A 72,089-nucleotide genomic window follows, 5' to 3' on the forward strand; every position below is an offset into this window, starting at 1 on the left:
ATAAGCCATGTAATAGTTCAATAAAGGGTCTTCGATTTACCCCTCAATCGCAGTCCGTGCATCAATCCACTACAGAAAACTAGTATTGCTGGTGTGCAGGAAGGGTACAATCCAACCAACCTCTTTGCTGTGTCAGCTCTGCAGGGCTACGATGGAGACCTGATTTAATACTGACAGTAGAGAACCTATTTGTTTGAAAACATTTGTCTGAGAGAGGAGATAGCATTAGCTGTACTGTAGAGTATACCTGAGCTGCAATATAACAAAGACAACTGGGGCCACAAGTGTATGATTGCTTTTTCATATGCAGAAAGTGTGTAATGGAAAGTATTCAGCTGAATCTTGACTTTAAGAAAACAAAAGCTCAAAGTGAAGATGTTTCTGTTAAAGAGAAGAGAGAAGAAAAATGGGAAAATGCTATTTACAGATGTAAAGAGACTGAACTGCTTAGTTAATAAAAAGGACAATTTTCATTATATATCCTATATTTTGGGGCAAGTACCATAGAAGGTAAAAATACTGTGAAACTTCTCATTAGGTAGAGTGTTATTTATATCAAATGAGACAAGACCTGTACATAATTGCTCAGATACAGGAAGGTTTCCATTATCTATATGTTGCTAATCATTTCCTTGAAGCCATAACCCTTAACAATATTTAAGTAAAGAGACGAGTTAGGGGAAAGCTGTGAATGTAACCATAGTGGCAATCAACAGTAGAAATATTCTACAGCCAACAACCCTGTCAGTGAACCAACTGGAAGAACAGGCATAAAATCTAGACAAAGATGACAAGATGGCTGACTATGGTAAAGATGACAGAAAAATAGATAAAGCCCTCATTTTCAGAAAGCTTTGGGGCAAGCAGGGATTTACCTGTGCAGGTGCTTGATGTAGCGTACATACCTGAGGGCTCCCAGCCTATTGGAAGTGCCGTTTTTGATGTACAGCTTTCTACCATCCCCAACCAACTGCTCCCCACCACAAAATCAGCAAAACCAGCAAATAGAGGTTGTAATCACATGAGAAGTGTCCTACAGAGTCAGGCCAATGATCTGCCAGTAGTCTAGTCTGATTTTGTGTCTTTGACAGTGACAGTAAAGAGATACTATTTAGGAAGGATACACAAGTCAGACCACTACCTACTCTGTACAGAAACACTTCTTCTGATCTGTTTTGAACTGATCTGCAAGTTTCATTGAGTGCCAATAGTTCTTTTATTTTAGGGTTTGGGAAGCAGCAGTTCTGTCTTCACCTTATAAAGCCATTTGGAAGAAATGGCCGCTGTGCATACGGAAAGGCAATCAGCTGGTGAGAAATAGTCCAAGTGGCAACTCCAGGCTTGCTTTACACACACAGCATATCTGCTTTGCCATGTGCAGGAAGTGATATAGTCTCAGAAATTTCAGGTAAGCTCAGTTTCTTTGGACTCTGACTCATCCTCATTGCCAGAGTGGTGCCCATCTCAACATTTTCTCACACAGTCACTGCTATTCTTCCTTCAGCTTTTATCCCAAGTAGGTTATGATAAACATGATTATTAATAAAAGTAATTTATTAATGTTTACATGCATTTAAAATTTTTAATGGGCACACTAGGAGAATTACTCTGCAACATTTGTATTTACTGTTGTCCATTGAAAATTGATGCTTTAATTTGGTCTTTAGAGCAGCTGCTTAAAGCTGATCATCCATACAAAATACTGGAATTAGGCCTGAGAGAGATAAGATAACAGAGTGCGAAAGGGATGTCAGTGGTACAAAATAAATGCTGTTCCTTACAAAACTGCAGGAACTAAGGAATGCTTCCCATAAATATTTATTGAGGACCAAAATTGTGCAGTACTTCTGCCACAAGGGACTTGTATTCTAAAAGCAGCGTAGAAGGAGAAAGCTTCTATGCATTTTTCTGTCTTTCTCTTTCAGACTGTACATATTCATGATGACATCCATTTGCTACATTGCATTTAATTTACATATTTGACTGCTTCATCTGCATGAATCTCAATTATCCCTCTTTTCTGTGATGACTTGCCTCCTTCCAACTCTTCTGAAGGAACTATAATTTTAAGAAAGAAAGAAATGGAGAGGAAAAAAAAAAGTAAATTAAGGTTCTAGGGTCCCAAATGGCAGAGCAATCCTGATTTGACATTCAGGATCGACAATAGTCTTTCCCAGGCTATAATTTTAAGGTTACACAGTTTGTGTCCTTTTGGCCCTTAGAGGTGAGGATTTTATATCACTGTAAATAAGACAGAGTCCTCTATAAGCCGCAATACATATCTGTGTTTGGTACTGAGATACTGTCTATTCTACTCTAATTACTACTTTATACCTACCATCTAAATTCTGCTAGATGCCTTTTGACAAACAGATATGCAAGAAGGTAGAAAAGAGTTATTTTAAACTGGTTTTGAGGTTTCTAAAAAAGATAAGAACTTAATTGGCTGAAAGATTGTACATATTTTTGTGACTTTTGCCCCCAAACATGCTTTTTGCTGAAAAAAACCCAGATTTAATGTGTGTATTTTACTTTGTATTAGTTTTATGTGCATTATAACCCTCTTCCCATTTGAGGTCTTTAAAAATAAGCCAACAGTAATTATTCTACCTGTTTTTAAAGGGAAAATAATGGAGAAAAAAGTCACAGAAATTTTTGTTTTAGACAAAAAAATAGTCATAATGTATATTTTCCTGTGTGTGGAGCTTCCAGAATATTTTAAAAAAACAACAAACAAATAAAAAACCCCCACATGCCCCCCCCAAAAAACCCACAGAAAGTGTTCTGAAAGATTCCAAATTCCAGAACTGTTTACCCTCTTTAACAAAGGGAAAATACAATACACATTACTGTATCCTATCATCTGTCACCTGTTTGTGTGATGTTATGATCATGAAAAAGCATAGGAATGAAAAAAATAATCTATTCATTTTATATCTTGGTGAATACTAATTATTTTATACTAACAGTATTTGCTATTCTGTTCATTCATTATTTCAGTACTACATCGGGCTCTATTATTATTATCTGTGAGAAAGAATAACTTGTCAAAGATAAATACTTATGTCAAAAGTGGGCAATGACACCTATGGCTTCTGTTTCCTTTTCTCCAGAAATTGCACAAAACGTGTGCGTACAGTCTGCAGAGTCAATCTCCAGACTCTGCATATCTATTTTAAGGCCACAGTTTTACAGGTTCTTCCTGTGACCTTTAACCTTTTCTCCTTGATTTTACTTTTCCCTGAAGAAACAACGCAATATAACTTAAATTTTCACTAACAGTGTTTTTGACTCTAAAGGCATTATTGAAAGAAAGACTAAATCAGCCCATCCTACCTCCAACCAAATGCCAGCCCTACATAGTACTATAGGAAATGTATTAGGAATGTGTAATCATTCTTTATATATTAATGCAGCAATAAAGCTGGAAGAGAATAATTTCACAGTCCTAGACCCTACAACCCAAAGAATTACCAGCTGTGATAAATGTATCTTTATAGTAAGATGTATACACAGTATATATTTTATACCCAGTAAACATCAGGATGTAAAGAGCATAGACAGAACAGCCCATAGAACAGCTCACTGATAGCTCGATAACCGTCAGAAGTGTTGGCAGCTAATGTAAAAGCAAAACAATTTTAAGTCACCTCTTCTTATGCAAGATGCTGTGCCCCATTACATGACACTCTAGAACTGGGAAAGTGGGTAAATAAACAACTAAGCATCTACCTAAGTAACCCCCTCCCACATATATCTGTCTATCTATATAGAAGTACACAAACACATATGTCAAGTTTACATGCCCAAAGCTCAGGCCAACTCTATTAGCACTTTTAAATTTCCATTTCTTCCAATTTTCCATGTATGTCCACAAGTAGGCAGTCAGATTCTAAACCCAACATATGTTTTGTTAAAATAAGCATTTTCCAAGTTGTCACTGGATACTTCAGAAAAATGCATTATGATATATTTTTTCTGTAGAAAACTGAGGGATCCTGCTTCTTACAGACAGTTGCATTTTAATGTAACAGAGGCAGCCAACTGGCAGCAAGGTCACAAACAGCCATTCCAATTTGCAAGGCTAGTTGCCAGCTGTAACAGATTTGTCTTTCATGGGATTAATGTTCTACAATCACTTGTACCAAAGCAGGTAATTGAAAATACTTTTTTTTTTTTATTTTAACAATTGTTTTGGCAATGTGGATTCCTATCGTAGTTTTAGCAGGCTGGTATTCTATAAACATTTTATTTTTGTATGACACACCCAGGATTAAGTGGAAGTAAAATAATTTTCTATGGCATTAAAGCACAAATGGACTTTGCTAGAAAAGCTGTGTAAACATTGCAACAAAGATGGTTCCTGTGCAGGAATGACACACAAACAGTGCATGAATTAATATGCTGTGCACTATTCTTCTTGCCAAAGTAGTTGGGGAAAGGTGATAAAAAGGGTAAACTTGAATCCTTTTCTGTTTTTAGTTTTGATTGATTGATACAGATTAACATACATGTTAAGGTCTTCTGGCTACTTTGAGACAGCACTGCCTAAGGAATGCTGCAGAAGTATACTTTATTTAGGCAGCATCCCTGAGCTGCACTCTGTACAATGAAATAATATCAGAAAATCTGGCTGTGTAGGCTGTATATTCTAGAAAATCTTGATTGCACTGTCTCTTCACTGACCACTCAAAGTTGAAAATAGCTTATGCAAAATCTTATTTTGGATACTCAGGAGGAACATAGTTAAATATGATGAATCATATAGTCTTAGCAATTACTGTCAAAGTCTTGTCATTTTGAAAGAAGAGGGATGTAAAATACTTGCTTGAATTTACAAATGAAAAAATAGAAATGGAAAATAAAGAAAAAGCCATTTCAAAGTAGTTCCTATGAAATCAAATAAAAAGAACACAGAGGTAAGAACAAGGGTTTTCTGCCTTCTTTCTTTGCTCTGAAGAGGTCTATAGCAGTTTAAACATGCACTGACTCAGTCTTAGTCTCAAAGAGAAATCAAGGAGAAAAGAAGATGTATTTCCAGGCTAAAGGTAGAATTTCATCCTCCACCCCTTCGGTTTGGTTAGATTAAGGGAGTGGGGAGGACAGAGCATGTCATATGCAAGCTGTGGGCTTTACAATTAATCTGTCATCTTGAACTTTCTGTTTGCTACTCCAGCAATATATGTGCTCCAGAAATCTATGTACATAAGCATGTTCAGCTTTAGATGTTCAGCTTCAGAAGAGTTGATCATTGCAAAGAGTATGCATAAATCTGTTTTAATATTTTCCTTTTCTTATCTGGATCCCTTTTGATGTGGTTTTATTTTTAAATTCCGCAGTTCAATGCAATCACGAAGTCTGATTCCAATCTCACTGCACTGCTGTAAACTGGAAATAATAACACAAACTAATTTGAGTTTACAGGAAAAACCTGCAGCTGAGATTAGGTACGGAGATCAGAGCTACAAATGTATGGAGACAAGCTTGTACAGATAGGACAAGAATTAAGTCAATAAAACATGACACACACTGTCTGAGGGAGAATAAAACCAAGGACATTTTTGCATCCCAGTAAACCTTATCATGGCAGTAGGAAAATCCTGAAAAAGCAAACAGGACCAGACACTAGCTTAGTCAAACTGGGAAGCCTCGGGTCACCTTATCCAGGGGCAGTCAGCTACTGTACTGCACGATGACAAGCAGTAAGGCTGTCAGTCTTCTTGATGTGGTACTGAAAATAGCCACTCATGCAACAGCTGAATGTCCAAAGATCAGTCAGTGTGATGAGAATTTGAGAACCTAAAATTATTTGGAAAGATGCCAATGGGTATCATTGCCACTCACATGAATGCATTTGTTATCTAGTGCTGACAGATCTGGAATACATAGGGTAGAGGACCTAGGGCTCTCTGCATGTCCTGAAAGTGAATTGGATCACAGGCAGAAGCATGGAAATTGATTATAAAATGTGGCTTAATGATTGAAAACCCATAATAAGAAATACCTGTGGTCAGATTCTCTTCATGATACAAACACTCATCATCACTGTCAGCAATCATTTATGCAAGAGAAGAAAAGAAGAAGAAAGTGAGGGAGGTATTTTGTTTTTTCTGCCAAGATAGAGGTGGTTCGTGGGAGAATGGCATAAGAATGTGAGGACTTCATCCTAGTTCACGTGTCAGCGCCGCCCCTGAGAAAATGCCAAGTCTTCACTGAGATTGTGGACAAGCTATGCTAAATGCTGACCCTTTGTTTATTCCCATGAACAGTTTCTACCATTTAATATAAACATAAAATTCAAATTAAAAAGATAACAAATCTTTCTGGTAACAAAACTGATGTCGTTAACAATAAGAAGAGGTACAGCCAGACCAGAAAATGTAAAATGTTTTCTTAGACACATGCAAGTGGTGGTGTCACAAATGTTGGTTTTTTATCTTTTCTCCTATTTCTCCAGGCCTGTTCATGTCTGTTATATTATCCTTTCTGTTTCTTCATTTGGACATGCAACAGATTTGTAGTTATGATGGAGGCAGGTAAGAAGTCTTGGGAGATCATATTCTGATTTTCAGCACAAATCCATCTCTAGATTACATTAATGTTTTAGGGCATTTTTTTATGGTAAGGTGTCTTTCAAATTATTGTGTCTATTGTCTATGGTTGCCAGTGATGGGTATAAAAAGAATATTATTACATTTCAGTGAAGTAAAGTATTTTGACCTTAATTTGAGATTGTTTCTTTTGTAATTAATGAACTATAACAAAAATTGGAAATAATAATCGTATTTTTACAAAGTATTTGATTTATGAAAGTAGATCTCCAAGGATCCCACTAATACTTTATGGTGTATGGTCAATTATTAACTCAGCTTCCTATCTACCCTGGATGTTTCATTGCATTTTCATAAACCGTCACATACTGATTCTGCTGGTTGTAATTGACTTCTTCACTTTTTAATGATCCAAAATGAGTTGCATAGATCTAAAATGGATCTAAAAGAGCTGTTCATTGCTTTTATCTTTGCACACTCTCAGATACAATATCTCAATATATTAAAATGGTAATTTAATTTTTTGATTAAACATAGATGGAATGCTATACTCAGAAATGGGAGATGATAAAATACGGAATAAATTGATAAATATCTATTTAAGGTAGGACACTGGGGTTCTCTCTGAATGGTATTGAGTCATTCATTTGCATCTGGATTTGGTGGTTTGCAGTGACAATACTGGTGAATATTTCTTGGGTTAGTGAAAATTAAACTGCAGTGAAAGCAGTCCTTAATAGGGCTCGGCTCATAAGAATATTGAATTCATGTTAAAAGGAGGAAGGAATCTGTATTAGGAGAAAATGATGTGAACTAGCTACAAGATGAGGAGACTTCAAATGTGTTTTTTAAATTACTTCCTAAACTTGGCATGAAAAATTTTAGCTCAACATTTTAGCTTCTTTTACAAGGAATCCCTGGGAGTATGCATAAAATATTTTAAATATAAGATCTTTAAATTTTAAGCACTTTAGATCTTTAAATTGTAAGATCTTTCAATTGTAATTGAAATTTTAGAAGAGGATTTCCTTTCTTTTCTGTGCATAATGAACAACAGCAGACAATATTTTTAGTGCCAAATGCAACATACATAATTGTAAAACGTCTTTAAATTGGAAGACTATCATTATATGTCCATATTTAGATACCTGGACAACTGATTTGCCTAAAATACTGAGCGTTGTGTTTTCCTCCTCTCAAAATCAGCTGACATATATACTACTAAAATGAATTTTGACACCTAATGATGAATATTTTTGATGATAATTTTCAGAGTTGCTTAAAACTGTGAATCACTGAGGTACAGCATTTCAATACACCGGATTTCCCTGTTGTAAGCAAATGATTATGTTCTGGTTAAATATAGTATTAAGAAAACATTACCATGCAATTGTAGATTATATTAAAGCTGAACCTGGTAATATCAACTCAGGAAAGCATTTTGTTTCACATTTAGACAGACAGCCCACTAACTGTGTAGAAAGAAAAAATACGTTAAAGAAGCAGGTGCGGTACACTAAGTACTGTATATATTCTAGACATCTGCAGCACAGTTATCACTACTCTGGGCATCCTCCAGTGATCTAGAGTAGGACAGGACAGTGGAATCAAACATTCCATAGAGCTCTACTCTCTACCTTGTTGCACAGAGACCACACCAGGAACAGAGGCTGATGATGTTGAGAAAGTTGAAAATTAGATAGAGTGGTGTTAGGTTCTAAGATGGATCTACCTCCATTAGCTAAGTTGGGTTATAAACCTCCCCTTTTCAACTGTATTGGGGCCGCATGCCTGAAATTCAAATGACGAAAAATAAATTTTTGCAGCCAGTACTGCTGACTGAACCTACTGGAGGGACTACGTTTTCTTTGCATCTTTTATGCATTTTAAAATGGAGAATATATCTGCAATTGATAATGTCAAAAGAGAGATTTTTTTGTTTAATTTTATTTTTAATTTAAAAATATACATACCACTACAGCTGGGAAAATATGACCTTTGAAGTATGAATGTCAAGACAGAAATGACAACTAATTAAATTAACCTAAGCTATTTCTAAATATATTTAAATAAATAAATAAAAACATGCTTTTCTTTACTGAATGTCAAGATGAAAGAATGCTGTGTCTCAGCTAAGACATCAAAGCCTTGAAAGAGTTTGGAGAAGAAATGGAGTGCTAATTCTTATTGAAAGCAAAAGTATTCCTAAGGGAGCCACTTCTTCTAAACCATAAGTCTTTGACATAAAGTGGCAATAAAGGAGAAAACTACTGCTGAGAATGTGAGAAATGCAGCTGAAATGCTTGCTCCTTTTCAGAGATATTAAAATAATTTGACCACATTGGAGATACATTGCACATCCTTATTTTGAGGCTCATATAATCTGTTGAATTGAGCTTGGCACTATTCACTGTGTTAGAAGAAATGGAATACATTTGAAAGTAAGCTATAACAATAAGATTATCGTATTACTAACTGGAATGAAATCATCAGCAGAGTTCACTTGGAGTTTATTTGGTACCTATTCTAAATGCAGGACTCAGGAGCATTGTGGTAAATTCCCAGATCTGGGTCTATGTGTTCTGGCCTATTACGTGTACATGTGGCACTTAGGAACATGGCTTAGTGGTGGACTTGGCAGTTTTAGGTTTACCGTTGGACTTGATGATCTTGAAGGTCTTTTCCAACCTAAATGATTCTATGATGCTATGTGACAACTAGACAATCAACCACTCTTCCTCGGTACTGTGGTTACTATTTGAAAGTTACAGAAGGTTTTGGTTCTTTTCCAGGTCTGTCATGCAGTTTGAAAGAGATTCAAGGCATACTCTAACCAGGACCCTTCTCTCAGTGTTTGAGTTGGGCATACCCAGACACTGGGATTTCGTCCTCCAGTATAATAATGGAGATGGTCTCAATTTCTTTTTGTTGGTATGATGCAAGAACACCTTTTCTGTGAAATGCTTACTGCTGCTCTGTGAGAAACTGCATCTAGAAAATAACATGCAGCAAATGCAGTAAACAAAAAGATGTATCATGAAAAAAGAAAGATTTCTACCAAAAGCTACGGAGCTGTAAATAGCAGAACTTTAACAGTTGAAGCTGCATCACATAGTTAAATTATCACACTTCTCTGGCCTTCTAAGTAACTATGTTTTATTACAACACCTATTACCCGTTGCTAACTTTTCAGAACTGGGTTAGAACTGAAACGTTGGCCATGAACCACTATGTGCATTTGCAGCTGAAGGAGTCAATAAATGATAGATCCAAGGAACGGCTTTAGCTCCTCTCCAATTTCTGTGTAAAAACTCCAGAGCAATTCTATTTCTTACATTATGTTTACATTTTAATATAATGGAAATCTAGGTAAAATCCTTATCATTGTACTATTTCTACTGTACACACTCTTACTCAGTGGCTAAGTTGCAAAATCTTCATTGTTTTAGGGACCTGAAGACAACTTTTCCTCCCACCCCATTAGAGAAAGTCCATGACCAGTTTTGTTTATACTCCCTCTTTCACCCACTGAAGCTTGAATTAATTTCTGCACAGTAGAATAACTTTAAGGGAATCAACTTATTCCTTCTCCCTGGTAATCAGCCCATAGCCTTTCGGTAAGGGTGCTCATCTTAGAAATAAGATGAATATTGGAACTCAAATATATAGGCAGTAGCCATGAGGTTTCTCTGTCTACTCAGGCCTGACTTTAGAAGGAAATGGCAGTTTTAACTTTATTTTGCCTGGAGTTTAACCTGGTGGGCATCCGTTGACAATGTCTGTCATACTGACCTCCTTAGAGTATGTAAGTGTTCCTTAACCTAATTTATAAGAATTCGGAGATGCAATGATCTGAAATACCAGTCAGACTACAATTTTTCTACTGATTTACAGTAGTTCTGCTCACTAAATGAGCTATAAGAGAATGACATATTTGTTTACAATTTATGAATGCACAGTTTACATATAGTGAGTGTTGTAAGAGAAGATGCCGACTGCTTAGGACTCCTAAAAATATAGTCTTTTTTTTTTTTTAATGAGATTAAAAATCTAGAATTTCCCACTGAGCCCATGTATCTACATGTGCCAAATAGCTCCTTTAGAGAAAGTTATACAGTAAAATGTATTATGTAAGAGATGAAATAAATAAAACCCCTCCTCTCTTGCTCTTCCTCTCACATACTTCCTTTCGGATTACATTTTAAAAAAATGGTGTTGTGGAAGTCTTTCTTGTAGCACTTGTCAAAGCTGCAATACTGAATTGTTATGCCATGATGCAATGACATAGATAATACAACACCTTGCTTTCTCAACTAATTACCTATGTTACATTTCAGATGAGGAAATTGCTAAGTAAGTAAATGGATGTGTTATTCCTATATAATTTTGATAAGCTGTATTAATTTTATCTTTATCAGTACAGTGTTTGGAAACCTTATTTCTTCTTCCTCTGACTACCTTCTTCTGTTTTGAAAAAACAAATTATTTGTCATATTTTCCTATTACCCAAGAGTAAGTAAAACAAAAATACTCATATGAGTGTATCTTTTCAAGACTGAGCCCATAGAGCATTAGAAAGTAGGGATGCCTTCTACCAAAAAAAATTAAATAAATAAAAATAACCTACTTCTAGTTACAAAAATTACTTCTGATCTACACCTTATTATCAGACTCTGAATTCATTTATATTTTTATATTATTTAAGATTCTTGGATAAAGTTAGGACAGAAGCTGAACAGCATTTTCAAATGTTGGACTGAGTACTTTTAAAATATGTTGTTATGACTTCTTTTACTTTGAGATTGTGTGCTTACTTTGAACCTGAATCAAACAGACCAACTGGAACTCAGGAATGGTAACCATTCTGACTCCAAAAATGGAAGAAAATATGTTGTCACTTGAGCTCCTCAGTAGCATGTTTCAAACATCTATAATCCATAGTCAAAAACAATAACTAAATGACAGAAAACCTAGAGAAAGAAAAGACAAGGAACTGAAGAGCTTGCGTCTGGAAAAGAGAAAGACTTGAAGGAAAGCAAAATTCTTTTTTCAGGTCATATATGAACTAACTCCACCTTTTTTGTTTGCAACTTTAGTAAAAAAACCACTTCTTTTCAACAGCTACAAAGGCTAGTATTCATCCTATTTGTTCCCTCTTCTAATTATGATTATTCTTGTTTCACTGAACGAAAAGCTGAGGAACAAATAAGATTACAGTGGCAAAATAAGATTGATGAATTTGTTACATTCAAAATCTTGTTATACGCAAAAGGAAACACAGCTTAAATATCAAGTCAAGAACTTCTTAGTTAAATTAATGCTGAAATGATCTAATAAAAAGATACAGCTACATATTACTATTATTAGTCCAGCTGCAACACTTAAGAACACAATTAAGACCAGCATGTACACTCACATCCTCAAATCTGTCCCTTTTCCCTGGTGTTATGCTCACCACCCAAGACTCCCCTGGGTCCTCCAGCTTTCAGTTGTCCTGAAGGAGAAGTGCTTGCGGGGGGAGAGGGTGACAGGCCATCATCAGCAATCCCAGTCCTACCCCAGGAGAAGTACAGCTCACACTAAAGGCTTCTTCCTCATCAGATTTGAGTCTGCTTGAGGGTATATTTCTGTTTTCTAGCACTGTCAGTTGACTTTCTTCATTGATTCCCAGCTGAAGTTTGGCTCTCTTCACCAGTTACCTGTTAGGCAGAGTATCACAACAGCCTCCCCCAGCACCAGTGAACAGAAAGGGCTGCTGGTAGTTACTCTGTGGCTGTGTAGGTTTGTTAGACCTCTACTGTCTGTATTTGGTATTTACGGGACCAGCCTAGAACAAGTTAGCAGCAGTCTCTTTGCTATCCCTGCTAAAACAAGCTAAAATCAGTATGCCTAGGGCAAGCTCAGACAACTTCGGATACTTGGCACGATCAGGTCAGTACAAATGGGTGTTTTTTTACTGGCGATGGCAAAACCATATTCACTGGGCTACAGACTTTCTATTTCTCAGACCAGCTCTCTAACACCTTATCTGATGATTTGTAGGGAAGCCACAATGTGGCTTCAACTAAGCTCTGAAATAGAATTTTTAGAGAAAAAGGTTTAGGATTTGTTTCTTCTTTTCAGAAGAAAAAAATATGGTAGAAGAAGTTAATGGCAAGTTATTTTTTGCTAGAAAGAAAGATCTTAGTTGTTGAGCACTAATATTCATTTTAACAAATGAGTCTTGGGAAGGGAATTTTAAAGCAGTGGATTGTTCAGAGTCAGCACTAGTTCCCTTCGTCTCTCCAGCGTGCCTGTTCCCAAGACTTACATCTATGTGTAAGTGATGTTATTCCCCACTTAATAACACTAATACAAATAAAAATAAATACTTACAAAAGTTTGGAGTGGAGGAAACTCCTAAGCTCTTTCTGCCTGTTTATATTCTTTTCTTGAAAGCAAGGCAAATTTCATAGATTCTAAATTCTGCGATGAGCCTTAAGGACAGAAAAAGCCAAACTGAATTGTTGCTCTCTTGAATGTTTACTTCATTTCTTCCTGGGCACTGTGCAATTGGTGCATGTTTTTTCATATAAACTTACTTTTATTGGTGAAAGGCAACCAGATTTTATGTAATTTGTAATTTAGCAGTTATAACTACTGATTAGAATGTAGGTGTCTGTGAATGCTCATACCTGTGTTTATGGAAGACTACCATGAACTAGTGGGAGAAAAATACTGGGGCATTTCTTGGTTCTTCAGTGCTATTTACCGGTAGAAATATGCTGTTGGTTTGGTATTTTATTGCTTGTTTGTTACCGGGGGGGGGTGTGGAGGTTTGTTGTTTTTTTTTTAGAAAGTCTGTCCAGCATTTTAATATATTGCTATATTGTTTTACAGAGCTGTACTTCAAAGGAACTATGGTCTATGAATAATATTTCTTTAAAGAAGGGCTAAAGTAATTTTCTTTGTAGCTTGAAATCTGTGTTGACATTACAGTAACTTTCAGCATATTCATTAAAAAAACATAATTCCCTTTACTTTTCCCCACGTCTTACACTTTCAACTGTTCCCAACAGTAAATTGAAACCCAATGAAATCTAATTGCCTGGTGCACAACCTGAGAGACATTTAAAGAGAAATTAGAAACTCTAATTATCTGCTGACTTTCCTCCATTTATGTTACATTTGCAAATTTAACTTCCCATACCTTTACTTTTCTGTCTACTGCTTTAATTTCGGCTTTTCATTATTAGTAGTGCTAAACTGCTGCCTAGCTGCATCAATATACTGCTAAATTTTCCTAAATGAGCATAAATCAGTTTATTTTCCCTGATGTTTATGTTGCAATCAGAATTCTCAGACGAGGTTCATTGCATGTAATTATAGAGGACTTTGTTACAAAAAGATCAAGTAAAATGACCCAAGTATTACTAGAACGTGAAGGGACACACTCTTTCCTGATGCAGGATTAGAGGTAATGGATTTTACCCCCAAAGTCTGTTTGGTTCTCTATCCTTTCAGCTGTTGTTATAGTTAATGAGAGTGTTATTTTTCTCAGTTTACCGCACACTGCAGAGGGTGTTGATTACAGACAGATTTATTTAATTTGCCCATTACTTAGCTTGTATCTTGAATGTAAAGTCTGATGTACAGTGAACTTATAATTTTTAATTAGCATTCCAGTGGTGTTTCCCATGTATATGGAATATATTTGAACTTTTAATATCTTCAGTGTGTATATATGTATGGACACACACATATGTGTGTGTGTTGACCTCCACGGGAACACTAAAAGCACTAAATTAAAGCACTTCAAGTTTGTAGGGTCAAAATGTAAGAACACAAGACTGTCTGTATGGGTATCAAAAGTTCAGCTAGCCCAGTATCCTGTGTCTAACAGCAGCCTACAGCAAATGCTTAGGAAAGAATGAACACGACAAACTGGTGGTTTTCGTTTCCCCAGGTATCCTCCCATCCTCCAGAAAAGTGCAGTTCAGGGACGCGCTCAGCCACAGATAGCTCCCTGTGTTTAGCAGCCCTTGGTTTATTTGTAGTAACTTCCTTCACGCTCTGTAAACTTTAAGTGATCACAAAATCCTATGGCAAGGACTTACAAGATTAATTGCAAGTTGTTTGAAGATGTGCTTTCTTTAGTTCCTTTTGAATTTGATATCTGATAATTTTATGTGATAGGCCATCGTTCTTTTATAGAAAAGAGTATAAATTAATCCACTGCTTATATTGCAACCTGAATGACTCATCCTCTCAGTAGACCATTCATAAGAAGATGAACTTTGCCCATTGGGTGTGCAGCTGTTTATTGGATTAGAGTATGATATTGGAGATAAAGCTATCTGGGATTTAGTCCTGCTTTTGGGAGGTGTTTTCGTTCAAATTGTTATAGGTAACATTTACAGAGAGAACAGAGAAGCTTGTTGTGGTGGTTCTGTTCAGACAGATAAGTTAGAAGAAAGAAATATTGTCTTAAAATTAGTTTGATCTGGGAAACTCAGGTTAATATTGTACTCACGTGGCTCTTCCATGACACCACAATAAAGTACAGTTAAAGTAGTATTTAGTATAAAGTTAGTATGTTTAGCTCTGATTTTCATATGTTGAAGCTAATATCAGCATATTTAGGCCTACCTTAATTCTGAATTTAATTTTTACATTAATTGTAATGTTCTGGTTTACACTTAAATTCTTGCAGTCTCCTGCATTACTTGTATATAGTTGGATTTTTACTTATTTAGAAATATTTGTGTTTCCATGCAGTCTGAATGGTTTCATGCTGAAGGGCAAAGCATTATTGAGCCAAATGTCTCTCCTTCTGTGGAGAGTTGTGCATTTTTTTGCTCATTTACTTATTCATTTGAATAACTATGGTATGTCCTAACTGCACGAAATGCTGAGACCTCTGAGCTGTTTCCAGTTGAGCCTGCTCTAGAAGCACCAAAAAAATAGCTGCCTAGTGAGGCAGAGCTGCTAAGTTTAGATGCAGTGCTTTGTTAAGCTGCTAAACTGCTATATGCATCAAGCTACTGCCACTATATAGCATCTGTCATGTGGATGTGCTTTCATGGGACCTTTGCATGGCTCTTTGCATGGAATATAGATGCCCCAATTACTTGTTTGTCATACACATATGAAGACTCTATATAGAAAATGCTATGTGGCTATATAGAAAATGCCACTATAGAAAGTGGCTATTGTGTGTACACAGATGTCTTTATTTGCTATTATTGAAATCTCTGTTTCTGATGATCCTGAAATTTATTTCTGCATGCACATAGAAGAGCTATATATCTTGTACTTTCTATAAGGTATATAAGATACATGAAATATCTATAAAGGGTATTATTTTTGCGCCTTGAAAATCTGGATACCTTCCATGATGTTACTGGAAGTACACTGACAGAAAGCAATGCCTTATTCTAAAAAAAAATTCTTTATTATTCATAGATACTTAAATCTGCAAATTGAAGATATATCTTTCAAAGTTGTTCTGTTTCAAAATTACATTCCTGCTAATCCACACATGAGCTGTGAAAATAAGATTTCAATTTCTACTCTTCTTTTGTGCTTACGTAGGTTTTCCAAAAAGAATTGATTACATGACTGTGTGCTAGAAAGCTTGCCTGATTGTTCCCCATTATATCAGCTGGTCTAATAAAAGGTATTGTCTCTGCCAACAAACCTCATTTCTTCCTTCTGAAACTGCTTTAGAAACTTCTCTGCTTGCTTGAAAAATATCAGAGAAATGATGATTACCCAGCAACCAGTTGTCTAAAAATGATGCACCTAATGCTAGAAAATGTATCAAACATGAAATATGCTGTAAGTTTACATCAATGATGGAATAACTTGGCATCATTTAGCATCATAACTGATGTGATTTTTTTACAGCTTAGTGATAGGAAAGTAAATTATTAATAAATAACAATACCTGCTTAAAGGATTAAGAAACTCACAGTGACCACTAAAATTAGAACCAGTTATGCGGTAATAGCAAATAAAAATAAACTTGATTTCTACTTAGGTATTTATTAGGTGCCAATTACCAGCAAATAGTGTACTAATACAAATTTGATTATATTAATGCTAGGAGATTAATTCTGCATATGCTATGTGATATAAAATATACTTTCAAATGATTACTTCAGTTTTTCACTCATAATTATTGCATCTAACCAATTCCAGGTAATAAATGAATAGGACAAAAGCATGTGGTAAAACCAAAGTGGTCGTAGCCACATGTTGTAGACTGAGTGTGAACTCTGGTCAAAGTGAAGGTATTTTGATTTACAGTAGAATCTGACCTTCATATCTTAAATTTTGATTCTGCAGTCTCATCTACTGACGCAATCTTCCCCACTAAAGATTTTACATCCTTGTGTTGAATGTGTGTCTGGATGACATTACTAGAGCTGGAACTTTGGGACAAATCTGAAAAAGAATTTAGATGTGTCTAATTTTTAGGTATGCTGTACTACTACCAAAACCTCTAATTTCTGAGGTCTGATAAATATTACCACACGAGTGGGAATTCGTTGTTTATCTGGGATCTAAAAACATGTCCTAAAAAGAAAGCAATGACAGCAGACATTCTCTTTCAACCAACAGTGCAGTGGTCCAAAAAGCTGTTCAAGGGCAGAGATCAGTTGTCACATTTGCTCGAAGGAATTGCAGCTCTGACGTGCAGCGCCTGGCACAGGGCCGTACCTCCCAGCCTGTCCCGCAGCAGCCCGCCTGCAGCCACAGCTACCCCACCTACCGCCCAAGCACCCTTCTGGGAAGGCAGCACATGGACATGCAGTAAAAGTCAGCTGGGTAAGAGTTGTATTTTTCATTCCATGCGCCAAATTTTAATTTGATTCATTCTGATTTAGATTCAAAATTCTTCCTTTGCCTTCTCATAAGATTTCTTACATGTCTTGATCTCTGATGGTATCTGTCTCTAAGCTAATCATTCCAAGTGTCTGTTGTAATCAGTGGAGTTCTAATCAGGATCATCTAAGGTAATTATTTGCATCCTGAAGTAGATATCTAAAAGAGACTAAATTAATTGCATCTTGAAAGGGGCTATTTCTTGCCATTTGGCCACAAAGAAAGTACAAAATGACTTAGTGTCTGTAATCTGTATTATAGAACCCTAATGTTAGCTGAGGTGAATTGTACAATTTTTGCTGTAAAGCATTAAAAAAAAAACCCAAACAGCCTTTAGAAGTACTTTGAAACTGATTTTTGTAACAACATAAGTAATTTGTATTACTTCCTTTTGTGGAGCCTGTAAGCCTCCATAGATGCCACAAAAGAATTTGGCTTGGGGGTTTGTTTCTGTCTTGTTACCAAAATCTAATTTCAAAGTTATCTGAAATTTCGTATATGAGACTGAGACTGGCTCTGAACTGATTACAATATTTCAGTTCATGTTGCAATCACACCAGTTTTACAACTCTCAGTATGAAACTATCAGCTGTACTGTAGTGAGACTTTGTCTTCTACTGGGACCTCCACAGAGAAGTGATGCCTGGCATGATGATGGAATGATGATGGCTGGTGTCCCTGACTATGGCAGGGGGGTTGGAACTAGATGATTTTTAAAGTCCCTTCCAACCCAAATCCATTCTATGATTCTATGAAGCTTAGGTGCACTCTCTATTCCAGTTTACAGTGATCTGTGTACTTTGCCTTTTATGATCTGACAGTATCATCAGGTAGCATGTCCCTTTTGCTTACACTGGAGAACTTCAGTGTGCTTTCCTGCCTGTCCCTGCTCTTTAGGAAGACTGTGTAAACATCATCTTAGTGGTAAATGAGGTCATCTGGGATTCTTGCTGCTTTTAGTTATACACAGGTTTCAATTTAATCTTTTGTGGCTATTAAGCCAGGTTCTCTCAACAAAAGCCCACGCTGCTTCATTGTGATGTTTTTGTCAAGTGAAGGGCCTCAGGCTTTTTTATATGTGAAAGCCCTGTATTGGAATGCATGGCAAAGTGTTAAGGTACACAGAGACTCACCTCAGCATTGTATATTTACGTCTATCATAAAATGTTTTCAAGGCCGTGTTGTGTTTAAGGATTAAATGATGACTCTTACCTTCCTCTCATGGGCATCTTGTGAAAAAAAAAGATAAAATCCATTCCCTTAAGAATAAAAGAAAATATTTTTCTACTTTAATTTTATTTAGTTAGTACCTTTCCAAAGATCCATTACTGACCAAGCAAAATACTTTCCTATGTCACTGTAGCTAAGCACTGACATAGCCCATATTAAATTGTTAGTCCTAATACTTAAGACACAAGGATACTGTGGTGGCCAGCTGTTATTTCTTGAAGTTACAGAAAATATGGGTGAATAGGCCAACAAACTCATGAGTTTGTTTATTCAGGCTCGTAATCATCAGTGAAAAATATAACATCATATTTTCGTAAAGATAGTGTGAGTTCATGTGTCTGCTTTCATTTTAATTTAATTTGCATAATTAAATGCTCCCTTTTATGGGTCAGTCAGGGCCTAACAGCCTGACCCTGCTTTCCTACATTTACATTGACATCTCTGGTTACTTGTGAACAGTTCTAGAAGAATTCACAATATATAATTAGGTTAACAAAAGGGTGTTAAAATAATCAGTATTGAAATTCACACAAGCCAACATGTTTCTTCAGCCAAGGTCTTTTTTTTTTTTAAAGGCTAAAGTGTTTGTTTGTTATACACATCAAAAAAAGCATTATTTGGCCTAAAATTCCTTCTCTTCTACAGTAACTCTTAAGGTGTGTTTTGGGGTTTTTTCATTTTTTTTGTTTTGGGTTGGTTTTTTTTTGAGAGAGAATCAAACACAAATCATTTCTGGTGCAGAAAAAATGTCTTATTTTGGGGCTTTATGAAAACATCCATTTTTCTTATGAGCTATTTTTTGGTGTATTCGTTTATATTTGCTCTAGGAAACTATGTTCTCATCTGTATGGGTATACACATCGGGGGCTTTACAATTTAAACATATTTTCAGGTAGAGCTGGAACAATAAAACAAGGTATTTTTCTAAAGCGAACAGAAGTATTCTGAAGGTTTGTCTGAACTCTTGACAAAAAAGAGATTAGCATGTCAGCTGAACAGCATACCTTATTGTGTAGTTTACTACCAGCCTACCTTGCTTGCTATACTCCTCAATAGCTTGCTTAGCATGCTATAAAACTCTCCAATATCTTGCTGTCTCAGTACTGCACACCTCCTGGCTTATCTGACTCCTGATCTTGGGGATCTTGTTGACTTTGTTATTTAACTACTTAAGATTTCCACTCCCATATTGAAATTGTGTGGTCTTAACTGTTTTGTCCTGTTTCAGAATACTTTCTTTTCCCTTCAAAAACCTCTTCTTCACTGAGCTGAAATTCTGCTTTAAGGTCGGTTCCGGGTTAAAAAAAGAGACAAGTAATTACATTTAAACAATGCATTTGCATTCTTTGCACGTCCTTAAGCTAGAAATTTTTAGCAAAAAATGATCTCCTTAAAAAAAAAAAAGCATAATTGGACTAATTTCTTCTAGGATAAAAAGAGACAAAAGATTCAAGAGTCAGTTTGGAAGCCACTAGGTCAGCACAGCGGCAGCTGTTATCCCAGTAAAGGCTCCATAGACAAAGTATGAATGTTCTCTGTTTCTGCTTCCATGTATTGCAAGAGAGGAATTACAATTGAAAGTGGAAATGTCAGCATTGTATTTGCTTTACAGTTACAGACAAATAACAGGTGTTGTATTGACTATAAGTTCATACAGACAAGATTATTTCTGTTTGTTTGCTATATGCTAACTTCCATTAGAAACACAGCACATGATTCTGTGTTGTCTAGGTGCTTTTTTTTAGAAGCTTCAGAGTATGTGTGATTTTTTTTCACTTTCTTTGCACCAGAGTATACTACATCTTCAGTCACCTCCTGAACTGTTCACAAACTTAGCAGCTAAGAAACTCTCAGAGTACTCCGTCACTTCTGCTCTGTTTAACCTAGAAAAAAAGACAAAATAAAAAAAAAAACCCAAACAGATAAGTATATGGTGAGAGACAGATGTAAAAGGGATGACAGCAAAGTAGTGTGCAGAAGGACTTTCAAGTCTTCAGCTAGATCCTCAAACAGGTATGAAATAGCTTAGGATTGTTGACCTTGAGAATTTTTTGAAAGGCTCTTCTACTTGTCATAAGAATCTTGGGTTTGGATTTTTGTTCTGCCCAAGAGTATTGAAAACAAATACACATACAAAAGTGTTTCCTTTTTTTAGTCTTGTTTATTGTAATCAAGCAATAGCCTTTGGCCATCTGGTTAAATGCTTTACCTGTATAAAAAGAAAAAGGTACTGCTTTCTATTCTATCATTAAGGCCGAGTATAACGTATGGCAGTATAGGCTTGTGATAAGACTGTAAAAGAGTAAAGCTGCTGAACTGTTTAAAGTTTTCCATGTTTTGAGTGACCTTGAAAAAGTCCTTTGACTTCTATAATTAAGAACATGTGGGTCATACACTATTCTTTCAAACTCAGTTTCTCAATGAAACTGTCACTTGCTTGAGATCTGGAGAGATTTAGAAAAAATTAGCACTAAATGAAATGATCCTAAGAAATTGGCTGAAAAGCATTACTTAAACTAGTCAAAGTTAAATTCAGGAAAAAACAAAAGAACAGTACGTAAGTGTCTAATCATGTATATTAAGCATAGACGTGCCTTTCAGCTTGAGATTTTCAACTATCCAGATATTTAATCCAGGCCACTACGTATAGATTTCTCATCCCCCCAAAAAATAAGAAAAAAACAGTCCCCAGAACAACCAGTAGTTGCACAGTTAAGGCACTCTTATGGAGATATTCAGATGTTGACAATAGGATTAAATTCATGTTGAGGGTACTCCACCTCTGGGCTTTAAAGTAACTGGCATTTTGTTGATACAGCTAATGTAAGCACTGAATAATGAAAATTTTAAAAATATGTAGCAAAGATAAAATAAAATTAGCTCCAGACTCCTAATGACCATCTGCCCAGTGGAGGTTCATAGTACAAGCAGTTCCTAAGCCTGAGCATTGCTGAACTTCAGGAGACATGTCCTGCGAGACCATCCCTGGCACCCACTGCTCTATGTCATACTGAAACGGTCCTGGTTAAGACCTGGACATTAATGCAGTTTCCTCTTCAGCCTTGTCACATGTCTTTCTCAGTGCACCCGTGGTCATTTCTGCACTGTGGCTAACCACGGTGCTGCTCTGCAAATTCCAATGGGGAGCTCTTGTGGTACAGAAGTGTTCATCCTGTAAAGGTGAACTGCATGGGATTTATAGCTCCAGGTGCTTCAGTGCCTTGTGTGGGTGTATATGAGTGTGTACACTGATGATGTTCTGTCCATGCTCTAAGAGAAACAGACTCCTCTGATGAATTGAAAGCTAATTTCCACCCCTCCCCCAATTCCCCCCGACTGATTACCTCACTCCTTCAGATCAGTCATAAATTACATTTCTCAGGTGACTAAGTAAAGGAATCCGTGTACTTTTGAGTACTCTTTGAGTACTTGGACTTGGTATTTCTACTTGTAAAATGGTGTAATGACCCTTCTCTAATTTTCAAGCGTGTTGTAAGGCTTGGTCTGCTATGTTCTCAAAGGACTATGGTACTATAGTGTTGAGTGCCTTAGAAATGCCTATGCATAAACAAACATAAGAGGTAAGGCCTTGAGTGGGACCCAAGGGTCCTTGGATGTTCTAAGTATGGTGAGCAATCCACAGAGAGAAGCATGCACAGCCATGGGAAAGGTTACTTACTTCTCTTGCTCAGCATCTCAGTGAATTATAATTTACTATGAAATACAAAAACAACAAAATGTAGAGGCCCAGCCTTTAAATCCAGCAGAACGGTTTTGCTACCTGCAGCGAGATCTGTTTGCCAACGACCTGAACAGGTTCCAAGCAATTTGGAACATCTCGCTGTTCTTTAAGGCGTACATGGTTTCATGGCAGCTGGGATGAATACATTTCAAATTTGAAATGAAAATTCTGCAGTTGTGCCAGTGGGGAAAAAAAAAATAAATTACTCTACAACAGTTTATTAGACATGACCATCAGTGCCACAACCAGAGTTAAGTGGAGCCCGTTCTGACACCAAAGTGTTAGATACCAACAGATACAAATAAATTCCTAGAATATTTTTTCACAAATAGTACAGTAATATTTTCTGACCGAGGTGTTAAGAAATCATGTCATTTTGTGAAGTCCTTGGGAACATTCCTCTCAGCACTTTGATCCTAATTCTCTTCCCATGGCCATTTTCATGTTTCCCACCCTACTTACTTGATGAGCAACGCTGACAATCCAAAACCTCAGATGTGTGTGATCTGGAGAAACGCAAAACCAAAACAAGACGCTACCTCTGATGGTGTCTTTCCACGGTTTTCAATTTGTAGACTGCAGCCTCCTGATGGGATGTGAGTTATTTTCAGGAAGTTAGCTAAAGAAAAGAAGTTCATCTGCTATCCAACCATCATACCTTGTAGGAATCTTGAAGATTTCAAGACTACCAAAAGGAGGGGCCTCCCCTCTCCCCCCCCGCAGTGTTCACAAATCAGAAATTAAACTAAAATACCGTACAGCCAAAAAAAGGCTTGATGGCTAGATGGACAATTGGATACTTTATTAAGCATTTTCCAGTGTGTCCAAGAGAATATGACAGGTTTTAACTTCCCATAAACTAGGTAAATGTTAAGAGAAAATTATGGTGATTGTATAAACTAATTGTGTTGGCTTCCAACTTGACATTTAGCTGAGACTGTAGTCAAGATTAGTGGGAGTTTTAAGAGTATCATTGATTTTGTTAGGCATTACAGGGATGCGCTTGTCCGCCACTACTTTCAAGGTTGTTCCATTGTTAATATCCACTCATAAACACGTAGTGGTGGTTGTCAAACTGAAAAGCAGAAAACACATTTTTTTAAATTGGGTGGAACCCCCTGCCCCCAATAAACTAACCCCTAAACAATTGCGCTTTTCCAAGCCAAGGTATATCTATCTGTAATGGCTGTTACAGGGTTTTAGCAGCAGGCGGGCGGCAGGGGCAGCCTCTGTGAAGAGACGCCGGGGCTGCCCTGGGCCCGACACAGCCGGTTCCAGCCGGTTCCAGCGGGCCTGCCCCTCAGCCCAGCTGGTGGCGGCTCAGGGAACTTCTATTTAAGACAGGGCAAAAAATGCCAGAGGAGGGAAAAAAAGAGTGAGAAACAACAGCCTTGCAGACACCAAGGCCAGTGAAGAAGGAGGGGGAGGAGCTGCTCTGGACACAGGAGCAGAGATTCCCCTGCAGCCCGTGGAGGGCCCCACACTGGAGAGCAGGTGGCTATTTCCTGGAGGAACTGCAGCCTGTGGAGAGGACTCCACGCAGAAGCAGTTTTATCCTGAAGGACTGCAGGCTGTGGGAAGGACCCACGCTGGAGCGGGGGAAAAGTGTGAGGAGGAAGGAGCAGTGGAGAGGAGCCCCTGTTCCTCATTCCCCTGTGCTGCTTGGGGTGGGGGGGAGGTGGAGGAGTCGGGAATGGAGGTCTGAAGTTGAGCCTGGGAAGAAGGGTTGGGGTGGGAGGAAGGTGTTTTAGTTCTTGTCTTTGTTTATCACTATCCAATTCTGTTTTAATTGGCAATAAATTAAATGAATTTTCCTCAAGTCAAGCCTTTTTTTGTCCATGATGGTGATTGGTAAGTGATCTCCCTGTCTTTATCTTGACCCACAAGCTTTTCCATCTTATTTTCTTCCCCTGTCCTGTTTGGGAGGGGAAGTGAGAGAGTGGCTGTGTGGGATTTTGTCCCTTAGCCAAAGTTAAGCCACAACACTATCCAGAGACAGAAACAGAGGAGTTTGGTTAAGCTTTTTATTTATTTAAATTCCGGCACTGTTTCGGGTGTTACTCGGTAGCTTTTCACTGGATTTGCAAGTCTGCTGTTCCAGAGCAGAAAGATACACCTCTAGTGAGGACACAGAGGGAGAAAAGATACAGGTATGGTTATTAAAAAAAGAAAAAAGCTACCTTTAGATTTCACTTCAGAGTGGGTTTTGGTGTCTTGCCTTTGGTTTATCTTTTTTTGAGGATTAAGAACATAAATTGTCTGGGACAGAAGCTATATCTTGGTCAAAAGAATAGTGACTGAGCAAATCTTGTCTTTCTGTAAAGCTGAGATTTTTCCATTACGGCTGAAGAAGTGGGAATCCCTATTGCAAGTCAATGAGTTACCATATTGTAGAAGAAAAAATTCTTGGATGCATTAAAGATGGATTTTTAATATTGCCCTTGAATTCTATTAAACACTTAATTCTTTGAGTAGAATTCCACAGAAAAGATAATGGATTTTCTTTTTTCAAATCTACTAAAATCAGTTTACTTCTAAATTTGTAACCTTCCTTTTTATCTTGAGATGCATGGTATGAGTGTTGAGACAAGGTGTTTCTCCTTGCTATCAAATAATTTGCCAGTTTGTCCACTTTATTGCCTTTGTTTTTGCAGAAACTCTTTAATTATGTAGAGTCTTTGATATTCTTCTGATAGGTGTTAAGGTGTTGCACATATATCTTCCTAATACCTACAGTATAAGAAGGATGTATGTTCACAGCCTTAAAGACACTTCTAATATGCTGGTAAGTACATAACATTTAAAAAAAAATATCTTTTAATATATGCTATGACAACTCGGTAACTCTAATCATCTATGTAATCTTGCTCTAGACCTTCTTAATATAGGTATATATATATTTATACTTAGGTACATGTGTGTGAGAGTATGTGTTTGTATATCTCTATATGTCTGTATGAGATTTAATTTTCTTGAAGGAAATTTTTTTTTTGCATATGTTAGGAGAAATTGACTTTCGGAAGAGCTCCATGTTATGTAGTTTATGATAAAGAAACTTCTGTGTCCTAGGTATTCCTCTTTAGCATGAAGTGATCAGCTACCTTGTTGTGTTTTTAATATGCAGTCGTATATTAATTATTAAGCATTGCATGAAACGTCATCATTGCAAACCAAATACATTATTTCAGTCTGGCTAAAATAATGAATTTTCAGTTTGGGCAAAACAAAGACCAGTAAAATTAAGATGAGGATGAGCAGTGTTCCTTGCCCCTCAAGAGGAAAAGTAAAAATTTAATTCCCTATTTCCATTTAATAGTACTGCAGAGCCACACTATTTAAATGTATATCTGGCCATATTCCTACCTCCTTACGACAACAAGTGAAAGCATTTACTGTTCACCAAAAGCAAAATAATATTTATAGGTGGATAACTCCTTGTTTTTTATGCTGATTTCACACAAAACAAAACCTTGCACAGCTGCTCTTTGGAAGATAAAAAGGATTCAAATTGCTGTAGCAGGTTTGTGAGTGGAAATGTTTTCAGATGTTTAGCAAATCAAATTGCATGGGGAAAGGGCAGGTTTTGTTTGCTGTGGATTGTTTGCCTCCAGAAATATTTTATCCTTTACTTATTCTTAATTGATTAGCTCTTCCTCATAGGTAGAGTTTTTTTGCTACTGTAGAATGCATGGAATTAAAGAATAAATAAATAGTTTAAGAAGTTCACCTTGTAATCACCAGAAGAGACATCCACAGTGAGAACTTTGCTAAGGTAACAATTAGGAATGGTTAGCTCACAGGTGTTCTGGTATTGGTCCTGTTTTTATGTCAATGATTTACTTTTGTTATGTACCAAGGCACTTACAAAATGTCCATCACCTTACACAAACAGGTCACACCGCCTTCTTTGAAGTAAACTTGGATGTGCTATAAGAAGACTACTATTTAAATGATGGCTATGAAACTAAATATTTTGTAGTTAAAATAAACTGCTTTGACATTAGGGAAGTCCTTTATTGAAGGGAAATACAACAAGTGAATACTAGCAGAGATAAGAAGAGAACTAAGAAGGAAAAATAGATTTTATTTAAAGGAGTTGTGGAGGATTTTTTCTGCACAGAACCTAACTGTGCTATTTGAAGGATTGAATTCTCTTCAAAATTGCTGCCCTATTCTGAAATGAATGTAAAGGTAAGCTGAGTTTCTCCTCCGATTCTCAAAATCACTCATCATCTAGATTTTATGGTGTCAGCATGATGGGGACTATTTCAGGCATTTCTTCTCACTGCTTGATTTACTAGGAGATGTGTCATGAGATTCACCTGGCCTGCAAATCGGATGTGAAGAGGCGGAGGAGGACAATGACATGACTTCTAGCAGTCAGTCATTCATTATATAGAAATATCCTTCAAAAGATCTGTGCTTGCCTCAGGTGAAATAGATGTCAAATTTGCCCGAAGGATATGGATCAAAGACTACTGCCAACTCATACTACACACATAAAAACAGCCTACAGCTGAATTGCCCTTTTTCTACTGAAGCAAAGTTTCTCCTTGCATGGGTGTTGCATAAAATACTTATTTTAATCAGTTTAAAATGTATTTTAATTATTTGCACTGACCTCACAATTGCCTCTATGGAAAAATAAATATTTTATAAGGTAATTGGCAGCACTGGACTAATTCTTGCTGTCTCAGACCTGGGATAGAAGATAGAAGGTTTAATCAGTCTGCATTTTTTTTTTAACTGGTCAAGGAATTGTTTGGCAATAACTTGTACTTTTCAACTGTTGTTTTGCTGCTGATTCTGTCTGTTAGGAAAAAAACCCTATGGTCAGATTCTGCCTCCTGCAAAGTCAGTCCTGTGTTCTTACTACCACTAACTTATTTCCTTCAATTCTGCTATGAGTGTTCTGGGCTCTGTGGATGGGGGAGCAATGGGAAATTTATTCCCTCACAGTTCCAGAAATTAGATTCCAGCTTTGGCTGTTAGTGTTTTGGGAGATTCATTCCCTTAAAAACATTCTAATTTTGATGTACTAAGGAGTCAATGCATCTGGGTGGACCAAATATTCATACTATTTATCTGTTGCTAAAAAGTAGGCTTCTCTTCAACCTCAGCCAGTTTACCAGGCAGGAGAGGTCTAAAGCATGCTAGCTTTATCAAAAATATATCTGCTAAATGCTTTGCAGTCATATTTCTTGGATAACTCGAGTACCTTACAAAATATCATTCTCCTAGAGCAATTTTGTCCATTTACTTCCTTTACTTGCCAACAGAGGAAGACTACTCCAAACCTGCCTTGTAATGTGGCATTTTCAGAAAAGTTCAGTTAATAGTAAACAAAGGTCCCGGATCACACAGAAGAACCTCAATTTCTCTCTCCTTCTAGATGCAAAAAACCTCAAGCGTATCTATGCTTGCATCACAAAGAGTGCAAGAGGAGTATTGCATCATCCCATGCCACATTTCCTGTTTTAAACTGATGTAGAATGGCCTTCCTGGTGAGACGCTACCAGACATGGCTCTCACCTCTCGCTGAAACCATCATTGCATCTGTGGGTCGATGCATTTGCTCCCTTCTCTCTGAAGAGCAGGTAAGAAAATTATGACTGTAGTTCTAACTAGTTCTGAGATGGCTCATCTATATTTGAATACTAATGCCCAAAATGCATTTTCCCCTACATATGTTGTTTCCTAGTTGAGCCATGACAGTTATTTCTCTATGCCAGGGTATGAGGGACTGCCTAAGACCAAACTGAAGTTCAAAACTGTTAAAGGTACAAAGCCTCTGATGCACAAATGCTTTTGTTTGCATCTGCTTTCTAATGCAGGTAATCCATTGTTCAGTGATACTGGATATATTACCTTTCAAAACAGCATAAACTATTCAATAGGTTGAAGTGCCTTTTGCCAAGTTATTTACTGTACAACACTGATGTTTTTTCTTTCCCCCCACCCCTGCCACTAGAAGAGTCAGGAAAGGTAAAACTCAGCAGCTTTGTGCAAAGCTTTATAATTCTTTTGTATTATCATTCCAAGTGTTGTTTTTTGTAATACAGACAACATATTCTTCCCAGTTCAGAAGACCTCATTCTTTTCTATACAATGCCATGAGTACAGAAACATTTAAGAAATAAAATGGAGGTCATTTTCTATGGTAACAGAGATCAGAGTACCCAGGACTGTTTTGAATACTTGTTGAAAGAAACTAACAAATGTGAGAAAAGTCTGTCCTAAAGCATTTCATTTTGAATTTTGAGAAGAATTTTTTCATTTAGATTCTCATGGCTATTTAATTCAGTCATGCTTATTTTAATTAGCTATTGAACATGCAGGAAAAAATCTGATGCTGCTCTTTGCCAGTTCACAATGCCCTTTTCACTTCTGCCAAGTATGGCATGTATGAGAAAAATAGCTGAGTTCCTTGATTCATCCAGGGAAGCCACTAAAATGAAGAATTTTGACTACAGAAGTTGTTCCATTGGTTTTTGAAATGCTACTCATGTTGTAGAACTAGAGCACACTGGTTTCCTGGATTAGGTGTATGGTTCAGTGGGGCAGTTCTGAGGACTAGCATTGCTCCTACTCTGAGAAATTAAAAACCAAAGGATTATTTACAGCTAGGATTACTACCGTCATTGTGAAAATACCAGTTTTCATACCACATTTAACCACGTTAACACATTAAATGCTTTCATTGTCCAAGACTTGGAGAATTTCATTCTCTAAGACTAATGAAGATAGCTGAAACAAAGAGCTTCAGACACTGGTTTTGCAATGATTTCTTCAGTTGTAACCATGGACCTTACAGTGGCTGATCATCAGAGTTAATATTAGGTGTTTTAAAAAATAATAAGTAACCACTTTGTATTCATGTTTGGCGTACTGTACTTTTGGAAATTAGTACGCTCTGATATTTTTGAGGCCATGGCTAAAATGGTGGACCTTTCAGTCTTAGCTGGTCTCTACACCACCGTCAAGGAAAAGATAAAGAGATGTATCAACGGCAACCCTCCCACTCTCTAGCCCTGTGGTTTCCTTGAAGAAGCCTAGATGTGTAGGCTGAACGGGAACTTTGTCAAAGGGGGTAAGTGCCCCATCATGGCCGACTACATGAGATTGCAGTTTCTTTGTCCCTACATGCTTCTGCAGCACAAATCTGCTAAGTGTTTCTTCTGTAGCATTGACCATGAGTTATCCAAGGATTATATGAACAAAAAGGAAAACCTTCCATGTAGTCTTTCCTGAATTTAATTTTGTGCGGCTTAGCCATGGTTCACTGCCTGACCTTGTGTTTACAGGATTTAATTATATGAAAACATTACCCTTAGGAAAAGGTTTAATAGAATTTAATAGAGATTAATCCAGAGGCCCTAACCAAATTACTCTAACAGACCTTAATCTGGAAGAATATTTTTTTCCATGAATATTCTTGAACCAGAAGAATCCTTTGTAAAGCATTGAAGACAACTGTATGGATATGAGCATTGTAGATATATGTGCTAATATAGGAGGGCTTGCAGATTTGACAGAGAATAATTAATGTCAGTTATCAGAATGTAACAAAGTACAGCTTTCAAAGAAATATTTACATACTTAAATAACTGTAACGTATTTAAATAACTATAAATATTACAGTTCATTATCTTGGGGCATAAAGCTGTAGAAACCTAGGTATCTACACCCAATATTATAGAAAGTAATAATGGGAGTTATCTAGGAAAATTAAATGTGTTTGAATAAATATTAGAATAAATATGAACTTCAAATAATCTGCAATTTTGTAACTTCGCAATTATTTTTTACACCATACTGCTTGAAAAATATTTTTGGTTGGTAGGGTGCCATGAGAAGTGGAAAGGGGCTGAAGAAAGGGATCTGCTAATACTGTGCAGCCTTTACTGCAACATGCTATCTTATGTTCCATGCATATATATCTTATGTAATACGCTATTCTTAGCTATGTACTTCAATTTCAGTCAACTGTCAAAAATTAAAGATATGTTAAACTTTTTATAATTTTTTTGTAATTAACACATTCCTGTGATATAAAGTATATCTACATGCTGCAAAGTAGTTCTAAGTTGAATAAATTAAGTGATGCCAAAATATGTGGAAAAATGGGATATAACAAAGATAAATTAATTGATGGATTAAGATAGTTTTAGTTCATTTTTAATATAGCCAACCATACTTTGACCCCCAGTTTTAAATTTTAATAAGTAGCTATGAAAAGGATCTAGAAAACTTTAATGATAGCTGTCCTATGTTCCAAATAATCTCAAAAGGCAAAAAGCAAAGCTGCTGTTAGTTAACTGACAGTAGGCAAATGTTTTCACAGGTCAGCATATTGGTGATGATACTAGAGGCCTTAATGGCAGAAAGTGATGGATAAGTTTGTTTCTTGCCATCCCAAAGACAAAACAAGTGGTTTTGACATCATCTGCAGAGTATCACAGCTATTCTCAGGAGTGGGCGAGGAGAAAATTTTGCGGGTAAGTTGGCAGGGAGTGAGAGGGATGACACTGAAATCTAGCATGCTCCTTGAAGCTGGGACAGAGTAAGAGCAGCATGTTTCTTCTGGTCTCCTTTGGATGAGAGTTTTTGATCACAAGTATTCCCCCAAGGTTTCTGGGAAAGAGGCTTGTTAGAGAGCTGTCTAGTTGTTGTCTTTCTGTGCCCCCCTAAGTCTGACCTTGCCTATACCCACAGTTGCCACTGCACCCTCTTCCACAAAAGCATTTTGCCAGAATCCCATCCTGAAAAGGCCGGATTTGCAGAATGACCCTAAAAAGATAGGATCTCATGTTCGGATCCAGAGGTAACTGAAACTAGATTTGTTTCTCCTCCAGCTGATGCATGTTTAGTGCAAATCCTGTTTGTTTACAGAGGTGACTTTTTTTTTCCTTTCAGCATGTTAGTGGGTGATACTATACTGAAGTAGGATATAGGAAATGGGATAATATAGTGAAAGCATGAAAATACTAAATATTCCATGTGACTGCTAAAATGGCTGGCAAATTCATGTTACATAGAGTTTAGTAAGGCTCTTAGTTTTTTTAATAGGGAATCTTGGATGCACCATTTATGAATTGCTTTTCTTTTAAAGTTATTTGTTCTAATTATTAGCAATGCATTATTCACAAACTGTTCAGTTCTGCATGAACTACACAGCCCGGTTTCTGAACATCTAGGATTTGGAGAAGTGGAGTGCACTTTTCATTCAAATTCAGATGCTAACCAAAAAGCTGATGGAAAACCGCAATAAAGGATATTCATAGAACTCTTCTTAAACTGACAGTTTTAATATAATTTTATTTATTCTTTTCTTTCAGTTTATAAAAGATACAAAGACTCTTATGTGTAGGTGTTAACAGCTTTCATCAAATATCCTTTTCATTCTGTGTTAAGACAGATGGGTCAGTTTTGACCTTTTCACAGTTCTTGTTAGGATCTATTGTTCTGCCAACTTTGGCATCACTGATGCCCAGTTTATTATCAGAAGTCAAAAGGGACAACAGAATGTTTCTAGCTCTGTTTTGTTTATAAAAATTTCAAGCCTGCAATTTAACACTTTTTCACAACATGCTGGTTTTAAAAAAATGATCAGAATGTTTGTGTTTTGCTGCTTTTTCCACTTGAATAAGGAAGATAAGGTTTGTTTCTTTTTTTTTTAAATATACAAAGCTAATACTATTTCTGAACTTTAATTAAACATGTAAATTATTTGCTTACATAATGCAAGTTATTGTATTGGCAAGTATCCTTGTATTGTTTATATTGTCCTATGGCACAGTAACCTCACATCACAATATCACTTCATTGCTTAATCATCATCCTACTTGATGTCATTCCTGTCTGGGGTGGAGGACCATATCAGTTCAGGACCCATATGTTGCACTGTGCATAGACATAGACTGACTTACTGTAAGCTGTCTCTGTCACAAGCACAACTTGATGCTTGATGTTTTGTTTCTCCAAATTAATTTGCACCATTTTTTTGTTATAAATTCAGTATTTAACTCAATGCTTACTGGATTGGTCAATGGAATAAGTAATGTAAATTAAAATAGTGCTTATTTTTGTTCTCTTTCTGTCCAGCAATAGCAATCCTAACAGCTGGCTGTCCGCATTTCTCTTGGTACAGAACTGTTTGGAGAGGTTAAAAGGTGTCTTGTGTCACTTGGCCTACCCTGCTATGCAATGTACTTTTTTCTTTGTGAAATCCTTTCTCAACTCAAATCAGATGCTGAGGTTTTGTTGCTACATGGAGATAGTATTTCATAAAAAGTGAGTTAAAGTAAGTTTTGTATGTACTTTGTGGTACCTTGTGTTGACTTAACTGATCCTCGTGGAACAGTTAAGCTGGATGCGTGGATCAGCTTTGCACGGACAGAGAGCGGTAGGTGAAAGAGTGGCCCAAAGTGTTCATTCATTCCTGGTAAAAGCCAACGCAATCTACTGATCACCATGAAAGAAAATACAAGAAAAGATCGCGAGGCTGAAAAAAGTGGTTTTGAATACATGTATTTATTAAATGTACTGTATCCCTCAGTATAAAGGTAGTGAAAATGAATAATGTGAAACGTTGAAAGAAGCTAAGCATTTTTGTTAGGTCAATAGGACATTCAGCATCTGTGAGAGTAAGGTTGTTTAATACTACATGGAAAGACTTATTAATTCTCAAGGGTCTCATTAATCCTTACAGGACTAGGTGTGTGCTAATACCATGACTAGAAAACTGTCACTGTGTAGCACCTGGCTTGAATTACCTCACTCAAATTGTATTCATATTTCAGAACTTTGTGTCCAGTTTTTTCAAAGCAGAACCTGCCTTCTTTAGTGGAAGCCTAACCTTGTTTAACTTAGTGTGGGCAAAAGAAAATGCTCTTCTGCCTCAATGAGAAGCTTCTGTGTTTCGCTCCAGATTGTTTCAGGACTTAAACTAATTAGCTCCTGTGCAAGTGAAGGAAATTCCTGCAAAAAAATAATAAAGCTCAAATTATCTCTTTTACAAGTGATCCCAAACAGAATTACTTCCTTAAATGGACAAAAGTTCTGCAGTAGTATACAGAATGAATGGCAGAAGCATAGTTTAATGAAGCAGGTAGCAGTGACCCATTCTCTAAATCCTTTGCCCTGAAAAATGTGAGATCACCAGTGATCTTTCTGCTGCAGTATATGACATGTGTCAGAGGCACAGTACCCTCAGGACTCTGTATTTTTATTTTCCATTTCTCTCCTCACAATGGACAAACTCATTCTTCAAATCAAACTAATCTCAGAAGCTACAATAAGGCATATCTTAGGTTTCAAATGTAGCATATTATTTAAAAGGACTACAGTTGTGAACATTTGTCTTGCTTTGACATTTTTAAAGGACAAACAACTGACCTAGAAATTGATCCAGTGGAGATGGTACTGAATATCTTCTATCACACTTCCCTTTCACAGTTTGTGGCACTGCTGAGAAGGATTTTTCTGCACGTTACTGTGTTTGACCTAACACAGATATTACCATGTAAGACATAAGTCCTTTATGAGCACACTTGTCATCTCTGCTAATACTTTGAAAGAGCACTGTGATGATTTTAAAAGGGATGTTACTCAGAGATACATTTTAGCAAGTATACACGTTGATTTAATCAGCCAACCTTATTGTTAGGAGGCTAGGAAATTCTATACTGCATTGTAATCTCTTACAAACCCAACAAACAATTCCCCTTCCTCTTCCCTTGACTAAACAGTCAAAGTTGTTCTTGAATTTGAGGTTAAGGTAAAGTCAAGACCTTCCATTTTAGGCAGATATTCTTACTCAATATGCATAAATGCTGAATGGAAATAGTAAATAGATTGTATCAAGTTTAAATGTGCACCTAACATTTGCAGTGTACATATCAATAACAATAACAAAGGAACAAAGATTTGTGATCTAATTAGTGGACCTGAAAGTTAACTTGAAATCCAAAAAATAGTCTGTGATCTTACACCAAGGGTCTGCAAAAAAGATGCCTTTGGTTATACTCACATAATGGCAGCTGTCTTATGCCTTATTTCCTTCAGTGGATTTCTGCAGGGGAAGTTATCAAAACTTATCAGTTGTGCTGAAGAATCGTATTTTTTCTCCTGCAGCTATACTACTACTCTACAACCAACAAAAACATAAAAAAATTAAAAGCTCATTGTAGTTTTTAAGTTATTATCATTAACAAATATCACTTGTGACAGCTATGCGCCTTTGTGTCTTCAGGGCACTAAAGTAATTACAGCTATCTTACCACAACTGTATGCTAAAATATTTTTCTACATATAGCTTTAGTGAAAGGAGGTTTGGTATTACTTATATATAGCACTTCATGCATAACTGTGTAATGAAACAACACTTTTATACAACAAATTTTTAATGTCAGAATTACATTTTCCTTACATGTTAACTTATTTGACCAGAATTTTCATATTAAAGAAAGAACTGATTTCAGTAATTCCTTTCTCAGGACCTGTAATGAAAGATAAGAGTAGTGTTCAATTACTTGATGTACAGCATGTGGCCCCTTACAAGTTCTCAATTTATACTGTTTTCTCACCTAATAAAAATAGTATTAGTCAAGATCGAGGATTCTGTATTCATTTTGTTATCCCAGAAATTAAAATAGTTATAGCAGGGACAATTCATCAATTAGCTGCTGCTGCCATTTAATGAAATGTACTGGGTTTTATTTCAAACTGACTCTTGTTACAACGGTAAATTTTTTAAAATGGTTACTTACCTCATCCTTGGTGGAAGTACCTACTGCAACTATTGATTGTTGTTCATTTGCATTTGGGACTTTTATCTGAAATTTTGTTTGGTCTCTCTCTATTTCCTGCCAAACAGATCAATGGCAGTACATAGCTATAACTTGGTGTATATGTATAGACTGGTTATTTATTTTAAATAAACTATCTGTTGTCCTTTCCTTTATAGGACTGGTTTTCCTATTTTCCTACCTCTTTACTTCTTCTTAACCTACTTGGGATGCAGATCTTATGCCAAGCTAAATGTTTTAGGACTAATTCTACAACTCAGGTAATTTAAATAAGAGGATTGTGTTGCCCGGAGTCCCATCTATCTTTATATTGCTTAGAGCAGTGGAAGATCCATGAAGTAGGGTGTGATTAAACAAACTCATTCTAGTTTTGGCAGGTCTGCTTGACTCGCATAGTGTGTGACTCAGGCGTTTGCAAGATTATAGGAGCCAGGAGCTCATGCAAGGCTGCTGCACACGAGCCGAATGTACTGCAGAGGCTTTGTGGTCGTGGTTAACGCCCTTCTCAAAATAACTGCAGCTTCATAGCTTCTGGTTCACAACTCTTGTTCTTGGTTGGATAAGCATGCAGGCAAAATAGATATTTCCAGAGACACTCTCAGTCACTTTTTCAGTTATTTTTAAAATTTTATGTCCCTAAAGGTATATTAATATATATGAAAGCCTGTTTAGTTTCTCTGGAGTGGCCTTTACTCCCTGCAAATGCAGTGGCTCCAACTATGTCACTTCACGTGCAATGCACATGAAAAACACTTGCTGTCCTTCAGTTTTCTTAAGGGCATGGAATCCACACTCTTCTCTCCAAAATCTGCCTGTGCCATTCTGGTAGAAGCTCTGTTATAAACTGCTTTATGCTGCTTACTAACCTTTCTGCTTCAAGTGCTGCAAAGCTGATAGTGCTGGTTTTTTTAAGTATTGATACTGAAAGTATTCAAAATTCATACAAGAATTGTGCTATTTGTCAGCAAAATTACTGTCAGTAAATACAATTTTATTAGAAACTGCGTATTTTCTAAATGTTTGAAATAAAGATCCTCTGTAATGATGATTATCCAGTAATGATGAGATAAAGGAAAACTCGGTTTTACAAGCTTGGTCAGTCTTCTGCCTTCATCGCTAGCTTTTAAGTACACAACTGTTTCATTTCCTGCATTTCTTTGAGGAGGAAAAATAAGTAATAAGGGGAGAAATCTTCACAGAAGGATATTTTTCTACCATTGTTGTCTTTAACACATTTGTAAGATCTTCCAGGGCTACAATTCAAAATGACGTGCTAACTTCTGAAAGGTTTTGGATTGCTGGTGGTGCATTGCCTCATCTCTGTTACACATGCTTGAATTTCTGCAATTTGCTTTTCTTAGCTGTGAAACTATCACCTTTGAAATCAACACGTCTGCCAAAATACAGATATTATGAAAATAACATAAGTGAAAACTTGCTGCTTAACTAAAGCATTTTCTGGGCTATGGTTAGTTATCTACCCAACCTTACTTGCTTGCAGTATAATAGATTTAAACACCGAAGCTGGTTTGGTTTAAAACGTGGGGGGAGAAAACATTGATACGAAAAAAATCTTTTATATAGTATGTGGGTTATCTTTTTTTTTTTTTTTAACCTGTTATATGACTGGTTAGCTAAAGAAAGTAAATATCTGGAAACAAGTCAACTTCCTAAAGTATGCATTGGAAGCCATGTTAAGTTTTAAATCTTCACTGCCAGAATGGAGTGTAATCTCCTTGAAGTGGCACTTGGATGCAGAAATTCAAAAGACAATTGAAAGCATTTAGAGCTAATAAAAAATGGATAGCTATGCAATTCTAAATAAATTGTGCTCTGATGAAAATTTCTGCTTGCTGACTCTGTAACCACATGCATAAAAAACGTTTGCTCTAGTTCATCACGTTTTTTTCACTTACAGCGAATACACGTGATTAATGCTGTCATTTATAAATGTGAGCCTGGATTGCTTTTAAGGAATAATTACCTACCTGTGCTTTTACATTTTTCTTTCAGTGTTACAGAATAATTTGTCATTAGGAATAATCAGACACTGTTCATTTTCTTCAAGTAAGTTGAATATTTGAAGTAAGTGGTAAATGATTTCATGTTAGGCTACATCAGAAATTCTTCCCTTCCCTCAGTTTCTGTCTTTGCCCGCCAGCCCTCTGGAATATATACAAGTGTCCTAATCAGAAAACATAGAGTTTGTGTGTGGAAATCCACTGATGTGCTTATCTGCTGCAGTTAAAACAAAGAATTGAAAAAAAAACAAAAACCAAAACCCAACAAAAAAGTAAAAGCAGGATTTGACTGTATTATTTGATGAGTTTAACTATGTAAAAATGCAGCTTAAAAATCAGGCTTCTATGGCATCCTTGTTTCTTTCTCCTGGGGGTTTTTTGTTTGCTTTTCAATAATGTTTCAAGACATAAAAAGATGAGCGATGCAACTTTATTCAAATCTCTTTTGCTTGTGCCTGTACTATGTATGCATTAGATGGCTAAGTGCTGGGCTTTAACCTCTAAGCCTAATGACCTACTGCTATCATGGCTGGGGTTGGAGGTGGTGATTGAAGCTTATCTTGGTGCAATTTGCCTCCAAGGAAGTCCACAGGAAACTGCTGATACTGGTTTTTGTGGAACTGACAGGGGAGTTTGCAATTGAGTACACACTAGGGTGGGAAGTAACCAGGACATGAGCAGCATCAAGGAAAAATTTCTCCAGTGGTTGCTTATTACCGTCATGTTCTTACCCTGTGTTGCTGTCCCTGCACTGACTCTCTGACTACTGGCACACTGTGAAATCCAGAATCAGGGCAACTATGGACCAGACTAAGGATATGGATGATACAAAGCCCAAATTCACATATTAGCTTAATGTATAGTATTCACACATCTTTCTCAAGCCTGGCAGCATTAATTTTTTTCTTTTTTTTTTTTCTTTTTTTTGGATGTTTTTAAAATGACATTGACTCTTGTTCATTGTTTCGAATATATATGCCAGAAACTGATTTCATAGCTCATTGTATGTTGTTAATGGATCTGCTCAGACTCAGAATGTCTGTCAATCATCAGGTAGGAACTGAAGAGATTTTCACATCTGCCACTTATTGAATACAATTACTGTGGAAACTAAGTATGTAGTGATATAAACCTGACCTGGGAGTCTGTGTCTGGGAACAGGTGGAGATGTATTAAGGAAGTAAGGAAGTATACTTGTGTTGAATAATTTTATTAATGTAACTTCAATTTATTATTTCGTCCTACTTCAGAATGACTAAAAAAGGCGGTAGTTAAGCTGGATATTAATTTTATTATGTGGTTAAACAAGTTGTCATTTGGGTTTAAATTATAAAGAAAATGAAATTTCTTATATGAATAACTGTGATCTCTACTTTTAATATTGTGATAAAGGAAACAGAGTTTATAATTGAATAATGGTAACATCTACGCGATATGCATTGCCACAGAGCAAATATTTGTAGGAAAGAAATACTTTAAATTAGTATCAGAGGTTTATTTTCAGAGCTATTACGGCAAAAAATGCATCTGGTGAGTATGTTCCTTGTTTGGTGAATGCTGCTGTATTATCACTGTAGACAGCTCTGTGATCCAGAAACACTTGATCTATGACCAGAATGAAACCATTCCAAAGCATATGAGTTCTTGTAAGTTTTCCTTGCCCTAAGAAAAGTGACTGACTGTAACACACTGTTAAATCAGCTTTCAGCTTCTGGCTTGATGACAAGCTAAAACCATGTTTGCCAACCCTAGCTTATGATCTGACTAATCGGGCAAGCGCAGACAAAGGTAAGTCATTAAAGGAAGTTTTCTCAGCTGTCTCCCTTGCTCCCAAAATGCCCATTCTGACTGCAGTAATTAGCCAGAGCTGACTTCCAGGGCACCGTGCATTCACTGTCTCTGAGATTTGTGCTAACTTCTTCAGAAGTAACCTCGACTAAGCCGCACTCTGCAATGTGTGCGAAACTTTTCTTTTCCGTGTGGGTCATGATCCTTACTCCATGGTTTGGTATAGTGCCTTTTTCCATTCTCTGTCACACTGTGTTGCCATGGATAGGAACTCAGGGCATACATAGAAAAAGCCACAGCACTCTACAGCCAGGCGTACTGTTCTGATGAGTGGGAGACCAGAGCTTGGGGGAGAATGCTACAGAGAATACCGATTTTAAAATTTTGACAAAGCCCAAAGTTAGGTATCTAGGCTTCCTATATGGTGTAGGGAGAATTAAACTTACATATGTGTCTGAAGATTACAAGTTTGGTTATTATAAACGTAGGATGAAAGGCAAGGTTTAAACATTAAGTTATTAATTTATTTCATTACCTAGTAAATCACTAACAGCAGCAGTATCCTTGAGTTAGTTAGAATAATTTATTATTGTTCAATATAGTCATCAGTCTGTATATACCCCAGGGGTTGTAGTTCAAAAAAATATTTAGTCCTATACAGAAGTAGATTTCTCTTCACAAAATGATTTTACTACATGCAGACTTACGTGGAACCTAAGCCTGGGCTCGAGATTCTTCCTGTGTTTTCTTGATAATTTCTTGAACTGTTACTGGGTCTATAGCTGAAACTTCACCTCAATGATGCCTGAGAGATCCTCACATCTATGTGATGTTTCACTCAGTTAAAACCTGCTCTGCGGAGCAGACTGGAAAAGTCACAGCCATGCTCTCCTCAAGGGCTCCTGAAAAAATGTCTTCGCCTTCGTATGTCTATGAATGATGGAATGACAGAAGAGCAGGGGTGAACTAAGTGCTGATTAAAGCTCGAATGCTCTAGCTTCTATGACTCTAGCTATGGAATACATTGTAAATGACTTTTGAAAAAAATTAAATTTCAGGGTAGCAAATCGATACTTTCAGTTAAGTCAGGCATCACTTCTGGCTGAGTGACAAGTGTTAGGGCAATACATGAATAATCCTTTTCATGAGTAATTTCTAGGGCACATTGGGGTGATTACTTTTAAATTCAGTATATAATTATCAGTTGAATGCTACTGGAATTTTTATTTCTGCACAGAACAGGGGGAGACAAACTCTTTGTCCAAAAGCATACCTATAAAGCTATCAATAATTTTCAAACATAATGCATTGAGTCTACAGGAGACTGATAATTTATGAAGATTGGTGTGTCTGTATATACATACATATTATATAGGTATATCTGTACATACAGATTTAAAACACTTCTTTGTAAGTGGGTTACATAGCAGATTAATACCTTTTGAGAAAAAAAGTTGCAGTGTTAATTTAACACACAAGGCACAAAGACAAGAATGGGAAGAGGATACAAAGTTGTTTAAGAGGGTTGGTTGGGTAGGAGTAAACGTGAAGTAGGAGAAAATGAAGGAGTTCAGGACAGAAGCAGGCTTCAGAGTCTTTCAAAGATGAGGATTAAAAGCTTCAAATAGATGCAAAATATGGGAGGCTGGGGGGGCAATGCTAGTGACGGTGAGGAGACACGGTCTGAAAAGATGCAGAAGGAATGCTCGTAGAGGGGGTTTGCTGGAAGCCAGGACAGGACTGTGTTTGGTTACCACTGCACCATTTGAGTGCAAATCCCACACTTCTGCGTAAAAATAAAACTGATAAAATGTGAAGTTATATGAATATTACTAGAAAGCATAACAACTGGTTTGGGCTTTTTGGTGTTTATTTAATAGCAAAAAAGCTTAGAGTGCTGGGTTTAAAGTTCAATGTGTTGTATATAAGACACTTGAGATCAGTGCCTTGTTTCTTGTAGATGCATGTTTTCTGTCTTCCTTATATTGTGATGTTTCAATGGACAAGTAACATAAATTGCTCAGAGGACACTGGAAAAACTAACAGTGATATAGAGACCTTCCTTGACTCTTCAGTGCTAATACAGAGTAGTTGGAAAAATCAGTGGAGCTTGTCCATGATATCAGTGAGCATCCCATCTGTATGGTATCCTCCAGTGCTCTTTGAAAAGACACAGCATGTGCTTGATATCTAAAAGGCAGAGAATATTTTCAAGTAGGAGGAATGGAATGACTTTGTCTTGGTAAGATTTCCAGCTGCCCACATAATATATTGCATTAAAATTCTATTTTTAAAACCACTTATTTGCTTACTGCTATGTATGAAATCCCAGACAAAGAAGTGAAATTAAAATGTTTCTTCTCTTTGTTTTGTTTTTTAAATGTGTTCTAATAAAAGGTGATACAGAATCCTTTACTGATCTCTATTATAGAGATTTTTTTAATTCATTTTACCAATCTAGAAAATGGAACCAGACAGCTCTTGAAAAATAGGTATTAACCTCTGTAGCTCTCAAGTTCCAGTGACCTTAGTTGCCATTTTTATTTTGAAGTTACGTAGAACTAACATCCATTTATGTGACTTTTTCCTATCTTGGTTTACTTTCTGAAAAATGAATTACACACACATACACACTCATATGTACACTTCCATTTCTTTCTCATTTGCCTTATGAAAAATTCATAAAGAACTGCTATTCTTGCACCTGATTTTTATGTTGTGGGTTTTTTTTTTTTATTAGATGTGGCTGAGACAAATGTTTATGCAACAGTCTAACTTCAGTTTCTGTAGCTTCATTCACACACTAAAAGATCTAAGTAGTTACCTGAGTTCTTTTCACTATAATAATGGGTATTCCACTCCTTAGATTCTGTGGTTTTATTCACACACTTAAACAATGCAATACCAAAACTTTTTTTGATCTAATTTTTAAAAAGAGAGCATTGAGTTTACATTGTTTTAGTTATTACTTCTAAACAATATTTTCTTTTCTTTTGGGCCACAGAATAGAAGAGAGGCTTTTATATCTGCAAACGGGTCATAAGCTATTTGTATCACACTGATAATCACTTTAGGAAACTTTGTTTACACAAACTGCAAAGTCAGAATTCATAAAGAAAATGTTACTAGACTGCACTCTTTTAAAGAGTTTGAGATTTTATTTTCCAGTAGTAATTTAATTTTTGACAAACTAACCTTATTCATCAGCTCTTTGCCCTGGGAGTCCTTTATCCTGTGTTACTGCAAAGAGAAACAGATTTATTTTACTTTATATTCAAAAGCATGTATCTCTGTCAGATTATATGCAAATGAATGAATCAAGGGCTCACTCCCACTCCTCTGGAATAAATTGAATGTATGTCATTGACTTTAAAAAAGGTAGGATTGAGTTCAAAAAGTAATAATTCATAGAGCTGATTATCATGGATTGTTTTAAAATACGCTTTTTTGACAAGCCAATCATTTTGTATTATTTTGTTTTAAGACGAACAATGTAGACACAGGAAAGGAAGAGATTGGATCAAATTATGAAAGAGAATTGGGTATCTAATTAAAATAATCAAGTCAAAGGTGTTTTACTTTGAAATGTCCTTCAAAATTCCAAAACCTTCATAGTGCATTTTCTTCTCTCACCTGCAAAAAATACATATGCATATGCATATTTTTCAGTTTTATTTATTTTTATTATTACTGTGCCCATGCATCTTTAGCTTGCAGCTGTGTGTAATTTGGTATTATCATGTTGAGGGTTTTTGTCATCCAGACAGTTTAGAATGGACCTAGTTCAGGGAAGTATTTAAGCATGTTAACTTCAATATTCAACATAAGCAAGTATATGAACATGCTTAGATGTATGTGTTGTAAGTGCTTTGCTGAACTGGGTATTACACTTCTACAAGTGAAAAAAAACCTCTGAAGTGTGTGTTGCATAATGAAAATTCACTGAAATGCAGAGAAGAGACAAACATTAAACCCAAACATTCTTTCTTTGGTATCAGACAATTGCATCTTGGGGCAGTTGTTCTTGGTTTGCTGTTTTAACTTACACCACATCGATGGAGTAAAGTTAAATCTGAGAGGTATTTAGATAGAAAAATGTCTCAATTTGTGTATTTGTTTCATTAAATATGTATTTTAATTTTTACACAATCCAACCTTTGGTTGAAGATATCTTGAATTTGGAGACATTAGAGACTGGGAAAATGCACTGGAGAAGTTTCTCTGTATGCATACCCTGCTCTTAGGCTCTTCCAGTGGCCACTGTTAGGTAGTGCATCCAATGGACCTTTGGCCTGCTTTGGTAAAACTGTTCTAATATATACTTAATTAAAAGCCAAGGCCAAATGGCTTTTGGTTGTATTCAAGCACAAAAGGCTATGGATGTCTTGGGCAGTGATAACACATAGAATGTGAGAATTCTCAAATATAATTTCTGTCATTTTTGTGAGACTCCAGTACACAAGTGACATGTCAATAGAACTTGTACCTCTCCAAACACTAAGATGCTGCATTCTGTGTCATGCTTTATTAATGGCTTCATATTTTATGTGAATCAGTGACATAGTAGCTTGCCCTAGCCGTGCTCATCTTAGTAATTAAGACAAAAAATTGGACAAATACTGAGAATATATGTTGAAGACTTTAAATCATCAAATACAAGCAGCTTTTTTTAACATGTTGAAAACACAGATACGTTTTTATGCCTGTGATCCATGCTGAATCCTTTCAAAAGTCGTACTTGAGCATCATGAAAGTGAACATATTGAACTTGACTTAACAAGTGCCACCATGCCACAATATTCATCTTGCACAGACTTGAGTTACAAGCAAATATCACCTTGAGGCTTATATGTTCTACAAATCCTACATGATCATGGTGTATATGTCAGAATTTAACTTCTGCAGTGCTGCTACCTTTTTGACATATTCAGCTCTTTTTCTGATTTGTCTAACTGTGGAGTCATACTTTGGAGAGCACTTATGCAAAGAACACCACTGTATTTGTGTTTTGATTATCTGTCCTCAATATTTTTACAATTACAATTGATGACATTAGTTATTCCATCTCCAAAGTAGCCCCTATTTTACTATAGCCCAGATCTTTAAAGAAAAATGCCTGCCTTAGCAATCCTTATTAGTTTATGTGCATATGGATTTTTTTGTAAGATAGAGGTACTTCAGATGGGCTTCATTTCTTCATCCTTTTTGGAAGTTAAATGCTGAGCTTGTTCTGTTATAAAAATGCAACTCTGTGAAGTCAAAGTGAGCTACAGAATCATTTGGCATTCTCTGGCCTCAGAGATATTTTAATCAGAAAAGTCCTTTTGAAGTCTCAGTTATCAAAGAAAATGGTCTTTTATAGTGTCTTACCTCCATACATAAATTTCTAGTAGTGATCAATAGAGGAAAATTGCAAATACCCTTCCAGTATCCCATAAGAAGCATCCCCTTCTAGTCCAGTGCTGTAGGAAATGTTAAAATCAAGAGGTGACTGCCATAAAAATGCAAGCCAGACCATTTGCAGGCTTGTGGAACCTCTCAATATTAACTGTGAAAATTAAAAAGTATAAATGAAAAGCTCTTAATTAATGCCTATGTAATATAAATCCCACCCCCCCCTTCCCCATGAAGCATGGGCATACATGTAACACAGGAAACACATGTAACACATAAACCCAATAATTTATTGAAAGTAATTTAATTGAAGCCTCAATAGTCTAACGCAAGAATCATAATTAGTCCAGATACAATTACAAGTGAACGAGAAAGAACACATCTATGCAGAAAATATTTCAGTAACTTAGTTTCCACCCCTTTTCCTGGTGCTATGCTCACCCTTCTCCAGCTCCTCTGGGCCATAAGGTTGGAGGTTTCATGCTGGTAGACAGCAAGTTGGGAACACATGAAGTCCTTTACCATGAGGAATATGATGTGTATGTCAAGGAATTGTTCTTCCTCCCTTTAGGATCCACTGGGGGGCATTTTTTTATATTCGCTAACACACTTTTACAGCTCCCTCTTTCTTCATTGGTCCACAGCTCTAGATAACATCCAAATTTACTGTATATGTTGCCTTGTACTTATGTTAGATACAATTTCTTTGTTCTCTTTGTTGTGCCTAAAACCAGATGTGTCCAGGTGTAGGTCTGCATGTTTTTGAGTGACTGTGGGGAGTTGTTTATAGCCGTGGGATCTCCCACTCCTGCACTCTTCAGTGCCATGTCCTGTGTCCACATGTCCTGAGGCTGCTCCCTTGTTTTTCTCTGCAGTGCCTCATTTTGTTAGAGCCTTAAGTACCCCACACTATGCAGAATAACTGCTTGTTACTGTAACCTGTGTAATCCTGTGGTTGTACCATACAAAGATAAGCACAAGTAGTGTGGATTAGCCATTGCCGCCTGGTCAGTTAGAGAAATTGCTGTCACAGCTCAACCAAGTAAAGCAAAGCTGCAGCAGGGCAAGAGAAGTTCAGACAGGGCAGATCTGACGAGTCCTGAGGCCTCACAAATTCAGTCCAAAGCTTATAGCCTGTGTCTAGCTACAGCAATACTGTACTGCAGGGCTGTGTGGTTACAAGCTATGTTGCCTTGCTGTATTTGGCTCTAGCTTTTTTTCTTGTATTTTCTGGAGATTTTGTAACTAAGGAGAACCAACTATTAGTAATAGAAACTGCAATAAATAATAAGATTTGTTTGTGAAGTCAAAATTACTATTAATTCCATTAACATGTTTGGAATTGCTTAAACAATCTGACTTTTGAAATCATATTTTCTTGCTTTTTATTTATTTATATTGGGAAGTTGGAAGAACGCAGAAAAGAACTGTGACGATAAGTTAGTCCTGATGTTTGGCAAGGGTAACGTACATGTGTCTGTATTATCTGTCTCTTGCTTGCCGTTTTGTGACTATAGAGGTTTCGAAGGTAGCAAAGTATCTTTGGTGAACGGGTTGTAGGTAGTAAAAAACTTTGTTTATGGAAACATCAAAATTTAAAGCATATTTTCAACCAAAATACAGATTATTTTCTGACAATATTTTGAGGTTGGCAAAATACTCATAAAAATAATTTTTAAAGTTATTTTAGCACCGTATTCAGCCTATTTTTCAAAGTATGATCAAACAATCTTTTTAATTGTTTCCTTCTAAAATACTGAATCTTAATCTCATTGTATGATGGAACAGTTTTGATAGGGTCTGGATTTTTTCTTTTTTTTTTGCCTTTGATGTAAATACTGCTTATCATGTTCAGGAACTGAATGCTATGTCCTTAATTCATAGCGAATTTTTATTGGTGTGGTAAATTAATTGAAAATTGATATTTTATCTGTGCTTTTTTGAACGTAAGAGAAAAGGAGAATGTGAACAGTTTCATTGATGAGGTAAGAAAGAATATTTCAGGTTCACTGTGAGAGCCTTGGACCACCAGGAATAAAGCTGGTTGTTTTACAAAAGATGCTAGAACAAATCAGATGAAATCAGGAAATCTAAACTGGAAATAATGTAGAGGCTATTGGCACCATCTTGTTCAGCTTGTGTGGCTGCCAGTCGCCTCGGATTTTCCTCCTCCCTTGCAGTTTACTTGGCACGTAGCATAGAAGCTGAGCCTGAGATTCTCTTGCTTACTGACTTGCTGGTCCCACCACTCCACATCAGACTTCTGAAAACAGAAGAGAAAAAAGATTTATTTTGAATGTCATTTTTCATGGGAGAAAATATTTTTTCATACACTTTGTAACGCTTGTGGGTAGCATGGTGAGGGTCAGAGGACAGCACTAACGCAGTAGATTGCCATGAGTTACGGTGTAGGAAATGAAAAGAGGCTACAGGCCCAGATAACTCTTAGTGCTCATTCTTGTTTCACATCTTCATGGCCCAGCACTTAGGTGTCTTCAGCCCATACACCAGGCAAAACTGCATTAAATGTTTGATAGATACTATAATGGGAGGACAGCATAAAAAGGCTGACTGGAGCTGCTGTAGGCGTTATGCTGGGGTTGCATTTGCACACTGATTCTGTAGCCAAAGAGAAGGGAAGGTGCACACTCCACTTCAGAGTACTCACCCAAAAGAATTTACAGCACACAAAAACGATCATATACGTGAAGACACTTATGTCAAGGCAAGGCTTAATTTTGCAGTCCCAGTGACGTATGCAGGGAATGAAAGAAGACTGTGAGAGAAAAGGGTGAGCTTAGACTTGGTGCTTGAATCATAAGTATTAATGCTGTGATTCACCAGTATCTGGTCTTTAAGGTTAGATGCTTAAGTACACGTTTTCTTGGTTTGTCTCAATTTTCTTTTTCATTATTTTTTTTCTGTCAGTGACTAAAGGACAATGTACTGGCTTTGAAAAAACTACCATGTATTGAAAACCAGAAATCTTTAAGAATACTTTATAATTACCTGAATGATTATTAGTTTTAGAGAGTACAATGATTCCTGTAAGGTTTTAATCTCTTGTGTAAAAATGTGTGTATATGATATGAGTTATTAAATGTGGATAATAAGGAATTATTTAAGGGTTAACAAAAATTTGAAAGTAAAATTAATGATCTGACTTAAAACTATAGAAGATGGGAAACATAGTGTCTAGGCTTAAATTGCTATTTTGACGAAGGTAGATTCTAAAATCCTTCAGATTTGTGATCCCAGAGAAAGAAAACAAAAGTTGAAGGCCTAGTTGACCTTCAGCTTTAATCTAATTACGTCCTTATATATGTGCTTCTTTGTATTGTTTTGGTTTTAAATATTGATAGATATCCTATTGATTTGTAATGAAATAGTGGTTGCTTAAAAAAAAAAATCATAGCTTTGTCTTATCCCAGAGAACATTGCTGATATTAAGATTGCATTGTTTATAAAACTATGTTTTGATTTAGGACCAGTGGAAAGAAGCAGCATGAGTCCAGTCTATAGTGGAGTTACTATATTATTCTCAGTCATTATGTCAATTCTTTCTTTCCTTCTCGAGCACTTATACTTGCTAAAGTCCACTAAAAGGTTCCTGTTTACTTAAAGGAAGTTAAAATGGAGCTAGAGTTGAAAATGCTAAACGTTTTTGTGCAGCCTTTCTTTCAACGTCACATGAGTAATTGTGTCAGTGACACCTAAACAAGAAACTATGTGGCAAGTGAACTCCCACATTTTCCCAGCAGCATCAAACAGAAGGCATTAGTATGAGAAGGCTTGTGATCTGGCTCGCTTTAAACTTCTCCTGAACTGCTAGTTTGAGTGTTTCTGCTGAAGACAACCTGCTTTCCTGAAATTATAAGAAATGAATGACATTTAGGTGGTTTATTTAAAACTTCCTTCTATGTATTGCGAAATAGCTTCAATTATGGAATGAAAAGCTTTTGCTGCTGTAATGTACTTCTTTTGCCTAGCTCTTCACAGTAATTCTGCTACTGTCTTCCTAACACTGATTGTAAATGCTTCAGAGGAAACATTTGTGGCCTCTTAGTTACACCGAGGCAACCAGAACAGTTGGCGTAATTTGCTGAAAACATTATGACAAATGGTGTTGGTGGTTGCTTCACTAGTGGGTGAACGTTATCAGTATGTTAGGGCCAATTTAAAGTTATTAAGATGGCTAGAGATGTAGTATGGTAACTATATCCACATTTGCTTACAGACATTAATGAAAAATCTTTATCTATCTAGCAGGTGAAGCTTGCAAACACTTTTCCCCCCACCCCCTGCTGTTTGAAAACAGCAAGGAATGACAAAAGAAGAGTTGTGAGGAGTTTGCTGGCCTTTTGAGCATGTGCTAATGGGACATTTTTTCATATTTGCTTTTTCTTCACAACATCTATTCACTTCTACTCTGGGAATAAACTTCTGTGGTACTTGCTATCTGCAACAGCCAGCACATTGCAGCTGCACGGTAGCTATGGTTCAGGTCTCCGTATCAAACAGAGAAGCCTTTACAGCTTCAGCTTGAGAACCAGGCTGTGGTTGAGCTCTGTAACAAATTTTCTTTCTCTGCATCAGGTCTAGAGCGTGATATGCAATATGCACTTCATGAGATCTTCCTGGTCTTGTTAAAAAATTGCTGTTCATTTTGGCCAAATGGTGGGAAATTAAATTAGGTAGAATGGGGAGGACCATATGAGTACAAGATAGAGTTAGATATAAAATATTGTTATAGTTTTATTATCCGAAGTGATATAATGAGATAACTTTACTTTTAATTTGAAAATATGAAATTATTTCTTATAAATAAGAAGGTGATAGGATTCCCATTTTAAAAGGGAAATACACTGAGCCACAAGAATTTTCATCAATTTGCCTACAATGAAATAATGACAAATTGGAGAACAATATTTTGCTGCTTCAATGCAGGTATGATTTTATATTTGCATCCTCTTTTACCTTCTTATGCTGTTTAAAATACTAACCTTTTAACTTGTGGCTCTTCTGTTACCTTTGCATTTTAAAACCAGGTTCAGCTCAAACTGAACCAGCTCAAAGGCCTGAGTTCTGCAGTTTTTACTGAGTACCTGAAACACTGGAAGACTTTGCATGCTGTTTCCATGAAACCAGGAATGGAAAACTTAAGTTTGGATTGAGCATGCACTATTTAAGATAAATTAATTGCCTTTAAAAAAAAAATAATATTAGCTTCGGTTTATTCTCTCTTGCACTATACATGATCAAAAAAGTTTCTTGTTAAAGTGTGACAGTGCTTTATATTGCCTGTACATAAAACCTCCATGGTTATTATACAAAAAGAAAAGGCAAATGACAGTTGGTGTCAACACTAAACAGCTTAGGGCAAACTATTTTCTCAATACGTATGTAATTTAATTGAAATGCAATATTTCATGAATATTAGAAAGTGAGGCTTTATTAAAAATGGCAAGGAAAGTGAAAGCATGACTGTTTAGAGTAACAAGCAGCACAAATTTATTCATTCAATACATCACTGAATTATTTAAAACTCAGCTTAAGCACAAGGTCATGGAATAATTTTGGCAAGTACGCACTTTTGCATGATGCATTTCCATAATTCCACTGCATCTATAAAGTTAATCACAGCTTTGGCATGCAAGCCTGCTTCATGTACTAAGCTGAGCCAGAAAAAGGCTCAGAATTAAAACCTAGGAACAAACCAAACTACTGACACTGCAAATGATTTGTGATAGTTTAGAGCAGATGTGAGCTTCATAATACTAGCAATTCTTACAAATATTTCATTTACTAATATCCCATATTTACTTGCAATACATATTTACAAGTGAAAACATGTCGCTGGTCTGGAGACACTTCAGAATTTATGTGTGCGCACACACATTTAGATGTCATGAGCCTTCTTGAGGACATACTCTTTCTGTAAGGAGTGAGAGCTGACAAAAGCTGTTCTTTGGACTACAGGGAAGAGAGTGGTTGAGCTAGCCTTGGAAAAACTCCATGGAAATTGAGTTGAGTTTATAAGATGAGAATGAGTACTCAGCTGTCCTGAGTCCAGGCTGACTGCTAACAACTCCCTGCGGACTAGTAAACCAGAGAGGCTTAATGCATGTAATTTTCAAAATTGCATTGTCATTTCTAGGCTCCAGGTAAGACAGAATGATATGTGTGAATTGCATAAGGCTTAAGGCTTCTTCCCAGCATATAGTTAAGATTCTAAGACAACATTCAGGGTATTTTGAATTTTGCAGTAGAGTTTGTGCATCCTGGATTTTGCATCCCATTTCCATATGCCTGACATGAGTTTGAGTAAGTTTCAGTGGACTGCCATAATCATGATCACACAACACCAGCTTGAAGATAATCTATTCTATACTAATTCTGATATATAGCTAATTTATAATATCTGCTATAGTTATAAATGATTATTGCTAAAGCTTAGAAGATTGTTGTTATTGCAGTCCTTACCAAATAATTGGTGTAGTTCCAGACTAGCTTCCCAGCAACTTGGTTGGATACTGGTGTCTCATGGATATCAACTGCAGGTGTGCACTATCACTTGCAGAGGTAGCAAAGAAATTGCCACTACGGCAACCTATAAGAATGAGATGTGTCGGATACTGCAGCAGTAGGATTGCCTTGATAAATGTGACTGAATGCTAGGCAGAGGACCACATAATACTACAAACAATAATCTAGACGCAGTGACATCCTTCTCCTCTCTGCGTATTTTGAAAGAACTGTATGCCAGCTGGGAATTGCTCGACTTATTTGGTGTTTCCCCTACACTGCCTTCACACACACAGAGAGGAAGTTATGGATCAACCAGACTTTCAAACAAGAACACGATTTTCATTTGAAGGCTTGGTGGACCTAATTTTCATTTTAGATAATTTGCTCAATTTATGTATTGTGCAGCTCAGTTTTTTCCAAATTAGTCTTGAAATAGATGTAATTTATCTCAATATCCTCTCAGACCAGTGCACAAGTGACATGAAAGATACAGCATCTATATTTTGAATACGTGCAGTATGCTGAATATATTTTTTCACCACCTTTTATCTTAAGAGTTGTTTAGTTGTTTTTAAAGAAGAATGCAATATTTAAAGCAATAATTTTAAAAGAGTATCCTGGTTCTATACAGGTTGTTTACAATTTGGTTGACTTCCAAAGAATTCTCAGGTTTATTTTTCAAAAGGTAGAGATTTTAACCTTGGTACCCTGTTCTGCTCTTAAAGTGGGTCTATATGTAGCAATCAGTGAGTTTCTGCTGAGGTGATGCATGTAGATAACTTATCCAATCACTGTGCTGGCTTTAAGAGAAATTGCTTTATAAATTGTTTTGGACCTCTCTGATTAATAACAAAAATCAATGAGATTTTTATTATGTTGTGTTTGTAGATACTGAAAACTGTATTATAAGTTGCAAGTGTGTTAATAGTTATAAATTGCTATAAATGAATTCTTGAAAGAATTAACATCTTTAGAAATTGCTGAAAGTTTCCTTGTGTTGTTAAATCTTAAAATAGTTTTCTTACTGGAGAAAAAAAGCAGGAAAAACACTAGAAGGTTAAGATGATTTTTAAAGTATTTATTGGGAATAATAAGCAGTCATTTTTTCCACATTTTTGCATGTACTGAACAATGTCACTCAAGAAAATAGACACACTAGAGAATAACTCTAAGTGTTCTATGTGCCAACTTCATTATATAATTTCATATCACTATAAATTTGCCATCTATTCAAAACTGAAATAGAAATTTCTTGAGTACAGTTAAAAGAATTTGCCATTTTGTTTGGTGAATTTGTCTGCAGAGAACCTATTCATATTCATCAGCTTCTAATTGCAGTTTTACACAGGACAAGTTGCAAAATGACTTAAAACCCCACAGATGACTGTATTTGTGTAAGCAGAGAAGATACATCCCAATGATTGAAAAGGCTTTCTTTACTATTTTAAGATGATGTGTTACCAGTTTGACCATGAATTACATACTCAGTGCCACGGACCTATTTTCACAAGCCAGTAGGACTGGCTGTATTAGAGCCTGCTGCAGACAGAGTTCCCACAAGAAAAGGTGTCTTGGATGTCAGTAGTCGGAGAGGTAAGATGAGCTTACTGTTAAGTCCTGAGAAAATGATGCTTGAAGAACATAGTTCATCACTGAATCAGTACTGGATTTGGTGGTGTTACTGTACCCATCTTAGACTTCTGCTGTTGGATTGGTGCAGGAGTGCACTTTCGAGGAAAAACTCCCAGTCACCCCAGTTATTGTGCTTTGGCCACTATGACCTGAATTGGATTCCTTTTGGATGGTAACTCTTGTAGCTACATAAGGTGGTGGTTTTGGGGAAAAAAAAAACCAGGTGGTTTGAGGGGGGGGGGGGGGGGGAATATTTGCATTTTTAGTTTCTAATTTTAACATTTAGAATAACTGAGAAAAACAACCTGTACAATTGAAACCAGATATTGGCAGTCCAAAGAGTATCACTGAAGCTCTGAAACTGAGTACTAGCACGATTTTCACTAGGAATTAATTGTGTCTTAAAAATGTCAAAAGTGCAACTGTGTCTGTCAGATCTTGGGAACAGTTAAGTGGAGGTGACCTTCTGCCTAAATCTGTGATCAGCTTATTGGGGATGATAGCTAAGTACTTTATGTATACAGTTCCACATTATGATAAACAATAATATTCAGTAAGATAATATCCGTGTAATTATTTTCTTTTTCTCTCCATCAATCTGATCAAAACATCAGCACTTCCAAAATGCTTGGCATTGTTGTTCTAAGTACCATGGTCACAATAATTAATCCGTTTATTGTATCATCTCTTACTGGCTTAAGACACATGAATAATAATTACAGAATTTTTTTTTTTTTTTTTTAAATGTGGCTGTATATAAAACTCCACTTAACATTGCAAGAGAAAGCTCACCAAAATTCTGTGGAACATAAAATGGGTCAGTCTTGATCCATCTTTAACTGCATTACATTATGTGCCTTATTTGTTAGCATTTAAAAGTACTAATTTGGAGCTTTATGAGGGGACAGCAAACATCTTCTGTTTGCCTTCAGCCTAACTGTTGTTGACTTTCTGTATTCATTTAGCTGTAAGTACAAAGAAACTGTCACTCTGATGTGACATTTTGACTCCAGATGTTAGAAAAACATAGCAAATTATGCCTACCAAACATGCAGAGTCTTTGCTGTCACAAGCTATGCATTGTTTTAAGACAGGCTCTTTTAACTGTATTGGTTCCAATGGGAAATCTCACTGCGAAGACAGGTGTATAAGAATCTAATATATAAATCATGGATTATCTGATTTTATTGCCCTTTTTACTCATGAGTCTTGCAAGCCAGACAGTTCACAGGAAAGGGACCAAGAAAAGATCTAAAAAGATGGTATCATTTTTCTAAATTACTCTTTGGCTGTACTTAAGGGAATATGTCCTATCCTTAAGCAACTGGCTTGATGTCATTCCCTGAAGATTCTGCTAAAGTGGTTCTTGTGTGACATAACAGATAATAGTGTTGGGGTTTTGAGATGCCTGTTCTTCTCACCCATAATTTAAGTAGTCTTAGGAGGAGCACAAACTATGCTATTTTTGTATTTAGTGAAAGCCTCTCTTTAAAGGTCACAAACAGCCCAGCTACTCTATCTCAGATAATATCCCTAGCAATTTATGCATGCGTCTTCCTAACGATAATTCCCACTGAAGCAATTAACCCAGATAACCACCCTCCAGAATCAAAGCTGTGTTCTGTTGGCTCCATTTCTCTCCTTTTCCAGACTCCGCAGATCCCTAGAGACAAAGAGAAAGAATAATAGGGCTAGACTCAGAGCGGAAATCATCGTTGTCCTTCAGAGCCAAACCTTAGGTGAAGAGGATAGTACACAGCCTTTTCTGCTGATTTTTCTACAGAGCTGTTCCACCTATGCTCAGGTACAGGTCGTCTGAGTGGACTATTGATCGCACAGGTCTGAAAAAACTGTCACTGTTTTGAAGCGGATATAATGCTGGGGTAGGAGCCACTGTAGGTGACTTTGATCTCAGACTCCTGGAAAATCCATTCCTTTGGGAATGGAACTTGCTGTCTCCTTGGCCACAGGAGTGAGGTTTTTCCCCAGAAGGGTCATGTTTCTTAAGATTCCTTCACGCGCTTTTACAAGAAGAGAAAATCTGAGCCTTGCCCACAGAGCTGCCATTCGCGCAGATAATGACCACGTGGTACTTATGGAAGTGAAGTTGTGAAATACTGGTAACTACCGGGGGGACAGAAATGCCCTCAGCACCACTGTTAATGGATGATGGACAGGACCATGGGCTTTACTGCCTTATCTGAAGAATGTTCCTGTAAAAGGTTGTAAGCAGCTTGTTCAGCTTCAGCATGGACCAAAGATGTGATTTCAGTGTATCATCGAATGCAATGCGATTCTCGGGCTGTCCACATTTTAACTATGACATCTAGGGTGTGAATGCTGCTATATTTAGTTCTGCAACAAAATCCCACAGATTAGCTAAAACAAGCAGTTGATTTTACGGTCTTGTGCCAACACAGAGTTGTTTCTCTGTGCGTAGGTTTGTTGTACTCTGTGAAATGAAGAAAAACCACTCATGTTAAACGCCTCTTCAGACATTCTGAGGCTACACATATTTCTGTGAGATAAAATATAACAGAAACAGAACAGGGCTAAAGGGTGGTCTTGCTTGTTAAAATGTTACGGAAGATTAAACTGTGAAAATACTTTCTGTGACCTTGCTTTATGAATAAAACACTGCTTGTTCCACTGGTGGGTGAAATTAGAAAATGCAGAAGAAAGGAAAATGACAGCTATCTGTTCTTACGAAGTTATGTCCCCATTGCAAGCTTTGTGGGACAAATTGTAACCCATGCTATCTAAATGAAGACCATTTCCATTCTAATGACCAATATGAATATGCAAATATTCTAAATAAAAATCTTCCCACTGCACTAAAGTACATATTTACTTTGGAGAGTAGCAGACATCCCATTTTTTAAATCTCCTTTTTATCATTTGTACCTCGAAGGCCCTACATCATAGTCCTTTTGCTTACCGTTTGTTTTAAAAATAGACTGTTTTCTCCACTAGCATGTCAATGACACTGCTTCAGTCAGCAAGATTTCAGATTCCCATTAGTGATCTGTTTCCTTCCCTAGAGATATATGGCCTCCTTGGCACTGCTGGTCTCTCTTCGTGGCTCCCCATTAGGCACTGTGTTGTGCTACCACGAGACCAGGATTCTAGTTGGCATATGCTCATTTTACTCTCCATCATATGGATTTTATGTCATTATAATGTATTAGTGCTCTTAATATCTTCACCTTTCTAGATAGCTAAGCTGGCAGATTGTTCTGTGAATTTGTTTACAACTTGCTTCCTTGATGGGAGTTGGATACTCTCAAAAGCCAAATGAAAAGAAAATGTGTTTAAATGTCGTGGGCACCCCAGTGGCTGCTGCAATACTGTGAAGCAACGTAAGGAAATGGAGTTAACATTTACTTCATTTTACATGCAGTTTACATGTCTAGCTCCGTTTATGGCGAATGAAGGTGACTGTATATGTGTATTTTAAGTGAAAATGTTGAACAGATGTATTACAGGCTCATCATATGATAGTCTAATAACCCTGATGTGTAATTGTTTTTAAAGTGACAAATACTTTTTAATGGCTATTGTGTTATACACAAAATTAAGACAAGCCACAGAGGAGTAAGCTGTATTTATAAGGTACTGACTAATGTTATGTGAACAACCACCACAAACCAAGAAACCCCAAACTTTCACAAAATACCCAAATCATCTGCTTGCTCTGCTCTGTCCAAAAAAGTGAATTAGAGAGAAGTAGTGAAAGGATACTTCTTCTCAAACAATCCGTCTACTTCTTTATGTTTAAAATAATATTTTATCAGAGACTACACTCCCATTTTATTAGCATTACCTACAATCTTGGAGTGTTAAAAATGTCTAAGGGTTTCTACGTCTCTATCACCTAAGTATTGTACTTTGTTAATAAACCTAATAGAGCTCCAAGCCTAACATTTTTATTGTAGCTGAAGTAAAGCTCTCCTGCAGAATCTGGGGGTTAAAGCTAATTGACCTTCTGACTAGAACTGGTTTTCAGCTTTTTCCTTTGTTAGAAAGGAAAGTGGTTGCAGGTAGCTGGAAGATTCATCTGTAAGCTTGGATAGATTTTCTAAATATCATTTGTTCAGGGCATTATAAATTTATGCTGCCTAATGTACTGTAGATCAGTCAGCAATATATTTGGATATATTGTCTATATCAATAATGATGCCATCCTATGTGGTATCTAAAAGATGTCTGATACACTTCCCGTAGGAATTCAAGAAAAAGGCCTATCAGCAGTCATAGAAGGGAAAATATTATGCCTTTTTGTTTTTTAGAAAACAGTGCTTGAAGATGTGCTAAAAGTGTGAAAGTAGAATCATTTTTTTAAAATCTAGTTTCTTTATAAATTTAGATAATCTGTGAGATTATGCAAACTAAATGACAACATTGAGTTTCTGAAAAACTGTTTTTCTTCAACAACTTTCAACATTTTGTGTCCCACAAGTATGACTGTACTGGAGACCCTGTAGGGAAGATTTGGGAGACTCTGACAGTGGGACTGAATCCTGAGGTGTTTCAGGCTGGATGTTACACTACCATGGCAGGGATTGAGCAATTCTTAAACTAGATCTATCTCATAATGAGTCTCTAAAAGCCCCTTTACCCCAGTATATCCTCGAATACAAAACTGCAGAGTAAGGAATTAGAACTATATGGAAATATATATATATATATAATTAGAACTATATAGAACTGTATATTTATAGAATTAGAACTATATAGAAGTCAACTTTACTTTACTAATAAAATCTTTTCTAATCGTTCCTTCCTTTCCCTTCCCACACCTGAAGGTGGGCAGGAAGCCCAAGACGTTGTTTTGTGTTTCAAAGATTTTAACAGAGTAATAGAAAGAAAGATACTCATACAGATGCCAGAAAATTTCTTGCAGGTGCATAGAATATAACCCTCCAGCTTTTTTCATTAGGGCTTTTCATCAGATTTCATACCTTCATCCAGAAATTATGTTTCCGAATAATGATGGTTGCATCATTTGCAGAAAAAAGAAACAGTTATAAATCTCTATTGCAATTTTAGGATTTATTTTTTTTTACCAGCAATCACACCTTGTTGGCATGAAGACAGAGGCAAATATCAGTTATTACATCAGTTATGACATAAGTTATCAAAAGACTTGCAATAGAGAATTTTTTAAAGAAAGTGCATCAGCAAACTGAATAATAAATTTTACTTCTCACTGAATCTTTGAAAGAATTTTTGCATATGCAATAATAATTCATTTGGAATATATTAATAACTTGATTCTTTTAATACTTTAACACTATTTTATAGCATGAAATTAAAATCTCAGGAAAAAAAAAAGGATCTGAGCCCTACTGAGATAAGACCATGCTTGATCTTGAGAATGTGCTTGAGGCATCCATCAATATCAGTCTAGCAGTCAGCTGGAGAAGTCAACTTTATGCTGTTTCCTTGAATAAATCCACTGGATTGACTGAATTCATGGAACACTGAGTCAGAAGGAACTGTTTTTCTCGCCCCAAAAATGAAAGCGTAGAAGCTCAGTAAGCTATTTTCCACCTAATACAAGAACAGTAAAATAACCTAACTGTGTGTCTAAATACTTAGTTGAAACTGGTATGAATCATATATGGACATAGTTGCCTGAACTGGGTGACACTCATTATGAGCAGCAATTTCTTTTCCCTCCAGAACCACTTAGTAGGAGAACATCTCTGCGTGTTTGCAAGCTTTACATGGTAAGAACAGTGTGTTAATTATTTTATTTTTATTTCTTTTATCTGGAACCAAGTGAGAGTTTATGGCTTGCTTTGTTTTTTTCATTAGCTGAAAATGTATGCAGCCTTTTTACATTCATGTACTGTGAGAAGCATCAGAAAGAAAGCGTAGGTAAGGCCCTTGTTTAATATATGGCTGTAGAACACTGAATTCCTATTTAAATCTGGCATTTGATAAATATCATAATGGCTGTTAATCATTAAAAATGGTAATATTGCAGGAGAAATTACTTTGATTAGCAGTTTTTAATAATACATTTGTAAATATGTCTATTTTACAGTATCACTTAAATTCTTTTGAATTATCCAAAAGGCTCCGGGCTCTGTGGTGGAATTACCTGAAAGTAAAAGTTCTGAAAAGTTTTCAACTTAAAAAGATATGAAAATGTTGAAATGTTTTCTTCTCCATTTATATCCAAATGAAACTTTGATATTTTTATGTCATATGCACGCTATTTTAGTTCCTAAATGATCATTAACATTCTACAGGAATGTTGTTGAAGTTAGAGCTGTCAACTATAAGCTCTCTTAGCAGCAATTACAACTACCTATTTGTTCTAGGATGTATAAAATGCACTAAAATTCACATAGCTGTGCTTAGTGGGATAGCTTGTAAGAAGCTAGACATGACGGAGAAGAGTAACAGATTTCTGTTGTGATGTTTGACCAGGTGGAACTCGCTGTTCTTCTCCAAGAAATTGTACTCTGCAGTAAACCAAGAGACAATACCAGTAAATAAGAGAAGCTGGGGAGAGGAACTGGGTGCTGTTTGGAGAGCACTTCTTGAGCTAGGAGAGGGGAAGGCAACACTAGACAGAAGAGGCTGTGTTAAACATTGATGAAAGATGGTGCCAGGTGTTAGCATGCCTCAGCATACAGGGGGTTTTGGGAGGAAAAAAAATATAAATGCGCCTTTGTTTGTCATTTCTTTATTACCAGATAAATTACAGAAGCAGTCACCAACCCAGCTGAACTGTGATTTCAGCTCTGTGCTGCAAGGGAGAGCTGCAAACACGAGGTGGTTGTCATTCTCAGTGGAACAGGAATCAAGTGGGAATTGGAGTGTCAATGCTCTCAGGCTCTTCCTGCATTGCTTCCCCACATGCTACTGAAGTACCAGGTGAGTGCCGTAAAAACTTGCCTTGCTAACTTCTGTTTTTGGAAGGAAGCTTTGAGGCAGGAGGAAAAAAAAAAATCACTCAAGATAATTTGCTGCTGCCTGCCCTCAACAGGATTGTACCCCTGTAGAAGAAGATAAATTGCAGTGCTAAATTCTGTCTTCTACAAGCTTCAAAGGGTAGAGTCTGTATCATACCAATTTAAGAGATAGATTATAATCTCTTAATCTGAAGGCAGAAAGCCTATTTAACATAATCTGCCAACCAGAGATACCACAGGGAGCCCATCAAAGGACTTCATGGGAAGGCAAAGAGAAATTAATTTGCCTCAGTGGCCAGTGCTCAAAATGATAAATCCAAAAGAGAAAAACACAGAAAAAAAGAATTAGTGAGGCTTCAAAATCAGAAGAAAACAAGAAGACTGGAAATAACTTGAGGCTGCCTAAGGCAACAATTAAAAACAATCAGACAGAAAATATTCATGGAAAGGTGAAGTATAATTCCAGTTCACTGAGACACAAATAGTTAAATTAATCTAATTGCTGAGGTAAGCATCAGAATATCATCTATATTTTGAACATCCTTTGAGATTTTAATTTTAAATGAACAAACTTTTCTAAACACAGAAGAGGGTAAAAGTCATATATGATATGTATCATATCACTGCTCAGAACACTACTGTAAAATTAAGTAAGACTGCAAGATCAAAATCAATACAGAAAATACCAGCGAGGAAATGAAATAGAGAACAATAGCAAATTACTTTTACTTAGTAAACACATGTATCTTTCTTAAGCCTTTGTGTAATCTGAAGATCTGAACTACCCTAGTATAGACAACTCGTGAATTCTTACCTCATAATCTGTATACTTCAATTGTTACTAAACATAGTTTAAAAAAAAAAAGATCAGTAGAGCTGTGAAGAAAATTATTTGCCTGTCACACTAACTTTCCTCTACTTTAAAACTGTTGCCATTCTGTACCACAAATGAAACAAAGCTCTTTCAATTTCATCATTCAAAAGTAGATAGCTATTGCCTTTAGAATTAGGACATTCTGGGCCATGGGACACCTGATTTTGGATCTTGTTAAAGACAGCTGAAGATTTGAGCAGCTGCTCTGTAACAGCTGAACCAGTCTTCCCAGTGTGAGTCCAGGTGCCCAGCATCTGGAAGAAAGGTCTACAAAGTCAGTCTTGTCCTCTCTTTCCCAGGAAATACTCAGCTGTCCAAAGATGACCCTGTGCAGCAGAGACAAAATGTTCTCACCAAGCATTAAGTCAACAAGTATCAGCCAATCCACAGTAACTACTGGTGGGGTGCTATTAGATGGTGGCAAATGTAAGATATTTCAAGTTAACAGAACTTTTTCTCGTTAGCCAAATATTTTTTCTGATGGAAAAAATACTAGGTTTGCCAGGAAATTTACTTGTAGGTCCAGTTATGAGTTTAAAGCTTGAACTCTTAGGACTATTTAACATGTGAAAAATGTCAGCTGTTTCAAAAAGACTCTAATGAATGACAGCATAACCAAAAGTGTGCAACAAGTGAAAGTGAAGATAACAGCTGGCTTTTAAAACAGTGAGTAAAATGCGGAACTCTTCTTTACAGAACAAATTGGCAAATTCCTTTTAAATGCCACACTCTAGTGAAAGCATAATTTCACCCTCACTTTAATTACGCTAATCCAGATAATGGGTAATTAATTGCTTAGAACTGGATGGTAGATTGGAGAAAAGTGGGTAGAAATTTTAAGTAACTGTTTACTATTCAAACAGTAGGATTGTTAGATCTCGTTTTAGGTCTCTAGAACAAAAAAAAGTCCCCAGCCAGCCCCACCCTACACAATGCAGTCCTTGATCTCCCAATTATATTTTCAAAGGGAAAATTCTATTGAAGTTAATGATTCTACATATACGTGCATGTCTCTATATCTGTAAACTGAGTTTTTCCAGTTTCAGAGACCTATCCATTTAAATACAGCTTTGGTGATACTCCTACTAAGATTATTATTCCCCCTCCTTTGTTTTTAAAGAGTTTTAGGAAAAATTTACAGTTCAAAATACTTCTAGTGAAATCCAATAGTAACATTTTGAACTCCAAAATTTTCCTTATAGGAAATGCGATAAAATGAATACATTTAGTACTATGGAATAAAGCTAATACTTCATCTAAAATAAAATATTTTAGAAATCACTTTCTTCTGAATACATACAGGACAAACAGATGTGCTCTGAAAGAAAGCAGTTTTATTTCCCCTTTCCTGAAGAATATTTGGCATATCTATTCCTTTCCTAATATCTGCCAAGCCATGGGTCTTTATGTCATGATGTGAGATTGCATACCTTGTCAAATAAATACAAATTCTGCAGCTCCAAGCTCATCGGAAAGCTCAGCCTCTATGCAGACAAACAATCAACTACAAAGGGACTTTGCCTGTGTGAATATAACTGTGTGATTAAGTCTTAAAATGTTTTTCCCCTCCTGTAAAACATGATTACTTAAAACGCCTCTAAAAAAGGATGAACATAGAGGGGAAAAAAAGGAAAAAAATCATTGTGTAGTCTTGCAAAATAATCAGAAAGAACAGCTGAAACAAGGATGAGAGGCTGCTCATATTGCACAGATGTTTGTTTTCCTTTGAAAACAAACAGTACTTTGTGGATTTCAGTCAGAAGCAGATTGAAAGTCCAGCTCTGACTTTCTTCAGGAGTGTGTAAAATGGTATTGTTAGCCAACTCAGAAAATAGCTTGGGGTTTTTTTAATTTATTTTGAATTTTATATGTTTATATTAAACTGTTAGTTTTATATTCTATTCTAATATATAGGTTTATAAAGTGGTTTTTTTTTTTTTTTAATAAAACCTGCAGCATAAAGAGAAAACTTTTGCTTAGATATTGTTTCTTGTCTGGTATAACTGCTCTTGGAGTAGCTGAAAGAGAAAATGTAATGGTAAACAAAGGCCAAAACAAAAATTACTCTCTCAATATATCATGTTACCAGGAATGATTTAGAGATGAGCAATTACGTCTTTCTAGCCTAATTGAGCACCATAGTGCTAGATGGAGTTAGGTTATGGTTAAAGCAGCGCGGGTGCCAAAACATAGGTACCTACCTCCAGTTTACGTAACACAGTAAGTCCGTTTTAGACACTAACTGGACAGGAGGGCACAATTCTTCTGTAGATCCAGCATCATGTTTGCAAGCCCATTGGTGTGGGTGTTACTGGTATCTAAGTGCAGCTGAAATAAACATAGATGGGTGTGTCTGGCATCTGAGGAGTTTGTAATCCTGTTCATCGTCCTGAAAAATTTAGCTTTTTGTCCATTCTTTGTTTCATACTTGCATTTCAGATATTTATGGAGGCATGTTGTTGGAACTGTGAAAATATCCAACACAGTATTTAGACAATGCCCTTAATAACAGAACCTTAACTTTTGGTCAGCCCTGAATTGGTCAGGCAGTTGGACTAGAAGCCCATTGTAGGTCCTTTCCAACTGAAATATTCTATTCTGTTCTAATAGACATCTGGTGATAAAAAGGAAATTGCAACCTGTCGAACAAACCCCATTTTGTGGCAGATTAATATCAGTGTCTCTGCATTATTTCCTACCTATTAATGTGACACTTTGTCCATAGAGTAAAACCTAAAAACTGAAATAGTGTTATGTCTGAGGAAAATAGGTTCTGGAGAGGCACTCAGGCTTTTTGTGGCAGCAGGTCTTCAGATAGCTTAAGGTCTCTTAGGTTTGCTCTTTTTCCAGCCTTGGCCTGTAAACACCTTATTCCAGCCTGGGCTGAGCTGGCACGTTGTTTTGTGTGGCTGATCATGGGCATACTCTAATTTTTAAACAAATTAGAGAAAATGGGCATTTTCCAGTCAGGCTGGTTCACCAATCCCATTCACATGGTCGCTGTGTCAGTGCAATGAAGATATGGTGCACTATGAAAAGGGAGTGGCTTAGATCAGCAAAGGGCTGGGAACTGCCCCAAAAAGCGTGCATTGAATTATGGCCTTGAGGTTGTGATGAAGGACTGCAGAGCCAGCACACCCAGGTTTCCCCACCATCATAGTGACCCTGGACATCTCCAGGCTTGCGTGCTTGGTTTCCTTCTGGAGAGTCAGGCTGAATGGTAAGGACGAGGGGACAACAGGTCGATACTATCCCACCCTACCTCCCAGGGTGCTTCTGAACCCGGCAGCTGTGAAATGCTCCCATTTTCTGCCATTTACACGTACCCTGTAGACCAAGCAGTCCACAGTCATAGAGGAAACCTATGCTAGAAATGGGAATGGATTGTAGGTTTTTCAGGTGAATAGTTTGTAACTGGTTGAGAAATTCTTTGGCAGAAGGGAACGTGTAGGGGCTGCAGAGGTAATATAGCCAGCTTTACATCATTGCCCAAGCCCATAGCTATGCTCTGAAAATCCCTGGCTGCCTGACTAATTCCTCTCAGAGCAATCAGAATACTCTAAATTGCTTTTTAGGAGCAGACTGACTCTTGCTAGTCTGAGATTCAGAGTTTAATCTCTCGGTGAGTTTTGTTGTACTTAAAGGTCCCCGGACAGTCAACCTATTTCTTCTGTCTCACAGGCTTATTCTTTATTTCTAAGAACTTTTCTTTCCATAATTTCCTGTGTGTTTCACTTTTTTCCTGTATGTATTTATTTGTATTCCTTTTTTCTTTTTTCATCTGTGTGGTGTGGCTGTTACTTGTTATATGCATTACTGCACATAAAAGTCCTTAACCTTTAGTATTAATAAAATGTAAACAAGCAGCAGGTATAATTCCTGGCCAAAGTTTAACTTACTTATAAAAAAAAAAAAGTATGCATGTCTGTGTTCAACAGTAGTCTTCTCAGGCTTATTTTTCTGAGTGATTTTTTGGGGAAAGTTTTTATTGAAATTTTTTTTCATATTTATGCCTAGCTGTGGCAATCTCTCATAATTATTTAAATAAATCTTCACATGCAGTCCCCCCCTATGTAAAAAACTTTTTTGCAGAGATTCTCTGCTAAGCCACTATGTATAAGTTTGTATATATATATATATATATGTATATATATATATATATATAAATAAAATAAACCGCTAGTCTTAGAAGGTAGGTTTAATGAAGGAATACAAATGTATCTTCTTTAAGATAATGCCATATGAGATCATAAATTGATCTGAAAGGGCTGCTGGCAGCCTACTGTTTAACTATATTAGGTTTGTCTCCATTAGATCAAAATGCAGGAGGCTGGATCTGTGTCTGAATGTCAGATTCCCATTCAGTAGCACAGAGACACAAAGTCTGTATGAGTAAACATGCCTACCAAAGATGAGATTATTAAACTAACAATAACAACAAGAAAGCAGCAGCATAAAACTGTCCCCTCCTAATTGCGTTTAATGTCAAATCATCATGGTATTAATGGTGCTGATTATATCAGTGACATCCTGCCCTATGTTGTTATGCTCTTCTATATCTTGCTGAGTAATGGTTAAAATACCATCATAGATCATATTCCTCAAAAGGACTTTCATTCATTAAAACTAGGAGAAAATACAGTTTTTACTCTTGTCAAGGTCCATGTCAGCTCCAGAATGTAGATTATCCGCTGCCAGTCTGCCCTCTCCATTTCTCTTCTTTCCAGTCGGTAGAAATATATTTTTGCCTGACATAAACCAGAACAATTTCCAAAAGATAGCAATCTGTTTTGTTTAATTTCCCCTATGTATAATTCTTAGAAATTAGTCCAAAACATTTTACACAGAATAAAATGTAATCCTAGCAGTAAGGCAGATGGGATGAACCAGGAGTTTAAGAAAGAAATGGCTGGGAAAGGTAACGGGGAAAGGAAAAGAAGGGATAGGATTCTGATTGCAGAACAGTGAGAAAGAATAAAAAAATGGAATTTACGTATTCTGAGTTCCATTCACCCTCTTAATCACAGCTGGTTGTTTTGGACATAGGTTTGTATAGTAGAATAGTGAAGAAAGGATGATTTCCCTGATGGCAACAGCTGGTAATTGTTCCTAGATGATGGGATGTGCTGCAGTTTCTGCTACACTAACAACTTAAACCAACTATATTGCATCCACTGTTTCTGCTTTTTTTAATTGCCATTTATGATGCTAGGCATAATTAACACCATTTTCAATCTCGTTTGCCTAACTTATTAAAACTTTTTCTTTCCCTTCAATTGTGGGGTTTTTTCTATTACTTTTTCTTTTTAACTAAGTTCTCTTCCTTTAGCATCTTTATGTCTGCCTTTCTTGATGCACTTGGAACATATGCTTCCACTCTGTTTTCTTTCTTACAGCCACTTTCTTTGTCTGAGTCTAACTTCTACTGATACAGAGCAATTTTCAGACAATTTCAAGCTTGCCTCAATTTGTGCATGCACTTTTTTCCATTTATAAACCTGTATTTATGCAAATCAAGTATTTGGGCGCTATGGACTAGGTTCATACAAAGGACAATGACAATGAAACACTCTGCATTACAAAATTTAATTTTAGGTGCCCAACTGTGTTCTAAAATTTATGTTTGGTGCCCATACTCCCCTATCCACTACACAGGAAACTTGAGTTCACAGAAGTCAAGCAGCTCACTGGAGAGCATTTGAAGATAGTCATGAAGAGGAGAGAGCAAAACACTCTCAAAAGACGAGATTCATTCTTGAGCCTGCAGAGGTGCTTATCCTACTTTGGAAATCACCACTGTGAAATTCTTTTGGCCTAATACAAGGAATTTTTTTTCTTTCTTTTCTCCTTGTCAATAAACCAACCAAACAAAAAAAAATCTCCCTGCTACTAGGCTTGAGCATTCCCTTGAGATTGATTTTGAATGGACACTTAAATTCTGGCTTTCCAGAGGAGAGGGGAGAGTGTAGGAGGAGGCTAGGATCAAAGACATTAAATGTACTCTCTGAATGTTTAATGGTTCATATTGTAGCTGAAAGTAACTTGGTTTTCAAACCCTGTTGAGACTTAGCAATGAGGTGGATATCAAGCTGCTCAGCAGTATCAGCAGTATAAAGCTGTATTAGCCATATGACCGGTGGCAGAAACGTGTGCATCGTGTAGGTTTGCCTAGCTGAAACTTAGACAACTGGGGAATTTTTGGAGTACCTAATGAAATATTAGTGGGTTCAGTGGTTGGCAGTTGGACTAGAGATGATTGTTGTAGCTCTCTTTTGTAGGTCCCTTCCAACTGAAATAGTCTATTCAGTAATAGCTGAGACTGTAGACCAAATGGAATGGGCACTATGGAGTCTGACCTATGTTTACCCATTTCCTTCAATGTAATTTTTAATATAGCTTTTGGGGTTTTGGTTTTTCTTTTTTTTCTCCTATTTTTTGTTTGTTTGTTTTCTCCTAAAGCTGAAGTCCAGGGCTAGTTTCTATTTGTCTATGAGTTACATAATGATGAAAGCCAGACTTTTTATGAACTGTGTTATATAGAACCCATTCTGCTGTTAAACAGTTCTGGTGGAAGTCTAGTGACAATTATGGGGTTGCTGTACTATGGATGTCAGAGCTTGCATCCTTATGCTTTTTGTTTCTGTTAATTCATTTTTCCTCTAGCTGCAGGGTTTCTTCCAGAAAAGGACAGGGAAGCAAACCAGAAGGGTGTTAGAATAGTCTCATTTCTCGGTACTTAGCGATTATCTGAAGTTAAATGTGTAATTTTTTTTCTTTTCCTTAAGAGGTCCTTCAGGATGATTTAAGACACAAAAGGTAAATAGCCTGCCTTGTTGTCAATTTGTAGAATAAGTGATTTTGTAAATTGAACCTGGAAATAAGAGTTGTTTTGTGCCATTCAGCCTTGGTTTTCAAGAATGACTCTCAGAAATCCCATAATCTACCAGTGCAGATTTGCTAATACAATATACAGTCAGGGGCCTTCAGAGCGGCCCTTTTTTCTTCTTGCAAGGTGTAATGCCTGATAAATTAAAAAAAAAAAAAAAGGGATTTTGTGATCTCAATTCTGTTTTTCTTTACCTAAGCACTGTAATAATAAACATCCTTATCAGACAATAACTACTTATTTCTACACTAATAAACAGAGGGTGCATAGTCCAGAACACTCGTATATGGTGATCTACGTAAACCCAAATCTGTTAAATTGCTATTCCTGCCATAGTTACAGCCTGGGCCAGTGGCCATTGTCACAAATCATGGCCATGCAGAGGTTAGGGTTTAGCATGGACCAAGGACCATTTGCAGTAAGCAGCTTGGATACAACTATCTTGTTTCAGAGGGTAAGAGAATTTTATGTAATGGATAGAGCCAATTTACCTGTTTCCTATCCCACCTCATTTACAGCTATTCTCCCTACTTCCACATAAATGCAAGCAGGCCGTATAGAAATAATAAAACTCTTCTTGATATTGGAATTCTCTCTGTTTTAAGAGCATACATGGACAAAGTCAGAGAAAGGCCAAAGCACAAAATGAAATGTAACTACCAGGGCACATAGAAGATAAGAAATAATTCTATGAGTGCATTAGCAGTAAAAGGCAAACTAAGGAAGGTGTTGGTCTGCTGCTCAGTGGTCCAGGAAAGCTCTTTGAAAGATAATGCCAACAAAACTAATAAATATTTTCTCATTCAGTCTTCTCCAATTTATGCAGTTGGACATTCTCAATATGAGTAGCACAATTATTATCAACAACAAATATTTTGTATCAGACTAAATAAAGATGGATTTGGATACTTGAACAAATTGTGTTTTGAATGGGCTAAATCAGATAAAATTGATTCAAAGGTTTTTTCCAAAGTATGATTGAAACAGAGGCTGACTGTTTATCACTCAAAGATAACAGGAAAGGTTCCAGAAAACTGGAAAAAGAATCTTTTTGCTTTAAGGGAAACTTTAAAAAGGAACAGCAAGAAAATTATAGTGCTGTCAACGTAACTTAATTTATGAGAATAATTAAACTCCTTGCCAGCACCTAGGAAAAAAAACAGGGTTATGAGTAAGAGCTAACAAGGAATATCAAGAAGAAATCAAGTTAAACCTACTACATTATCTTTTAAGAGAAGGTAACACGTTATATGGATAGATAGAAGAAGTAGATGCTTTATAAGTTATTTTTTTTAACTATGTCTTGGTAAAGGGCTCTCCCTTTAGAGAAAAGGTATGCCATGAATTTCCAGACGAAGCACTGAAATTAACCTGCATGGCCTCTGTTTAGAGCCATCACACTTTGCCTCCTCCAGCAAACATATCCTTTCACTTTTTGTGTGGCTTATTTTGTTGTGGTTTTGGTATAGTAGATGATCCATACTCGGTATTGTTGAAACCAGATATTAAAAATTAATCATGATTCTAGCCACCCAAGATTATTAACTTGCTTTATAATGGTTTATAAGAAATACATAAGGTTCATTTGTGCAATATTTTTAGATATTTCTTCAGAATTGTGAATACTGAAAGCTTTTTGAAGACAAGTATCCTAATTCTAACAGCCAAGGCCTAGGAAAAACACATTGTTCATGATTAAATGTAAAGTGTTAGCAATAGTCCATTTAGTTGCTTAATGATATGTGAGTTTTGATGTAGATGCACTAACGTGAAGGCCTTTACCCCGTTACCCCTTGATGATGAACATCAAGGTTTCAGTCACCAGGCTAAATTATTGTTGAGGGGAAAGTACTCTTGTAAATTTAAAATGTGATGTTGTAAAGACATAATTTGCATGGTATCTACTTGGTAGTTAATCAGAAATTGTTGAAGAAATTTTTCCAAAAGTTCATCTTAATTTTCTCAGGAAGGCAGGGCTAAAAGGGGATTCATAGTGCTGATGGTTATTCCGAAGAGTTCTTTTGGTAAACTAATAATCACATGAAAAAAATTTGAAAGAATGTGACACAATTTCTCATAAAAAGCCTTAGAACCAAGATTTTGAGTTAAACTATATTCAGTCCTTAATCCTGTAAATCACAGTGCCCTTTTCTCTCCCTAGACTAGCAGAAGACTAAACTGCTGTATTTTTAGTTAACGTAATCTCTAAGGACTGTTATTAACAATCCGACTTGGATATGGAAACCCTAAATCCTTTTAAATGCTGATGGTCTGGGTAATAGACATCCTGTTATAGTTAATGAGATGAAATAGTCTCCTTATGTAGTAAGAGTCTCGTATTACAGTCTTGAAGGCTAGGTGTTACATTTTAATCCTGTTTGTGATACTGAGATTTATCCGGTTTTGGATTACTGGGTCTGTAAAAGGTAGAAATGGTCTTGTTTAAGAACTAGAACAGGAGAATTACTAGGCTCTCTTTCAGTCTTTACTGAAAACTATCCTCACCAGATCAGTTGTCAAAATTCTTTAAATCAGCTGCTGGAATACTTCAGAAGATGAGGACTTACCTTTTCTTTAATGTCCTCTTCTTACACTAGTGAAAAGTAATAAACAAGCCTTGTTTCTTTGAAAGACTCTTTTGATAGATCCATATGTATTTTGATTTAAATGTATACATAATAATATTACACTAAGTAAATTTCAAATATGTATTTTATAATTATTTTAGGAAATATTCCTGTAATTGACATTTTTATTGTTGTTGTGTCAGTTCAGATGAAAAAAAAATTCATACGGTGTAATTGAATCCATACCATCCAGGCATTAAATTTACATTGAAAAAATTAAGTAAATAACATTATTTCACTGCTGCGTCAATGTGTTCAGCTATTTACATCTGATTTTTATGGAAAAAGTCAAATCCGAATCTCAGCATAAATACAGAAGGCTTCTTATTAGTGAGTGATATTTTGACATCTTCTATTGTGGACAACGATACTATCACATATAGCATATAAATATCAATTCACTGAAAACTTTCATTTCTGAAAGACATTTCTGAAGAGTCCAACATGTCCAATCCATTACTCAGGTGCAAACCCTTGCATGTCTAAACCCTGATATTTCTAGCAGTTACCGTAAGATAGCATTATAACGATAAACATTGCAAATATTTTGCATATAAATTAAAGAATGGGGGACAAAACTGAAGATTGGGTTTTGTAGTCCATCCGCTTATGATAAAGTGCATAGCTCTTCAGGTGATGCCATGCAACAGTGCTGTGCTAGGAGTATTCTGTTCCTGATTACTCTTTCCTGAGAAATTATCTCTCTTGAGATAAGTAACATATGATGAAACAGTATGTGATGAGATAATTTTATGACAGTGAATGAAATAGTAATTTGAGGATTTTATTTACGTCACTGGAAAAATTATGAATGAGGAAACAGAAAAAGGAAAAGGTCTTTTACTAAAAAACAAAAAAAAAAAACCATAGAAAAAAACCCCTTTGAAACAAACCTACCAGCTTATGGGTACGTAATGTAAAAGAATCTTAGAGAAATATGATGCAGATTGTGAAATGAAAGTTTCATGATAATGAAGTTAATTATTCCCTGCTTGTTTGATGTTTGTTGTATCAAGGTTGAGCATACCTAATAAGAAAAGATTCTTTTTAGATTTAATAAATTGATAAAAACAGTGGAATAATTGTTCTAAATCTTAGCATTTGGAAAAGCATATATCACCAAAATTCTCTTAAGGTACTGAAAAAAACAATCAACAGCATGTAGCTTATTGCCTTGACAATATATTAATCTCTCAGCAGCCTGTATAAAATAGTACTTCAGATCATGTTTTTCAAATGTGTTTCTCTGACATTTTTAAAATTAAGCTGAAAATCTTTTTTGTTGCTGTTAAGCACAGATGGAACAAATGCTTTAATTGATTACTTGCTTTGCCACAGAGAAAACAAAATTCTATCAATAAAGTCCAAAACTCTGGTCAAAAGCAAAGACAAAATATGTAATTGATTGTTGGTCAGCTAGTCTTGTTTTGAAAATGAAATGATCTTTAAAAGGTCTTCAAAATGGAAACCAAAAGTAAAGCACGGAATTGAGTGGATAGACCAACATGACACACTGTATTATGCTGTTATGAGTCACTAGGCTAGGCTTGCCATTACGCATGCAGTTTTTAAGGTTTTTGTCTTACAGTCTCATCCTTAACTGTATTCATATTGTACCTGATCCTCTGTGGTTTAATTATGTATTTATAATTTATAATGTGTGAATAAGACATAGGAAATTAGAAATAAAAATATTACCTGCTAGTTTAACTGAAGGCCTTTTCCTGCGTTCTTGACAAGTTCTTCTTTTTGCTATCCAAGCACAGGAAAGGAACTGAAAAGCAGATATTGCTCTTAGATAAGACTTCTTAGGGACCAGAAGTGGGCAGGAAAAAAAAAGTTACATCCTTCTCAAGAATCTCACAGTCCTTTTCTATAATCCAGTGCCCCAGCCCCTACTAGCCACCCTTCACAGAAGAGACTTCTGGCCTGCCTTAGTAAGGTAGTTTGTACCAGGAAGACCACCATTATTTAAGCTGTATATTCTCACATGATGGAAAAGACACATTTAGACCTAGGCCCTGAGCAACTCCATTTGGGCTAGTCAGCCCAAAGTACACAATCTCATTTTATTATGTACGCAAGACCTTAGAAAGTAACCCATGCCATCATCTAATTAGTTTTGCTCATTTGCATTTCTAATTTGAATCCCATTGTTATTTTCAGAGATCACTGTTAATATACTTAGTGACCCTGTATAATTTTATTC

This window comes from Ciconia boyciana, chromosome 5, assembly GCF_034638445.1.
Source record: "Ciconia boyciana chromosome 5, ASM3463844v1, whole genome shotgun sequence".
Lineage (NCBI taxonomy): Eukaryota > Metazoa > Chordata > Aves > Ciconiiformes > Ciconiidae > Ciconia > Ciconia boyciana.